At 39.8% G+C, this 72,089-nt stretch overlaps 3 protein-coding genes across 5 annotated transcripts; 1 reads left to right on the forward strand and 2 right to left on the reverse strand.

Moving 5' to 3' along the window:
* Positions 1 to 4,438: 4,438 nt before the first annotated feature.
* Positions 4,439 to 21,411, forward strand: TRIM21 (tripartite motif containing 21). Of its 3 annotated transcripts, XR_008685616.2 has the most exons (8): positions 4,439 to 4,496; positions 6,608 to 7,051; positions 7,542 to 7,637; positions 8,883 to 9,113; positions 14,128 to 14,150; positions 15,364 to 15,464; positions 15,754 to 17,805; positions 18,050 to 21,411. XR_008685616.2 is itself a non-coding variant. In XM_055423523.2 (7 exons), exons 2-7 carry the CDS (start codon positions 6,644 to 6,646, stop codon positions 16,302 to 16,304), a joined length of 1,410 nt encoding a protein of 469 aa, XP_055279498.2. In that variant the 5' UTR covers positions 4,439 to 4,496; positions 6,608 to 6,643; the 3' UTR covers positions 16,305 to 21,411. The 3 variants fall into 3 exon arrangements, 2 of the variants coding, with proteins under 2 accessions (XP_055279498.2, XP_055279499.2); XM_055423523.2 differs by having other exon boundaries at positions 15,754 to 21,411; XM_055423524.2 differs by having other exon boundaries at positions 6,608 to 6,847; positions 15,754 to 21,411.
* A 712-nt stretch (positions 21,412 to 22,123) lies between these two features.
* Positions 22,124 to 23,074, reverse strand: LOC129554005 (olfactory receptor 52B4-like). The gene has a single exon (XM_055422665.1). It carries the CDS (start codon positions 23,072 to 23,074, stop codon positions 22,124 to 22,126), a length of 951 nt encoding a protein of 316 aa, XP_055278640.1.
* Positions 23,075 to 56,455: 33,381 nt separating this feature from the next.
* LOC129553650 (olfactory receptor 52B4-like) lies at positions 56,456 to 57,400 on the reverse strand. The gene has a single exon (XM_055422425.2). It carries the CDS (start codon positions 57,398 to 57,400, stop codon positions 56,456 to 56,458), a length of 945 nt encoding a protein of 314 aa, XP_055278400.2.
* Between the last annotated feature and the right edge of the window lie 14,689 nt (positions 57,401 to 72,089).

The following is a 72,089-nucleotide window of genomic DNA, read 5'->3' on the forward strand; positions in this document are numbered from 1 at the left end:
AAGCTTTCCCATACCTGTCATACACCCTTTTTTCATTCACTGAGATTTTAACATTTGGGGAGGTTCTTATCATATTTCAGTTTCTAGGGGTAAAGAGATCACTTTTTAATGGATTCTTAACTGTTTGTTGAAATATTGACATTTCTCTGATGAAATGCTTTCTTTAGCTTTTCTCGCACCTAATTCTAAAATGCTTTCTTTGCCTTAAAAGTAATAAATATGGCTAATGCCAGATCATCTCTCAAATCAGGGATGGGATAGAAAATGATAAATGGTAGTAAGCAGGTAAAACTTCATTCTATATGCTTAGGAGAGATTGCTCCCCATTCAACTCATTCTAAAATCTAAATTATCCAAGAGACCTTGAGGCAGGAGGCAGATGGCCCCCACACCACCCCCAGAGTAAAGCAATTGGAGATTCATTCTCTATTGACCAAAACTCCAAGAAAAGAAAAGCAGGACAGTTACGGGAGGAGGCTGGGCCCTGCTCAGACCACATATTTCTCAATCCAAAGTCAAGAGACTTCCCCAATGACACATAAACAGAAAAGGCTCCTTGCAGGCCAAAGGGATAGCAATGTCAAGGGATGCTCTAACAAGACGCCTCTTTGGAAGGATCCATCTTGGCTAAGAGATCCATGTGCACACGTGGAAGGATCCTGAGCTATACCAAATATAGACTGTGAACCAGGCAAATTATTATGATTTGCCAAAGGAAAACCAAAAGAAATATCCCATAAAAGTAATTCAAATTGCCACGAGGGTGCAACTCAGGGACTCTCTCTCTCTGAGTCTGCCCCCATGTGTCTATGCACACGTACTATACTGTTTTTCCTCTTAATAAATATTTACTTGCTTCACTACTTTCCATCTTTGTGGAAATTCTTTCCTACAAAGCCAAAGGGCCAGGGTCCTTGTCACTGACCACTGGTCTAGTGGCTAGGATCTGGTGCTTTCACTGCCTCAACCGGGCCCCAATCTCTGACTGGGAACCCAAGCCCTGCTCCAAACCTTTGCAGGCCAAGACCACCCCAAATCATATCAGCTCACAAAATTGTGGTTCATTTACTCACTGTGTTTTACCCAGGGATTAATTAGGCACCAATCCTATCCTCTAGTAGTTTATGCTTCTAAACAAGAGTGCATGCTCAGTCATGCCAGGCTTTTGCCACTCCATGGACTGTAGCCCACCAGACTTCTCTGTCCATGGGATTATCCTGGCAAGAATACTGGAATGGGTTGCCATTTCCTCCTCTAGGGGATCTTACTGGCCCAGGGATTGAAACTGTATCTCCTGAGGCTCTTCCATTAGCAAGTGTATTCTTTAGTAAAAGTGCCTAAAAACTAATGTGATATATTATTCTCTACTTTAGCGGACAAAAAGAGGAAATTTTTATATAAAAGAGGATGTGTTTGAGACTTTAAAGATAAATTGGCCTTAAATAAGCCTGCCTGGATTATAGTTAAGATCATTGTATATGGAATCAAGCAGAATTTAGTTAAACTCCTTACTTTTAAACTAGGTACCTTGTGCCAGGTACCTGGACTCTAAATGTATCAGCATCCACTCTATAAAATTGAAATGACAAGACTATCTAGAAAGGTATAAATGAGATGACATGTATAAAACACTGAGCCAGTCATTTGCTCTCAGATATATCCCATCTCCCTCTTCATTGCAAGAGGTTAATTCCTGAATGCTGGGTTTCCAAGGCTCCCTTGTGACTGGTTTCTAACAGGGTTTAGGCATTGCAAATATTGAAGGAAGATTGACCAGATCCTCTAGATGAGTTGAGGTATGATTAAATTAGTGATCTTTATTCAGCAGGCAATGAGAGTAAGAAAAAAAGAAGCAAGACAATCAGCCTTGGAGAAAAGGGAAGTGAGGCAAGGAAAAACACAAAACAATGCAATACATCATCACACTGGATGACATTCATAACGAGTTTCAAAAATATATGACAGGCCCCTCAGTCAGTGGGTTTGCTCATCAGAACTACAAGGAAGAACCTCACCTTGAAATAGTCCGTGGGAGAAAAACGAAGGGAATTTATCTTTCCCACTCTCTCCCATCAATGCTCACCTCATGAGGAACTAACTCCCTGCAATTTTTGCGCTTGTGCCATTTGCTTATAACAACTGCTCAGAAATCTGGGTCCCATGCGCTGTATGTGATGTCTCATCAAATCCAAAAGTGTGTGTACAGAACAGTAACCAGCACTGGTAGGATGCTAAGAAGAATAAGAGGGGTTCATGAGAATCTGATGGTGCACAAGATTAGTATCCAATACACATCACCCTGAAAGACAATGGTGATGGAAACTCTTCCCAGTATACAGAACTTGTACCAAGAACTTGTCCATTTTGCTTGAAACCAAAGATGAATTGATATATATGATGTATATGCACCACCTGATTTTGTCTTACAGATTGGCCTGTAGGTCCAGGGCTGAAAAAAAGATTGAAAGATTGATGACAATGAGTTATGGGTGGAAGTATACACTGAACATCCAGGAAAGGGCCCAGAGTGAAAATGTTTTTGTCTTATATGAATTCCCACCAAAGGACATATAATGCAGAGAAAGCACCCAATAATCAGGGGAATAAGATGACCCATCCTGTCTGAATATTCACTGGAAGGACTGATGCTAAATCTGAAGCTCCAGTATTTTGCTCATCTGATGCAAGCAGATGACTCATTGAAAAGGTCCCTGATGCAGGGAAAGATTTGAGGGTGAAGGAGAAGAGGGCATCAGAGGATGAAATGGCTGGATGGCATCACCAACACAATGACCATGAACTTGGGCAAACTTCGGGAGATAATGAGAGACAGGGAGGCCTGTCATGCGTGGTCCAGGGGAGCTGCAAAGAGACAGACACAGCTGGGCGACTAAACAACAATAATCAGGTAAATAAGATGACCCGTCCTCTGGGTGTTGATCAGCCTCTTTTCAGTCACCTGATGCTTATTCAATGGACTCTTGTAGAAGTGTCCTTATCAGTAGTGGTAAATGGGTAAACCCGAGGAATCCATACTCAGGCAGCAATTGTATTCCTACTGCTATAGACACCTGCACATAAAAGACCAACTCTGAGCCTGATTTTTCCCTATTTCTAAGAGAATCTAGACAGTCTTTTAGTGACATGTTAATGACATTGAACCAACAGCAATTTATCCTCACAAAATAGGTACTATTCCGGAGACCAATTCATTTGCCATCTTATATTGCTTCTGCCAGCACCACTGTTCTTCGATTTACAATATCAGGCTCTCCAACAACATCACTTACAACCAAGAAACTGATTTTACAGTCCAAAAATTCTGATAATGGGATTGCACTATGGAATGCAGTGGTCTTACAATGAACATCATCAACCAGAAAAAGATGGTCCAATAAAAATATGAGATGCCCAGGTATGGCAGCAGTTTGGAAACCCCACTCAATGATATAAGAACGTTGTACCATAAATTGCAGTGCACACCTAAGATCAACAACTAATAGGTGATGGCATTTTTTATAGCCATTATAAACACACTCTTCAGAGAATAAAGAAAGGGAGGTGGTTGCAGCTCCTATTTCCCTCAAACAAGTAACTCATTTACAGATCATTTTCTTTCCATCCCCCAACATAGGTCTCAGCCTCGTTCTAAGGGTCTAGTAAAGGAAGAAGTTCTTCCACCAGAGTAAAAACTCTGATTCTCATAAATAGGAATTTGCCACTACTCCCTGGCTCTTTGAGGTTTCTTGTGCTTAGTTGCTCAGTTGTGTCCGACTCTTTGAGACTCCATGGACTGTGAAGTACACAACTGTAAATGTATTTAATGCCACTGAACTACACACTTAAAAACGGTTAAGATGGTAAATGTTATACGTTCTTCACCACAATTTAAAATAATAATAAAACAATCAGAGAAAGTCCCTGGCTCAGGGATAAGTGCACAGTTGGTGCCTCAATAAATGTCAAGTCCCTTCTTACCACTCACTGGTGTGATAATGCCCTGAGGTACTGCGGAATAAATCACTCTTCCCCTGATGTTAAAAGAATATCAAGTCTCCTGAAAAGGAATTGTTTTAGGAAGTAGGGAACAGAAGGTGGCGTTTAGAGGAAAGCTCCAGGCACCCCTGTCCATCCAAACCTCCTTAAAAACAGCTCCCTCACGAGGGCACAGCACGTAGGCCTGAGGTGATGACCAGCATCAAAAAAAGCAGCATGGCTCCTCCACGTAGCAGATACGATGCTTCACTCCATTAGACAATGAGGACACGGGAAGCAACGCAAAGCAAGGACTAAACGCTGCGGAGCTTCCTTTCGCCCCAGCCTCCAAGAAGCTCAACCCCGGCACCTCAGCGGCACCTCAGCCCCGCCTCCTTCCTCCTCCCTTGGCCCCGCCCACTCTCCTCCCCCTCTGCCCGCCTCCCTTTCAGATTTGCCGCGGACGGGAAATCGAAAGTGAAATAAGGAACCAGCTTCTGTCTACAGCGTCTCTTGAAAAGGTGAGTGAACTTGACTAGACCGAGGTACCCCAGCCCTTCCTGGGGGACCTCTCTCCCCTGCCCCGGGTCTGAAGAGCCTCATCCAAGCCGCCCCCACCCCTAGAAACTTCAATCTCAGGTTTTCTTTCGCAATAGGTCTCCCTCAACCCTAACCCAGCTGTTCTTCCCCTGCAGCCTGGGAGGAGCCTGGGCTGTAAACCTGACTGGGATGTCTCCTGGAAGGAGCTCAGGTTGCCCTGCTTCCTCCGGCACCTGAGCTGGGAAGAAAGACCCAGGGAAACTGGGAGATCTAGGATGGCAACTTAGCTCAGGGGTGGTCCAGAGGAGCCGGTGTGGGGGTAGGTCTGCGATCTCTGAGACTCCTGTCCCCAAAAGGCCCTCTCTGGAGGTGAGAGAGACAGGGTTGCTTAGGGTATTAGAAAACTATGGGTCTATGCCCTAGAATCAAGATTTCCAGGAGAAATATCAATAGCCTCAGATGACACCACCCTTATGGCAGAAAGTGAAGAGGAACTAAAAAGCCTCTTGATGAAAGTGAAAGAGGAGAGTGAAAAAGTTGGCCTAAAGCTCAACATTCAGAAAACTGAGATCATGGCATCTGGCCCCATCACTTCATGGGAAATAGATGGAAAACAGTGGAAACAGTGTCAGACTTTATTTTGGGGGGATCCAAAATCACTGCAGATGGTGATTGCAGCCATGAAATTAAAAGACGCTTACTCCTTGGAAGGAAAGTTATGACCAACCTACATAGCATATTAAAAAGCAGAGACATTACTTTGCCAACCAAGGTCCCTCTAGTCAAGGCTGTGGTTCTTCCAGTGGTCATGTATGGATGTGAGAGCTGGACTGTGAAGAAAGCTGAGCACCAAAGAATTGATGCTTTTGAACTGTGGTGTTGGAGAAGACTCTTGAGAGTCCCTTGGACTGCAAGGAGATCCAAGCAGTCCATCCTAAAGGAGATCAGTCCTGGATGTTCATTGGAAGGACTGATGCTGAAGCTGAAACTCAATACTTTGGTCACCTCATACAAAGAGTTGACTCATTGGAAAAGACCCTGATGCTGGGAGGGATTGGGGGCAGGAGAAGGGGACGACAGAGGATGCGATGGCTGGATAGCATCACTGACTCGATGGACATGAGTTTGGGTAAACTCCAGGAATTGGTGATGGACATGCGATTCATGCGGTCGCAGAGTCGGACACAACTGAGCGACTGAACTGAACTGATGCCCTAGAAGAAACAAAGGCGATGCCAGGTTCAGAGTAGCTGAGAGAAGAGCCCAGGAATTTCTTAATAAACCACACACTTCTGTGTGTATGCGTATATATATATACACACACATATATATATGCATATGTGTGTGTGCTCAGTCGTATCTGACTCTTTGCGACCCCACAGACTGTATGTAGCTTGCCAGGCTCCTCTGTCCATGGGATTTCCCAGGTTGAAGTGGGTTGCTATTTCCTTCTCCAGGGGATCTTCCCAACTCAGGGATCAAACCTAGTGTCTCCTGTGTCTCCTGCATTAGCAGTTATATTCTTTACCACTTGCACCACCTAGGAAGCCCATGTACATATTACGGATATACATGTATCCTCATAAGAATATGTAAGAATAAATATAAATATTCTCATTTATATTCATGTTACTGATAATTAGATAGATACCACTAACTCCTGCCTATTGCAAAGATTAATGAGAATGTATGTGAAGTATGTAGCACATGGCACATGGAAGAAGCACAGTCAGTGGTCGCTACTATTAAGATTAGCTTCTCAATAGAGTGGAAGACCGGTGGCCTGAGGCAGAAGAACAATAGGTAAAGCCTGGACTCTGAGGGGTTAAGCAGAGATGAACATGATGAAAGTCGAATTGTAAGCAGCTGTCTCTCGGGTTCTCAGCAATGTTTGCCATCTCTCAGGGACTCAGTGTCCCCTTCTGCCTGATTGGATCAGTGACCCAGGCTATGGAAGAGGAGCGCTTGCTCTTCAGGTTGAGGTCCTTGTCTTTTCTTGTTTTCATTCCCTCCAGTTCACTCTCTCTCGTGGTTCCCTTTTCTCACCTGGCTCTTCTCTTCCCTCCCTTTCCTCTTCTCTCCTCTCCGCAAGATCTCCCCAGAACTGCTGAAGAGGAGCATCACTCCAATGGCCTCAGCCATACCCTTGACAATAATGTGGGAGGAGGTCACATGTTCTATCTGCCTGGATCCCATGGTGGAGCCCGTGAGCATTGAATGTGGTCATAGCTTCTGCCAGGAGTGCATCTCTGAGGTCGGGAAAGACGGGGGCAGCATCTGTCCTGTGTGCCGGCACCAGTTCCTGCTCCAGAATCTCCGGCCCAATCGACAGGTAGCCAACATGGTGGACAACCTTAGAAAAATCAGCCAGGGTGCCAAGGAGGGCCCACACGGGGAGCTGTGTGTGGTGCACAGAGAGAAACTTCACCTCTTCTGTGAGGAAGATGGGAAGGCCCTTTGCTGGGTGTGTTCCCAGTCCCAGAAACACCGTGATCATCCCATGGTCCCTATTGAGGAGGCTGCTCAGGAGTACCAGGTGAGGCCTCAGCACAGAGGCAGGAACAGGTAAAAAGGAGATGGGGCCCTGTTGACAGCTTCATTCCCCAGAGCTGGGAATGGGAGAGTTACCTGTGGGGCCGGAGAAAGGATAGGGGTCTCCTGCCTTCCATGTCATATTTAAGGGGGAAATGGCAAGCTCAGCACAGTTTTCTCATTCTCCAGAAGCAGGGATGTGCCATGGGAAAATGCTTCAAGAATCATCTTCCCTTGTGGCCTCCTGCTTAGTTAGGAACAAACAGTGCCCCCACCCTTTGTACCCCAACCGTGTGGCCCTATTTTGTAAGAAATATCAGGCTTTTTCCAAAACCTTCCCATCCACAGAGTTCCTACCCCAAACAGACCTCAGTCCTTCCTTGTCCTCTGCACTCAGGCTCTTCTAAGAACCAGTATGATCTTCCCCCAACTTCACACCACTGCACCCTACTTCTTGACCTGACTGGGTATCATCTTGCTTTCGTTCTCTGCAGGAGAAGCTTCAGGGGGCACTAAAGAAACTAAGAAATAAGCAGGAGTTGGCTGAGAAGCTGGAATTGGACATTGCAATGAAGAAAGCATCCTGGAAGGCAAGAATCATATCCTGAAGAGAATCTTAGATCAGAAGCCTGGGGAGGGTCCAACTATGCCAGTCCGTATATCTCACTCCCCAAGAACCAATTGCCCCATAGGTCTCTTGATGGAGGGGATTAAAAGAGTGTAGAGATCAAAAAGAGCTCCCAATCAGATGGAGAGAGAGTCTTAGGAGAAGGTGCTGAGGGACAAGATACACCCTAATGCTCCTGCTTCTTGAGCCCAGTCTCTGGAGATAACAGCACAGGGCCTCGGGGTCTGGGACAGAGGAATGCCAGGAGAGATGCCCAATGTCAAGAAATGACAAGTTATCAAGAAATGACAGTGACTGTGAGGACCAGACTTAAGGAAACCATAAAGGCCTAAGATGGGCTTCCCTGGTGGCTCAGATGGTAAAGAATCTGCCTGCAGTATCAGAGACCCGGGTTCAATCCCTGGATTGGGAAGATCCCCTGAAGAAGGGAATGGCTACCCGCTCCAGTATTCTTGCCTGGAGAATCCCATGGACAAAGTTGCCTGGCGGGCTACAGCCCATAGAGTCGCAAAGAGTCAGCAACTAACACTTTCACTTTCAAAGGCCTAAGATAGGAAAACCAGTCTGACCAGGTAGTTACTTGACCATGTCCAGATCACTGGTCCAAAATGGAGAGCTATAGCTTGTTCCACCCCAGGGATTAGGAGGTGGGGTGGGTCAGGGACTAGAAAGGAGCAGAAGGAGCTCATGGCCAAGAGATCCCAGAAGAGGAAGACTTGAGACCCAGGAAGGGTAAGGCAGGCTGTGGTGGTATTGAGTGACCCTCCAGTTACAAGCAGGAGGGGGCAAGCATAGAATATCTCAAAGATTCCTTTTTCCCAGACTTAGGAACCAGGTTATGAGCCTGGCTTAGCAGGTTTGTTGGAGTAGGGCCAGGTGTTACTTGCTCAGTTACTGAGATATGAAGACAAGGGAGCGCATTGGGGGAGCAGGGGTGACCTGAAGGAGGTTGAGGAAATCTCTGATACCACAGGCTGATGCAACTGTGATAAGAGAGCAACTACAGTGCACCTCCCGCACTGCGCCCCACCAGTCCCATTCCCCTCAGGCCCAGAAGCCTCAGCCACCTTCCTCCCCAGCAAAATTGTGTGTGTTTGTATTCCCAGACAGAGCCAGAGTGGAGTAGGAATAGATATGGATACTTCCATTTCCAAACCTTAGGGGATTATGATTAAAAACCACCTCTTTCTTTCCATTGACACCAAAGGGGAAGGTTGAGGCGCACAAATTGAGAATTCATGAAGAGTTTGTAAGGCAGAAAAACTTCCTGGCCGAAGAGGAGCAGAAGCAACTGCAGAAGCTAGAGGAGGAGGAGAGGCAACAGCTGAGAACCCTGGGGGACACAGAGGCCAGGCTGGCCCAGCAGATCCAGGCCCTGCAGGAGCTGATCGCAGAGCTGGAGAGGAGGAGGCGGGGCTCGGCGCTGGAGCTGCTGCAGGTGAGGCCTGAGGACAGCTCCCCTCTGAGATTCAGGGAGTAACTGAAAAAACCCAGAGCACCTTGGGGCTACTTTCAGGGCACACAGAAACTTGGTCCCTGGCATTTTGTTAAATAAACTGGAATTCATACCTATGAGTAGTTTGCATTCAAGGCCTGGAAAGGTACAAATTAGAAAGGAATATTCCATGCAACAATGAAAAGAAATGGACATCACTAGTAAGTGTCTGTTCTAACACACAATCAGATTCATGATCTTGAGAACGCACCCTAACCTTTCCAAGGATCAGGTTTCTCCTATGTTAAATGGATATTATAATATTACATATCTCAGGGCCCCAACCTTGCCACCAATTCCTTCCATAACTCTAAATTAAGTCATTTTCTTTTCCTAGACCTAATTTCTCCATTTGTAAACAAGGGCAGCAGGGAATAGGCTAAATGACAAGGAGTTCCCCAGGCTTTAGTTATAAATGTAACATGTTTACACTTCTATGAGCTATATATGTATAACTGTATCACTCTGCCATATACCTGAAACGTTGTCAATCAACTATATTTCAATTTTATAAAAAGGGAAAAAAGAGGCAGAGAACACAAGGGATCTGTTCTTGGGAGAACCCCATGGGGTCTGCTTGGTTTCAGTACATAAATATAAAATGCTTAGAACAGAGTCTGGCTCACAGTATGTGGTTGCATAAATATTATTTAATTTTATTATCATTTATGTTATAAAATACCTACTGAATACTTGCCTCTGAGGAGGCCTTACAAATAGCTGAGAAAAGAAGAGAAGCGAAAGGCAAAGGAGAAAAGGAACGATATACCCATTTGAATGCTAAGTTCCAAAGAATAACAAGGAAAGAGAGATAAGAAACGAGATAAGAAAGCTTTCCTCAGTGATCAATGCAAAGAAATAGAGGAAAACAATAAAACTGGAAAGACTAGAGATCTCGTCAAGAAAATTAGAGATACCAAGGCAACATTTCATCCAAAGTGAAAGTAAGTGAAAGTGAAAGTCGCTCAGTCGTGCCCAACTCTTTGCAACCCCATGGACGATTCAGTCCATGGAATTCCCCAGGCCAGAATACTGGAGTGGGTAGCCTTTCCCTTCTCCAGGGGATCTTCCCAACCCAGGGATCGAACCCAGGTCTCCCACATGGCAGGTGGATTCTTTACCAGCTGAGCCACAAGAGAAGCCCAAGATGGGCACAATAAAGGACAGAAACAATATGGACCTAACAGAAGCAGAAGATATTAAAAAGAGGTGGCAACAATACACAGAAGAACTATGCAAAAAAGACCTTTATGAACCAGATAACCACAACGGTGTGATCACTCACCTAGAGCCAAACTCCCTGTAATGTGAAGTCAAGTGGGCCTTATGAAGCATCACTACAAACAAAGCTAGTGGAAGTGATGGAATTCCAGCTGAGCTATTTCAAATCCTCAAAGGTGATGCTGTGAAAGTGCTGCACTCAATATGCCAGCAAATTTGGAAAACTCATCAGTGGCCACAGGACTGCAACAGGTCAGTTTTCATTCCAATCTTTAAGAAAGGCAATGCCAAAGAATGCTAAAACTACCACACAATTGTACACATCTCACACACTAGCAAAGTAATGCTTAAAATTCTCCAAGCCAGGCTTTAACAGTACATGAACCGTGAACTTTCAGATGTTCAAGCTGGATTTAGAAAAGGCACAGGAACCAGAGATCAAATTGCCATCATCTGTTGGATCATTAAAAAAGCAAGAGAGTTCCAGAAAAACATCTACGTCTGCGTTATTGACTATGCCAAAGCCTTTGACTGTGTGGATCACAACAAACTGTGGGAAATTCTTAAAGAGATGGGAATACCAGACCACTTGACCTGCCTCCTGAGAATCTGTATGCAGGTCAAGAAGCAACAGTTAGAACTGGACATGGGACAACAGACTGGTTCCAAATCAGGAAAGGAGTACTTCAAGGCTGTATATTGTCACCCTGTTTATTTAACTTATATGCAGAGTACATCATTCAAAATTCCGGACTGGATAAAGCACAAGCTGGAATCAAGATTGCCAGGAAAAATATCAGTAACCTCAGATCCATAGTTGATACCACCCTTATAGCAGAAAGTGAAGAAGAACTAAAGAGCCTCTTGATGAAAATGAAAGAGGAAAGTGAAAAAATTAGCTTAAAGCTCAACACTCAGAAAACTAAGATCATGGCATCCGGTCCCATCACTTCATGGCAAATAGATGGGGAAACAGTGGAAACAGTAGCAGACTTTATTTGGGGTGGGGGGGCTCCAATATCACTGCAGATGGTGACTGCAGCCATGAAATTAAAAGATGCTTGCTCCTTGGAAGAAAAGCTATGACCAACCTAGACAACATATTAAAAAGCAGAGACATTACTTTGCTAACAAAGGTCTGTCTAGTCAAAGCTATGGTTTTTCCAGTAATCGTGTATGGAGGTGAGAGTTGGACTATAAAGAAAGCTGTGCACTGAAGAATTGATGCTTTTGAACTGTGGTGTTGGAGAAGACTCTTGAGAGTCCCTTGGACTGCAAGGAGACCCAACCAGCCAATCCTAAATGAAATCAATCCTGAATATTCATTGGAAGGACTGATGCTGAAGCTGAAACTCTAATACTTTCGCCACCTGATGCAAAGAACTGACTCACTGGAAAAGACCCTGATGCTGGGAAAGATTGAAGGCAGGAGGAGAAGGGTCGACAGAGGATGAGATGGTTGGATGGCATCACTGACTCAATGGACATGAATTTGAGAAATCTCTGGGAGTTGGTGATGGACAGGAAAGCCTGGCATGTTGCAGTCCATGGAGTCTTAAAGAGTCGGACACAACTGAGTGACTGAACTGACTGACTGACCTACTGAATATAAAAACAGTAGGTTGGAAATGACAAAGCTAAAAGTAAAATAACTGAGAAAATAAAATTAAACCTTGTGTACGTTATTTTGCCCTCCCAGGAAAATAAGGACAAAGAAATGAGAATTTTAGAGAAATATTAAAATATGACTTTGTTTCTCCCTTATTTGGCCTAAGCCAGGGTTCTCATCTGATAATACAGCTTTGATGTATATGCTCATTGTACAGATTATTGAGTTATATAGCCATCCTTGTCACTTTGCTTTTTCTATGCCTGTTTACTAATCTTTAAATGGAATATAAATAACAGTATTTACCTAATAGGAGTTTAGAAATAATTAAACAAGTTATACCAAAAAAAAAAAATCTGTTCTAAGCAATAGTAGCCATGTGTTGTTACTGCTACTTTTCCTAATTTTTGTTTTTTGTTGTTCAGTCACTAAATTGTGTCTGACTCAGTGACTCCATGGATTGCGGCACACCAGGCTTCCCAAAGTTTGCTCAAATTCATATCCATTGAGTCAGCAATACTATCTAACCATCTCATCCTCTGCATCCCTCTTCTCCTTTTGCCGTCAGTCTTTCCCAGCATCGGGGTCTTTTCCAATGAGACAGCTCTTCACATCAAGTCGCCAAAGTATTGGAGCTTCAGCATCAGTCCTTCCAATGAATAGTCAAGATTGATTTCCTTTCAGATTGACTGATTTGATTTCTTTGCAGTCCAAGGGACTCTGAAGAGTCTTCTTCAGCAACACAATTCTAATTTATTTCATAATACTATGAATAACTGAAAATTCTTAAATAGCACATAAAATTGTCAGGCATTCAGTCCCTCATGACAGTACAATGAGCTGGATGCTACTATTATTACCCCTATGTCATAGATGAGAAAACTTAAGGTGCAAAGAAGTGAAAAGATTTAGTGATAGACTGATGCTAAGAAACTTAACCAAGTTCGCCTGAGTAAGAGGTATTAAGTAGAACATACATCAGTGAATTTATTTTTAAAAAAATTTTTTTAATAAATTCACTGATATGTGTTCTACATAAAAATCATCTCACACCCAGCAATGATGAGCTTGCCTCACTTTGGGAAACTTTGGACTACATGGTCTCAAAAGTCCCTCTGCTGTAGCATTCTGTGGTTCCTCTTTTCCCCAAAACTTTTCATTGGCTCTTCATCAGATACAGTCATGAAAAATTTTGTTTGTGCATAAAAGCCAATAAGATTGATTTGACGTGGCAGCTGTCTTCTTCCCATGATCTAAATCTTCTGCCCTTCTCTGAGTGGAGCTCTCTGAGGCACTTTTGACAGGGCCTAGGAGCCTGCCAGTTCCTGGGTAAGGACCCTAGTCCCTGCCACAGAACATTCTCAGATGCTTTGGTTTCACAAACATGACAGGGACACCATTAACCATAGCGTAGGACAGCGCTTTCAGCCCTTCCTCCCCAGCACTGCCAAGTCCACAAATGAGAGCAGTTTCTGTGCATTCGTGTGTCCTGACTGGGCCATTCTTCCTCTGTGACTGGGTCTGGGCCTCAGCCAGGAAGGGCTATTTGCTCCTTTCTTCTCCCCCACCCTCCCCCACCAAGAATCTGATCTTTTTAATTTGTTTTCTGAATCAGATTTTGTAAGCTACTCTTCCTTCCCCTCTCAGAGAAGGCAATGGAACCCACTCCAGTACTCTTGCCTGGAAAATCCCATGGACGGAGGAGCCTGGTAAGCTACAGTCCATGCGGTCGCTAGAGTTGGACACGACTGAGTGACTTCACTTTCACTTTTCACTTTCATGCTTTGGAGAAGGAAATGGCTGCCCACTCCAGTGTTCTTGCCTGGGGAATCCCAGGGACGGTGGAACCTGGTGGGCTGCTATCTATGGGGTCGCACAGAGTTGGACACGACTGAAGCGACGCAGCAGCAGCAGCAGCTTCCTTCCCCTGATTACAGGTCACACCCATGCTGGGCTTCTGCTTCCTCATCCATTTCAAGGTGGTCAGAGGGGTTTTTCAGGCCTTGGTCCAGAGGCTTGGGGCAGAGCAGTATAGACCTCAGGATGATGTCGCTTTACCCACACTACTGAAGTTTCAGTTGTAAACTAGTGACTCCAGAACTTACTGTCTGTTTCTTGTCTCCTCAGGAGGTGAAAAGTGTCCTGGAAAGGTAAGGAAAGGTTTTCTTCATTAGAGGAGGGGGCAGTATATACCTTAAAAAAGAGTTTTAGTTAGAAAACATGCATTGAAGTCATCCCCATCCTCCTTCCTATTCTCAAAGACCCAGTCCTCCTTAAAATATGTTCTAGTCTCAGAAGGCTAATTAATGGACATCTCAGTTGGTGAATGTCAACCCACTCCAGTATTCTTGGACAGAGGAGGCTGGCGGGCTATAGTCCCTGGGGTCACAAAGAGTTGGACACGACTGAGCAACTGAACACACACAGTTGGTGAGGTGCCCAAAGTAACTGGCATGTCATATCTTCACAAAGCGAAATTATAACAGACAGGAAAGTTGAGTTTACAGCCTGCTGGGACTCTTAAAAAGTGTCTAACCGGTTTCAAATCTCTCCAAAAGAGCCATGGGTAAGACCCACAGCATGGGTGAGACTCCTTGAGGTTCCTCATGGAGGTGATTCAGCCTGTATCAGACACCTTGAGTTATGAAGTGAAACAGAAGGTACTTGTGTAATGGCCCAAGACCCGGAGAGACATACAGGCTGGCCAGATGATACAGATGCTCATGAAGCCATCAAGGCTTAGATAGAAACAAAATCCTACCTACTTTTGCCTTCCATCCCCAGGGATCCTAACACAGATTTTTGTAGTTGTTCAGTTGCTGAGTTGTGTCCAGGCTTCCCTGGTGGCTCAGATGGTAAAGAATCTATCTGCAATGCAGGAGACCTGGCTTCGATCCCTGGGTTGGGACGATCCCCTGGAGAAGGGAACAGCTACCCACTCCAGTATTCTTGCCTGGAGAATTCCAAGGACAGAGGAGCCTGGCAGGCTACAGTCCATGAGGTCGCAAGGAGTTGGGATTGACTGGGCACTTTTCACTTCACTGTGTCCAACTGTTTGCAACCCCATGGACTGTAGCCCCAGGCTCCTCTGCCCATGGGATTTCCCACAGAAGAATACTGAAATGGGTTGCCATTTCCTTCTCCAGGGGATCTTTCTGGCCCAAAGGATTGAACCCATGTCTCCTGCATAGGGAGGTGGATTCTTTACCACTGTGTCACCTGGGAAGCCCCCCTAACACAGGAGCTGTTTGCAAATTTGCATCGAATTAAATTATCAGTCATCCACAAGGGTGGTATAGCCATGGGATTTGGGTAGGATGAGGTAAGAGTTGGAGACAGGGTCTCTAACTCTTTTTCCCCCAGGAGTGAATCCTGGAACCTGAAGGAGCTGGATGTCGCCTCCACAGACCTAAGGAATGTATTCTATGTGCCCGGGGTTAAGAAGATGCTGAGGACATGTGGAGGTGAGGCCAGCACCAGGGGTGTGGGACTGGCTTGCCAAGGGAGTGAAGGGGATAAGGAGGGTGCCCAGTACATCCCTGAGTTGGAGAGAGATGGCAGGTTAGAGTAGGTGGGTCAGGTGCAGAAATAGGGAAGGTGGTTCCCTCAAAGGTCAGGGCAGGGATCAGAGTTGGCTAGGGGTCATCTCCTCACACGGTGAGGCTCAGGGTCACCCCTTCATCCTCATCCCCCTCCACCGGCACAGTGTTGCTGACTCTGCACACTCTCCTGACTGTGGCCCTCTCTCTGCAGTGCACATCACCCTGGATCCACAGACAGCCAATCCGTGGCTCATCCTTTCGGAGAATCGGACACAAGTGAGGCTTGCAAACACCCGACAGGAAGTGCCTGAAAATGAGGAGAGATTTGATACTTACCCCATGGTACTGGGTACCCAGCGCTTTGACTCCGGGAAAGTTTACTGGGAGGTAGATGTGACGGGAAAGGAAGCCTGGGACCTGGGGGTTTGTAGAGACAATGTGCGGAGGAAGGGGCAGTTTTTGCTCAACCCCGACAATGGCTTCTGGATAATCTGGCTGTGGAACAAACAAAAATATGAGGCTGGCACCTGCCCCCAGACTCCCCTCCACCTTCAGGTGCCTCCAAGCCGAGTTGGGATCTTCCTAGACTATGAGGCCAGCACTGTCTCTTTCTACAACATCACTGACCACGGCTCCCTCATCTACACCTTCTCTGAATGTGCCTTTGCTGGACCTCTGCGGCCCTTCTTCAATCCTGGTTTCAATGATAGAGGAACAAACTCAGCCCCTCTGACCCTCTGTCCACTTAAGACAGGCTGGTAGGGGTCCAGATGATTCTCTCTGGACAAGCAACCCCTCTGTTGGTTCCACTCCTCAGCCAGTGGCCCTGTCTCATGTGCCCATGAACTCCAAACCACCTTTGTCTCTGCAGTTGTGTCAGGATGCCGCAGGCAAACCGACATAAAGGGCACCCGCGGTCTATGTCAAATGACCTACAGCATCAGTATTCCTGCCCTATGTTGCTTTATGATTCCCTCCATGAAACAAACTACTTGCATTTGGCCCCCAAACTCATCTGGATCAACTAAAGTATGTTTCTGCCTTCTTCATGTGACTCAAGTTTTGCTTTTTCCTCTCCATCTCTAGGCTTTTGGTCCAATCTCTACTGTGTATCTTGCAAAGTGAAAGTGAAGTCACTCAGTCATGTCTGACTCTTTGCAACCCCATGGACTGTAGCCTACCAGGCTCCTCTGTCCATGGGATTTTCCAGGCAAGAGTACTGGAGTGGGTTGTCATTTCCTTCTCCAGAGGATCTTCCCAACCCAGGGATTGAACCTGGGTCTCCCATGTTGTAGGCAGACGCTTTACCATCTGAGCCACCAGGGAAGTCCCATGTATCTTGCAAAGGACTTCCTAAATAAATTGGTCTCAATCTATCCCATCATTCCTATCTTGTACACCTCGAGGATTATCTTCCCAACATACATCTGATCAAGAGTGGCTTCACAGTGCCTATAGGAAAACAGGCATTAACAGGCATTAACTTTTAAAATAAAGGCTGAATTATGCATGCCTTAGGTTGCCGTGTTAAATATCTAATTTCCACTGTTATTTCCCAACCACATCTTGTTGATAGTGGAGTTGGTTGAAGAACATATCCACATAATGTGATATGTTTTTTGATAGACAGTGTGATGGTTTTTTGATAGACTAACTTGCCTAGGCTATAAGCTCCCAGGTTTTCAATCAAACACTAATCCAGATTGTTGCTATAAAGGTATTTTTGTAGATGTCATCAAAGTCCATAATGAAAGTGAAGTCTCTCAGTCGTGTCCGACTCTTTGTGACCCCGTGGACTGCAGCCTACTAGGCTCTTCCATCCATGGAATTTTCCAGGCAAGAGTACTGGAGTGGGTTGTCATTTCCTTCTCCAGGGGATGTTCCTGACCCAGGGATCAAACCCAGGTCTCTGGCATTGCAGGCAGACACTTTACCATCTGAGCCAAGTCCATAGTGATTTGACTTTAAATAAGGGAGGTTGTCCTAGATAAGCTGGGTGGGCCTAATGTTCAATCAGATGGAAGTCTAAGGGCAGATCTGAGGCTCCTGTGAAGAAGATAGTCCACTTGTGAATAGCAGCTTCAACTCATGCCCAAGAGTCTGAACTTCACCTTCCTGGATAATCTGCCCTGTGGATTTTATGACTTGTCTTGCCAGCCCTCCCAGATGTATAAGCAAATTTCTTACCATAAGCAAATCTCATAATATTTATTTCCTGTTCTCCTCCAGTTGAACCCTGACTGGTGTGAAGACCAGGAAGGAGGTAATAGCATCACCTGATTTCAGCACATACTTTTCTTGAATTTAAACTTTTTAAGTTGGCACAATGAAGCTGTACATGTGAACATCAGTAGGCTCCCTGAGAGCCATTGTCCTTCCAGGAAATGTGATTCCTTATCTAAAATAGAATCTCAGATTGCCCTTAGCACATATGCTAAATATTTCATGAAAAACTTAGATACTACACAAAGATGTCAGTGACCTTAAAAAAAAGCTGTTGTTTTTAGGTCTTAACACAGGACAGAAAGAAGGCACGTTGATGGAAAGATAGCAACAACAGAATCCTCAGGCAAGAGACATCACAGAGCTAACTCAATGTAAGTTGCCAAAGGTGACCAGTGCTTTGGTTGATAACACTAGAGAGAATGTGAAGAATTCAATTCATCATGAATGGGATGTGCTGGGGGAGGGTTGAATTCTGCATATCCAACATGGGTCAAAGAGAATATTTATTAGAAGGGTAGATTATGAAATCAGCTTTTCTACTTCTCTGCTTTGGAGGTGGCCAATGTAATTGATGATGGGTTTTTTTTTTCCCCTTCAGTTGATATGCTGATATGAGGACACTGCCATAATGATATAAACTTAAATAAATTTTTATTTCTCAAAATCTGAATACCTTGGCATATTGGGTTACCCTGATGTTTGTAGATATATTACACAGATGACATACTGCCATCCCATGCATCTCCACCAAAAAGAATTAAATAGTAGAGGTTTCATAGTATCTCAACTTTTATCCCCACCAATAATTACTAACAAGTGATCCAGGTACGTTCTAGCATGTCACACATAAGATTATCATACTAAGTGAAATAAACCAGAAAAAGACAAGTATCACTTATATGTGAAATCTTAAAAAAATGATATAAATGACTTCATTTATGAAACAAGACCCACAGATATAGAAAACAAACATGTTATTAAAGGGGAAAAGGGGGTTGGAAGAGATAAATTAGGAGTTTGGGATTAACATATATACACTACTTTATATAAAATATATAACCGAGAACCTACTGTATAGCACAGAAAACTATATTCAATATTTTGTATTAACTTATAAGGGAAAATAATTTGAAAAAGGATACATGTGAGTTTGAGTGAACTCCGGGAGTTGGTGATGGACAGGGAGGCCTGGTGTGCTGTGATTCATGGGGTCGCAGAGAGTCGGACACTACTGAGCGACTGAACTGAACTGAACTGAACTGAACATGTATAACTGAATCACTTTGCCATTCACCTGAAACTAACACAGCACTGTAAATCAATTATGCTTCAAAAAAAAGTTTTTTGAATTCTCCTGAGAAATGAGAGATTTACCAGCACTGATTCTAATTTTGATTAATATTATCCTTTAAAATTCAAATAAGGTCTCTTGATTTTTTGATCTCCTTTGATACCACAACTTCCTTTTGAAATATTGATAGAAGAAGCAGAAATTATTATAGCAAAGTTTTAAAGGTAAACAAGCTAAGACAGGAAGACATTAAAAATCTTTCCAGTGCTTACTCTTTGTCAATATTCAAGATCCTATTTATACTTTAAATTTTCGGTTCTATCACAGCCATATGATAAAAGCATGATCAAGAAATTTAAAGATTATGGTGCCCCTCACTTATTTATGAAAATATTTTATATTAAAACATTTCTTAAGATCAAATCAGCAAATTTCAAGTATAAAATACCATGTTTTAAACTATAGTCACCATACTGTACACTAGATCCCCAAACTGAAAGTTTGTACCCTTCAAGCAATATCTCCGTTTCCCCTACCCCTGTGCCTCTTGAAACCACCATTCTACTCTACCAGGAACACATCTGGAAGGATCACAGAGAAACTCCTCAGGACCACAGCCAGACCAACCCTTATGATTACTGCCTGACTGAGCACTGTGGTACCCATTTACCCTACCCCCAGACCCTCACCTCAGGCAGCTACCTATCTTTTCCCTGTTTCTATGAGTTTCTTTTTAATTCCACTTATAAATGAAATCATACAGTATTTATCTTTAGTTTATTTCATTTAGTTCAATATTTTCAAGGTTCATCCATGTTGTAACAGGTGGCAAGGTTTCCTTCTTTTTATGGCTGGATAACATAAATGTGTGTGTATGAGACGAGTTGACTCACTGGAAAAGACTCTGATGCTGGGAAAGGTTGGGGCGGGAGGAGAAGGGGACGACGGAGAATGAGATGGCTGGATGGCATCACTGACTCTGTGGACATGAGTTTGAGTGTACTCCGGGAGTTGGTGATGGACAGGGAGGCCTGGCGTGCTGTGATTCATGGGGTCACGGAGAGTCAGACATGACTGAGTGACTGAACTGAACTGAACTGAACTGAATGTGTGTGTGTAATACTTTATCTATCGATTAATTTTTCAGTGGACATTTAGGTTGTTTCTATGCCTTGGCTATTGTAAATAATGCTTCAGTGAACATGGGGATGTATATATCTATTTGAGATACCAATTTTGTTTTCAAATACGCAGAAGTGCAATTTCTGAATCATATGATAGTTCTACTTTTAATTTTTTAAGGAACACCCATACTGGCTCCAAAAATTTACATTCCCATCAACACCACACAATGGTTCCCCTTTCTCCATATCCTTGCCAGCATTTGTCATCTCTTATCTTTTTGATAATATCCATTCTAACAGTTTTGGAGTGATACCTCATTGTGGTTTTAACCCACATTTCCCTGGTGATGTTGAGAATCTCTACATGTTCCTATTGACTGTATGTCTTCTTCAAAAAATGTCTAATCAGGTCTTTGCCTATTTTTTAGTCAGGTTATTTCTTTTTTATTTTGTGTGTGTGTGTGTTATTTTGCTACTGAGTTTTGCTAATTGAGTTTCATTGGTTCCTTATATATTTAGATATCAACTCCTTGGCAGATACATGGTTTGCAAATATTTTCCCCTATTCTGTAGTTACCTTTTCATTTTACTGATTGTTTGCTTTGCTGTGCAGGAGCTTATAGGGTCTTCCCAAGTGGCTCAGTAGTAAAGAATTTGCCTGTAAATACAGGAGACACAGGAGACATGGGTTTGATCCCTGGGTCAGGACTATCCCCTGGAGGAGGAAATGGCAACCCATTCCAGTATTTTTGCCTGAAAAATCCTATTGACCGAGGAACTTGGTGGGCTATAGTCCATGGGGTCACAAAGAGTCAGACATGACTGAGCACACACGCAGGAGCTTTTCAGTTTGATGTAGTCCCACTTCTTATTTTGCTTTTGTGTGATATCAAGAAAATCATTGCCAAGACCAATGGCAAGAAGTTTTTCTCCATATTTTCTTTAAGTCTTTAATTCACTTCAGGTTAACTTTTGTTTATGGTGTAAGGTAAGGGCCTAATTTCAATCTTTTGCATATGAATATCCAATTTTCCTAACACAATTTATTAAGAGATTGTCCTTTCCTTTTTGAGAATTCTTGACATCCTTGTCAAAGATTAACTGACCAATAAACAAGGGTTTATTTCTGGGCTCTTTTTTCTGTTCCACTGGTCCCATTTGTAATTCAGAATAAAAGTTTATTATACCTCAAATGTATATATTATTAAATGAATATATATTCTGTCTAGATGTTTTGGAGATAAGTTTATTATAGGAAATAATTCTCATTGTTTAATATGACTTAGTTTGGTTTTGATATTTCTGTCTTTCTGGGGCCCTATGCATACACTGGGAAAGAATAAGCTAACTTCCCCAAGGTCAAACACATTACTTTTGGAAAATCCAGTACTCAAATCTAATTTTGATCCAACAGCTCATGCTCTTTCCTAAATACTACCCTTCTCAAGGTAACATAGCATTCTATCTTTCAAAATCACAACAAATCGTTTTGTTCACAGTCAACACAACCCTTAATTCATAAATCTCTACAAAGTAAGCAAAGGAATTGCAAGATCCTATGAGAGTCCCTTGGACTGCAAGGATATACAACCAGTCCATTCTAAAGGAGATCAGTCCTGGGTGTTCATTGGAAGGACTGATGCTAAAGCTGAAACTGCAATACTTTGGCCACCTCATGCGAAGAGTTGACTCACTGGAAAAGACTCTGATGCTGGGAGGGATTGGGAGCAGGAGGAAAAGGGGACGACAGAGAATGAGATGGCTGGATGGCATCATGGACTTGATGGACATGAGTTTGAGTGAACTCCGGGAGTTGGTGATAGACAGGGAGGCCTGGCGTGCTGCGATTCATGGGGTCGCAAAGAGACACAACTGAGCGACTGAACTGATTGACTGACTGACTGACTGATGTTGACAATCATATCACCTGTCATACAAACTCAGCAGAGTTTCCACTGTGAAGACAAAGTACTAACCACACATTCTCGAATCTGCCTGGTCTTAACACCATAAATGATGGGGTTTAGCATAGGAGGAGCTAACATGCAGACATTTGCCAGCAGAATGTGGATATAAGGAGGAACATGATGCCCAAACCGCTGGGCAATTATGGTAAAAATGCCAGGCAAGTAGAACATGGAAATGACACCAAGGTGGGAGCCACACGTGCCTAGGGCCTTTTGCCGAGCTCCTCGGGAGGGAAGACGGAAGACTGCACTGAGGATGAAGATGTAGGAAACTAAGATGAGCAAGGCATCTACCACTACAGTAAAGAGAAGGACAATCAAGCCATACCAGACATTGACACGAATATCAGCACAAGCAAATTTGGCAACAGCCATGTGCTCACAGTAGGTATGTGGTAGCACATTGCTATGGCAGAAAGGCAGCCTTTTCACCAGGAACACATCTGGAAGAATCACAGAGAAACTCCTCAGGACCACAGCCAGACCAACCCTTATGATTACTGCCTGACTGAGCACTGTGGTATAGCGCAATGGGTCACAGATGGCTACATAGCGGTCAAATGCCATGGCCAACAGAATTCCTGATTCCGCAATGAAGGTGGCATGGATGAAGAAGATTTGGGTGACACAACCATCAAGGGAAATCTCTCCAGCATGGAACCAGAATATGGCCAGGGCTTTGGGCACAGTGGTAGTGGACAGGATGAGGTCTGCCACACCCAGCATGCAGAGGAAGAAGTACATTGGCTCATGGAGGCTGCGTTCAGTCATGATGATGAAGACAAGGAGACTATTCCCTAGGACAGCAACAAGGTAGGAAAGAAAAAAGGGGAGGGAGATCCATGTGTGCTGGTCTTCCAGGCCAGGGATCCCCAGCAGAATGAAGAGTGAATGGCTGGGACTAGTGTGGTTGGAGGTTGCCATGCCCAGGACAAGTCATCTGGATGTTGGTGTATGGGATTTGGCAGTCATCTCTTTTCTCTTTCCAAAAAGGTGACTGGAGCTGGAGTGGGGAAAATGGAAACAGATCACTTTTCTCTGGATGAGAAGTGGAAATGGTCCTGGTTAGAAACCAGGAAACATGGGTTAAAAGTCCTTGCCATTCTATTCAACAGCTATGTTATCTTGGTAACATTACTTCCCTGCTCTGGGTCTCTCTTTTATTTGTCATTTTAAAACTAAAGTCAGGGAGAATCTAGATTAGATATCTGTGAGTGAGTTCTCTCAGCTCTAGAGTGCCATAGACCTTAGCATCAGGTTGGTAGAAAGAGTTGAGAGCTGTGAATAACCCTGCATTTTCTACCTTATCAGAATGTGATATACATCTCAAAAGGAAAATGGTAACTGAGTTCATTATCAGTTTAACAAATCTTACTGAACACTCACCATGGCTCCTGGAGGACCTCCCTGAGAAGAGTCAGACAATTAAACAAAATATCCACACAATACAGATAGTGTAGAGGAAAAGTTAAACACAGGAGCTTTGGAAACATGGAAAGCTTCCTAGAAGTTCAGAAAAGGATTTCTAAAGGTGCCGCTCTGAGTTGAACCTTGAAAAAGAAACAAGAGTTTGCCAAGTAAAGTCATGTGAGGAGGAAGAACATGAACAAAGTCACAAAGATCTGAAAGGACAAGGAGTCTGCAGGGAAATTATGATGATTCAGGGTTACTATAGCCTGGAGGACATGGCACGAAATGAAGTAATGTGAGGCAGTGAAGTAGGGGTCAACTCACTGAGGGCTCTGGGTACTGATGTAAGGAGTTTAGGACTTATGTTGAAGCAGGAAGAGCCACTGAAGGGTTTGCCATGAGAGAGGGGCATGGTGAAGTTTGCATTTGAGGTCACTCTCTCTCTCTGGCCCTGCTGTGTAGGAAGGATGTGGAAGGGAGGAGGCAGGTTGGAGAACAGGGACCAGGGACATGAGATCAGTTGAGAGTATCTCTGCTCTAAGGGCTGCATGTGCATTTTCTCAATCATATAGCAGGAAGTGACTGTAGTCATTTTCCCATTTTACTGATGGAGAGCAAACAGAGATTAGAGAGTTTTTCATCCCCCCCACCCAAGGTCACCTGGCTAGTAAATGGTGAAGCTAGGATTTGACTACCTACAAGATGCTTTGAAAATCACACCATGTCCACCTCACTCCACCTGGGTCCCCTTCATCAGGTGATTGTGATTTCCTGGTTCCTGGTTCAAGGAAAAAAATCTGTTAATTCCCTTAACCACCCTTATTCTGCCGGCTACAAATTTATATTTGAATTGTCTTCTCCCTCTTTCTCCCACTCAAGGCTCAGCTCTCCGTCTGTGCACTGGACCCCAGCCTTCTCTCCATCGAGCTGTCACTCTGGTCATTTCAAACTCTCCCTCTCTGCTGACTCCTTCTCCTTACTGTGTCTCTTCCCCCATTCATCTCGGTTTCACAAAAGCAGGGGTGCACTCTCTCTTCATTTATCCCCTTACCACCCTCCCAATCTTTACCCTATGCTATTTTACTAAAACTTCCTTTTCCTTTTTCAGTGCTTCTCATTGTGGTAAGTCACATATTATAAAGCATACTATTTTAGCCATATCTGACTGCACGTTTCAGAGGCACTAAGTGCATTCACACTGTTGTTCAACTCTCATCATCATCCATCTCCGAATATTTTATCTTTCTAAACTGAAACTCTGTCCCTATTAAAAACTAACTCCCCATTCCCCACCACTCTTACCCCCAGCCCCTGGCATCTGCCAATGTGCTCTCTGATTCTAAGAATTTGATTATCTAGGTACCTTGTTTAAGTAGAATCAAAATGTCTGCACCTAATGTATATTGGAATGCATTTTTTAAGGTTAATTTAATATTCCCTGTTAGCTCAGTTGGTAAAGAATCCACCTGCTGTGCCGAAGACCCCAGTTCAATTCCTGGGTCAGAAAGATCCCCTGGAGAAGTGACAGTCTACCCACTCCAGTATTCTTAGGCTTCCTTTGTGACTCAGCTGGTAAAGAATCCGCCTGTAATGCGGGAGACCTGGGTTCTATCCCTGGGTTGGGAAGATCCCCTGGAGAAGGAAAAGGCTATGCACTTCAGTATCCTGGCCTGGAGAATTCCATGGACTGTATAGTCCATGGGGTTGCAAAGAGTCAGACACGACTGAGCAATTTGCACTTTAATATATGTCCTACAAACAGATCGCTTCTTCTTTTTTTTCCCCTCTGCTATACAATCAGTCAGTTCAGTTCAGTCGCTCAGTCGTGTCCGACTCTCCACGACCCCATGAATCACAGCATGCCAGGCCTCCCTGTCCATCACCAACTCCCGGAGTTCACTCAAACTCACGTCCACAGAGTCAGTGATGCCATCCAGGCATCTCATTCTCTGTCGTCCCCTTCTCCTCCCGCCCCCAACCTTTCCCAGCATCAGAGTCTTTTCCAGTGAGTCAACTCGTCGCATGAGGTGGCCAAAGTATTGCAGTTTCAGCTTTAGTATCAGTCCTTCCAATGAACACCCAGGATTGATCTCCTTTAGAATGGACTGGTTGGATCTCCTTGCAGTATAAGGGACTCTCAAGAGTCTTCTCCAACACCACAGTTCAAAAGCATCGATTCTTCAGCGATCAGCTTTCTTCACAGTCCAACTCTCACATCCATACATGACCACGGGAAAAACCATTGCCTTGACTAGACGGACCTTGGTTGGCAAAGTAATGCAATAGGTTCTCATTAATTGTCTGTTTTGTGCATAGTGGTGTGTATATGTCAATTCCAATCTCATACAGAATGAGTAAGTCAGAAAGAGAAAAACAGTATTGTATATTAATGCATATATGTGGAATCCAGAAAAATGGTACAGATGAACCTATCTGCAAATCAGAAATAGAGACACGGATGTAGAGAACAAGCATATGAGGAAAGGATAGGACTGGAAAGGAAAGGAAAGGGATAAATTGGGAGATTGGGACTGACATATATACACTACTATGTATAAATCTTCCTTTTCTAAAATAATCTATTACATCATGGTTGCCAAATCTAATATTACTTTTCATTTCTTATTGCTAGTAATATCCAATTTCTATCATTAATACTTCTTTGATGATAGCAACCATTACTACTGTTATATATATGTATTATTTCTAATTATTGTTTATTATTTATTTTTAATAAATAAATTATAAGTTTATTTATATAAATATTATATTTATAATTTATTTATTTAATTATTATTTCTAAAACCTATGGAATTGAAAGTATCACTAGTTCATGCAAGAAGAAACTAATCTCAAACAAGCAACAGCCCAAAGTCAAACAGCCTGTTAGAGGATAAGCTGATATTTGAGTCCCAGATTATTAGAGTCAAACCTTCCATTAGTTTTAGAAACAGACATTTTCGTTTGTTGATTACCTAACCACTTTTCTTTGGCATCCTCTCCACTCCCTTCTCATTCTCTTATTTCACCAGAATGTCTAAGACATGTAAACAATGTAATATAGGAAAAATTATATGGACTTTAGACCTACCTGAGTTCAATTCCAGCTCTGCTTGCTGCAAATCCACATACACACACATAATCTTCCATTCATATTACCGTATTATCAGACACATTCATTTATACAGTCACAACACACATAATTTACTCATACAAATTTTGATGATTTACATACTAACACACATTATCCCTGTTCACACAAAACAGCTCTTCACCATAAGTACACACACACTTTTAAATTTTCCTTCATATATATACCCACCCAAACTCACAGTCATTACCCCTTCAAACTCACTCTCACTTATCTAAGCCATAACTTTGCCTATCTCCATTCAGTATACTGGCTCTCCTCTCATTAAATCAGTTTCCTCAAGGAGGTGGCTATTCCAAAGTTTATTCAGCTCTTGCCCCTGCTTCCAGCCTGACAGTCCTCTAATCTGCCCCAGAAGGAAGAACGCTCTCTGGGAATGTGATTCACAAGATAAATTCCTGCTTCACCAGTTCCCGCTGGAATTGCCCAAACATGAATCAGATATGAAAAATATCAACACTGGTTGGCACTCTATAACAGCAATCGTCAAACTGCAGCCAGCGGGCCAACTCCTGCCCACCACCTTCTTTTATAAATAAAATGTTATTGAAACACAGCCATGCCCAGTTATTTGCAAATTGTCTGTGACAGCTTTCATGGGACAGACTCAGTAGTTGCAACAGAGACCATGTTCAAAACTTAAAATACTTGCTGTTACTCTACAAAAACTTTTTGGTGATCCCTGTTTTAAAATAATCTTGCATGATTTATTATTTATGAAGGAAAGGCAATTTTCCCAAGGTCACAGAGGAACTGAGTTAAGATTTCTTGCCTCTCATTCCACTATTTCCACCATACCACAAAGCTTCTGCAGACACATTTTGGTCTGCCCTCTCTGATTCTGCTCTCAAGGGATGGAAAATTCCAAAGAGAGCCTCTATTGGGTGACCAAATGGTGAAGGCAATCCATTATTGTTTCCCATGTCTTTCATTAATAAACAGCATTTCCCACCTCCTTTATCCCTACCATTCCTGCCCATAGGCAGAAGGACCCAAAGAGGCACCAGGCTACCCTGGTCAGTACCAACCTACATCTCTTCTCACCCCAAACTGTCATCATAGCCATTTGGAACCACAGACTGGAGCCATGCCCCTGCCTAGATGGGTATTCCCATAACCAGCAGACTGTGTGCAGTGGCCAGGGGATCAAGATGGAGGAGAAATTGCAGGGCAAGTTATTTGTTCTCTGAGATCTTTGGGGACCATGGTCTTACTCATGTTGTCTTTCTTTTCCCCCAGGATCTCCTCTATTGCTGATCTCCTCAGTGACATAACTGGAAAGTCCTTAACGCTTCTCGTCTGAGTACTGGAAGCCTCATGTGGAAAGTGGGCCTGATAGGTTATATGAACTTAGGAGAGAAAGGTGTTGCAAGAGAAGATTTGGAGTGAGTGTCTGACTCTTTGCAACCTCATGGACTGTAGCCTGCCAGGCTCCTCTATGAGATTCCCCAGTCAAAAATACTGGAGTGGGTTGCCATTTCCTTCTCCAATCCCGACCCAGGGATTGAACCTGCGTCTTCTGTGTCTCCTGCTTGGCAGGCGGATTCTTCACCACTGAGTCACCTGGGAAGCCCTAATGAACCAACACTGATACATTATTATTAATGAAAGTCTGTAGCTTATATCAGGGTACACTCTTTGTGTTGTATAGTTTATGGGCTTTAAAAAAATGTATAATGACATGTGTACACCATTATAGTGCCTTTCAGAATATTTTCAAAAACTTAAAAATACTTGCAAATCTCCTATTTATCCCTGTTCTGTTCCCTCAGAATCCCTGAAAGCCAAGGATTTTTTTTTTTTTACTGTCTCTGTAGTTTTGCCTCTTTCCAGAATTTCATAAGATTTGTATCATACAGTATGTAACTTTACAGATCATCTTATTTTGCTTAGCATAATACTTTTAAATTTCCCCCACATCTTTCTGTGGCTTCATATCTCACTTCTTTCTATTGTTGGATAATATTCCATTGTTTGGATGTACCAGTTTATCTATTCACCTGTTCAAAGATACTTTGGTTGCTTCCAAACTTTGGCAATTATGCATAAAGTTTCTGTAAATATCTGTGTGTAGGCTTTTCTGTATACATAAGTTGTCAACTCATTGGGTAAATACTAAGAAGCATGGTTGCTGGATCGTGTGGTAAGAGTATGTTTAGCTTTATAAGAAATTGAAGAACTGCAGAAGCCATTTTTCCAAAGTGGCTTTACCATTTTCATTTCTGCCAGCAATGAGTAAAAGTCCTATTGATCCATATTCTTAACAACATTTACTATTGTCAGTGTATTAGGTTTTAGCCATTATAATAGGTATGTAGTCATATTTCATTGTTGTTTTAATTTGCATTTCCTTAATGAAGTATGCTGATATTGGGTATTTTTCATACATTCATGTGACATCTCAATGGATTCTCCTCACCAGGACAGCTACTGGTTAATTTCTCAGTGTTTTTTTTTCCCCCTCAGATAAGACAATTACTGCAATTTTTGCACAAATAATGCTTTGCATGTTCATGGCTCTGAATGATCTATCTAACATTTCTTATTGGTGTCCAGAGAACAAACAGAAGAATTATTCCTTGATAGGAGATACAGTTCCTCCAGCAAGATGGAAGAAAAGGATGGTGAGAACAGATATGTACATGTATGTGCTGGATACAGATGTGTTTTAAGTTTTAGTATCTTGAATTTCTGTGAGTTTCTTACTGATTAGTTCTGATTTATCAGGCAAGATTTTCTGTCAAAGGTAAATAGGTAGGTTCTTGTATCAAGGAAATGGTTATGAGTGCATAACTACAGTGGAGTTAAGGGAAAGGCAACTGAGTTTAGGAGGAAATAGAATCAAGAGCACAGGATGAAGAATTAAGTTTTCCACGTGGACACCAAAGTCCCTATGGTCCTAGTATAATGACTGGCATGCATTTTTGGGAGAATTGAGAGGAACTTAAGACAGCACTGAAGAGTAGAGGGGAGATAACATAAGTCTCAAAGCAGCACTAGTCTTTAAGAACATGAATGAGCATTATTTTGGAAAAAAAAAAAAACCTCGGAAATATTTGGAAATAAAAATGGCCCCCAAAGGGGCTTATAACTTTAAAATATGAAGAACTTCTACAAGTTCCAAATATATGGCTGCTGCTGCTGCTGCTAAGTTGCTTCAGTCGTGTCCAACTCTTTGTGACTCCACAGACGGCAGCCCACCAGGCTCCACCGTCCCTGGGATTCTCCAGGCAAGAACACTGGAGTGGGTTGCCATTTCCTTCTCCAATGCATGAAAGTGAAAAGGGAAAGTGAAGTTGCTCAGTCGTGTCCCGACTCTTCGCGACCCCATGGACTGCGGCCTACCAGGCTCCTCTGTCCATGGGATTCCCCAAGCAAGAGAACTGGAGTGGGTTGCCAAATATATGGCACCAAAGCATTAATGAACAAACGTACTTAACTGGAGGATTCTGTTTTTTGTCTCTGTGTGATAAATTCTACAAAGGCACCTGTCTTGTTCACTCTTGTATTGCATAGTGCCTGGCACAGAGTATGTTACCAATGAAAAAATTTAACTTTGTAAAAAAATAGAACAGTAAAAAATTATTAAAGTACGAAAATTTTGCATCAACAAAAACTATATGGAAATAGAAACATAGCTATAACATTTATTTCTTTTGAACATTGTATATTTAAATAAAATAATCCAGAACACATATAGAAGTTTATGTATAACTATACTCATCAAAGAATATTTTCTTATTGAAGTACATTGTGTTAGTTCCAGGTGTATATCAAAGTGATTTCCACTTCATTATGATTTTCAGATTATTTTCCATTATAAGTTATTACAAGATGCTGAATATTGTTGGGTCTTCACGGTTGGCTCAGATGGTAAAGAATCTGCCTGCAATGTATGCGACCTGGACTCAATCCCTGGGTCAGGAAGATCCCCTGGAGAAGAGAATGGCAACCCACTGCAGTATTCTTGCCTGGGAAATCCCATAAACAGAGGAAACTGGTGAGCTACAGCCCAAAGGGTCATGAGTCAGACATGACTTACGTCTGACTAAAACACATTGGTTCATTAAGTGTAACAAATGTACCAGGAAAACTCTCTGATGGAGGGAGGAGGAAAGGGGTAGGAGGTATATAGGAACTCACTGTTCTTTCTACTCAATTTTTCTGTAAACCTAAACTTACTGTTAAAAAATCTATTAATTTTTAGTAATCTTTGAAATTAAAATAGTGGATTGTTTAAACAGCTTATTAGACAGAGCTAAAGAGATATGACAAAGCTAGACAATGTATTGAAGAGCAGAGATATTACTTTGATGACCAAGGTATATATAGTCAAAGCAATAGTTTTCCCAGTAGTCACGTATGGATGTGAGAGTGGGACTGGGAAGAAGGCTGAGTGCCAAGGAATTGATGCTTTTGAATTGTGGTGTTGGAGAAGACTCTTGAGAGTCCCTTGGACAGCAAGGAAATCAAGCCACTCAATCCTAAAGGAAATCAATCCTAAATATTCATTAGAAGGACTGATGCTGAAGCTGAAGCTCCAATACTTTGGCCACCTGGTGCAAAGAGCCAACTTATTGGAAAAGACCCTGATGCTGGGAAAGATTAAAGGCAGGAGAAGAAGAAGACAACAGAGGATGAGATAGTTAGATATCATCACTGGCTTAATGGACATGAATCTGAGCAAACACTGGGAGATAGTGAAGGACGGGGAAGCCTGGTGTGCTGCAGTCCATGGGGTCACAAAGAGTAGGACATGACTTAGTGTCTGAACCACAACAGCAACAACAACAAAGGGATCATCAGAAATTTAAAGATAGATTAGAAAAAGGCATCCTGCACAGTGGGGGAAGAAAAGGCTAGGAGAAATTGTGAAACACTATCATGTGTAAAATAGATAACCAGCAGGAAGCTGCTACATAGCACATGAAATTTAGCTTGGTGCTCTGTAACGATCTACAGAGGTGAAATGAGGGGGAGGAGAAGCTCAAGAGGGAGAGGGAATATATATGTAAATATGACTGATTCATGTTAATGTATGGCAGAGACCACCACGACTCTGTAAAGCAATTATCTTCCAAAAAATAAAGAAACAAAAAAAGGAAAAATGTGTCCCAATGTGACACAAAGAAATTGAGTTACAAGATAATAATGAAGGGTTAAATTTCTTGTAGAAAAGAAATAGAATATAGAGCTTTTTAAAAAGTATCTTATTTCATAAGAAATGTAACTGGACTACAGTTATCAGTTAAAATTCAAAACTTATCAGATATTATGGAAAAAATAAAATTTTATGTGGTTTAAAAGTCATCAACTTTAAAACCATATAGGCACACAATGCTTGGGAAAAAGGATATAAAATTGTTTGCTAAGAAAACACTAACCAATAGAAAACTTACTCAGTTATATTCATACTCAACTAAACAGTATACTTACAATTTCAAAAAAGCTTAGAAGATTAGTTGTTCCAGAGCAAAACTTACAAGAATTACAAGAAACTGGCAAATAATAATTACTGTGAGAAAAATAACTCTTCCCAATAATTGTTGAATATTTTAAATTGGTATATATATATAGAAGGTTTGGACAATACAGTTGATAAGTTTCTTCTTTCTCATTCCTTAACTCATATGACATATTAGAAAGTTTCCAACAGTTTTATTGCATAACAAACATATAATGTTACAGAAAAAATTAACTATACCTGTACGGAAAGATATAATCATATAAAAACTGAAAAACATACTAAAATTTAATAATTATGCCTCAGTTTTCTGTTTATTGGTCATTGAAGTTTGTTTTCTTTATTTTGTTTAGTTTTATTTACATAGATTCTTGAAAATTAAATATATAAGTGTATACCATAAAAAATAGAAGACAAATCTAAGAATAATATTCAAATCTCAGACTGAAGAAAATAGTCCAAGGTTAAAACAATGAAACCCACAAAAGAAAATAATGGATTTGAAAACATTTTATTTCTTTAAGTAAAACAAAAGATAACCAAAGAAAGAAAATTAAAGAAATTAAAATTTAAACGACCTGAGAATATGCTTTCAATAAATATTAATACCCTGGGGAAGTTATACATCCTCTCTGAGCTTCAAACTACAAGTCTGCAAAATGGAAAGACTAGAAACAATAACAAATCTGAACTGACGTGACAATTAAATAAGGTGTAAGAGGACGAGGGTGGGATGATTTGGGAGAATGGCATTGAAACATGTATATTATCATATGTGAAATGAATCACCAGTCCAAGTTCGATGCATGATACAAGATGCTCGGGGCTGGTGTCCTGGGATGAACCAGAGGGATGGGATGGGGAGGGAAGTAGGAGGGGGGTTCAAGATGGGGAACGTATGTACACCCGGGGCAGATTCATGTCAATGTATGGCAAAACCAATACAATAATGTAAAGTAATTAGCCTCCAATTAAAATAAATAAATTTTTTAAAAAATAATTTTTTTTTAATTTTTTAAAAATAAAATAAATAAATAAGGTGTAAGGTAAGTATCCTGGAAAAGGAAATGGCAACCCACTCCAGTACTCTTGTTTGGAAAATCCCATGGACAGAGAAGCCTGGTAGACTACAGTCCATGGGATCACAAAGAGTCGGACACGACTGAGCGACTTCACTTCACTTCTTCAATAAATAGTTGTTACTATTAATCCACAAAGAAATACAATATGCAATAATCACAATATAAATTTTTCAGTGTGTTTATTAATAAATTCAAAACAAAGGAAAATGAAAAAATGATTTTACCATATCGAACGGCAAATTTCTAAAAATAGAACTATTTACTAAATGCTAGCAGTGTGCTTATTGCTCAGCCGTGATCGACTCTGCAATCCTATGGACTGGAGCCCACCAGGTTCCTCTGTCCATAGAATTTTTCAGGCAAGAATATTGGAGTGAGTTGCCATTCCCATCTCCAGGAGATCTTCCCAACCCAGAAATCAAACCCAGGTCTCCTGCATTGCAGGCAGATTCTTTAACATCTGGGCAACTAGGGAAACTAGTAGCTCAATTCAGTTCAGTTCAGTCGTTCAGTCGTGTCTGACTCTTTGCGACCCCATGAACCACAGCACGCCAGGCCTCCCTGTCTATCACCAACTCCCGGAGTCCACCCAAACCCATGTCCATTGAGTCGGTGATGCCAACCAACCATCTCATCCTCTGTCGTCCCCTTCTCCTCCTGCCTTCAATCTTTCCAATCATCAGGATCTTTTCAAATGAGTCAGCTCTTCACATCAGGTGGCAAAAGTGTTGGAGTTTCAGCTTCAACATCAGTCCTTCCAATGAACACCCAGGACTGATCTCCTTTAGGGTGGACTGGCTGGATCTCCTTGCAGTCCAAGGGACTCTAAAGAGTCTTCTCCAACACCACAGTTCAAAAGCATCAATTTTTCGGTGCTCAGCTTTCTTTATAGTCCAACTCTCACATCCATACATGACCACTGGAAAACCATAGCCTTGACTAGACAGACCTTTGTTGACAAACTAATGTCTCTGCTTTTTAATATGCTGTCTAGGTTGGTCATAACTTTCCTTCCAAAGAGTAAGCATCTTTTAATTTCATGGCTGCAATCACCATCTGCAGTGAAGAGTGCAACAAATTTTGGCATGTATTTCACAAGAGTGAAAATCAATAGTAACTTCTCAAGAAGCAATTTTCCAATGTGCCAGGTGAGTCTAAAATCGTGATATCCCTCCTTAAGGCTAAAATCATACAAAGTTTTGGACTTCCCTGGTGGTCCCGTGGCTAAGACTCCACACCTCTAATGCAGGGGGCCTGAGTTCACTCCCTGGTCAGGGAACTAGATGCCATATGTCACAACTAAGGTATGAATATGTATGCAGTTATAGTTGTTATAATTATATATGTGTGTGTGTGTGTGTGTGTGTGTGTACATAAAATCTGGATGATTCTACACCAAAATGAACAGCAAATTTCTCTGGGTAGTAGCATCATGTGCAAGTTTAATCTTCATCTTATTACTTTTCTATAGAATATTTATATAAAAAGAAAATGTTTTCAAAAGAAGTGTAAACAATGTGATCTCATGTTGTAGAGAAAGTAGTACTTCACCTTGAGATAAAGTGGTTGTAATGACCTCATTGGGTAAGTGACACCAAACTGAGCCTTGACAGATAAATGGTGAGAATTCATTAAAAAGTCAAGAAAAGTAGAGGACATTCCAGGAAAATGGATTATTTAGGAAAAAATGTACCAAAACACCTGAAAACATGACTAACATGGAGACGTTAGAGATATGCAGTTCCTTGAGACTGATTCATAGATTGCATGAAGTGAAGTGGAAATGGTTGCTGACAAGGAAGCATGCATTTATTCTGTACCATTTTGAAGGGAATGATCTTTGAGAAACAATCCCCAAAAGTCAAAGTTAGAAGTATAGCAACTCTTCACGCCCATCATACTTTAAGTAAGCATATGAAGCAATGAAGGTTTTACATGAGTGTCCAGAGATATGTGAGATGTCTTGGGAATTAACATAGCTCAAGACAGAAATCCTACTTTTTTTTAATCTAATTGGGACTTAATATTACATTTGGCTATTCCCAAAGTTGAACTGAATATTACTGACTCAGACATAACTGCCAGAGAACAGCCTGTCCACTCCCAAATAATAAGTTTTAAGTATCTCAGTCAACCCACAGGCACAGCTTTCAGACTGATTAGAGAGGCAAGGCTCACAGGCTCAATTATGTTGCTCCAGAGCCCATAACTCCATGAGTCATTTTTCCTACTGACTTAGTACCAGTTCTCTTGTTTACTGTTGGCAAAGTACATTTCATGGAGGACCACAACTTCTGAGAAACCAGAAGCTTCTGTCATCCCCAAAGTCATTCTGCTTATTAAACAACAAATAAACCACTTGGTCTCATGTCTGTTTCATCTTGACTCCATGAATGATGGGAATGTGAAGTCAAGTGGGCCCTAGAAAGCACCACTACAAACAAAGCTAGTGGAGGTGATGGAATTCCAGTTGAGCTATTTCAAATCCTGAAAGATGATTCTGTGAAAGTGCTGCAGTCAATATGCCAACAAATTTGGAAAACTCAGCAGTGGCCACAGGACTGGAAAATGTCAGTTTTCATTCCAATCCCAAAGGAAGGAAATGCCAAAGAATGCTCAAACTACCGCACAATTGCACTCGTCTCACACACTAGTAAAGTCATGCTCAAAATTCTCCAAGTCAGGCTTCAACAATACATGAACCATTAACTTCCAGATGTTCAAGTTGGTTTTAGGAAAGGCAGAAAAACCAGAGATCAAATTGCCAACATCAGGTGGATTATCAAAAAAGCAACAGTTCCAGAAAAACATCTATTTCTGCTTTACTGACTATGCCAAAACCTTTGAAAGTGTGGATCACAATAATCTGTGGAAAATTCTGAAATTGATGGGAATACCAGACCACCTGACCTGCCTCTTGAGAAATCTGTATGCAGGTCAGGAAGCAACAATTAGAACTTGACATGGAATAATGGACTGGTTCCAAATTGGGAAAGGAGTACATCAAGATTGTATATTGTCACTCTGCTTATTTAACTTATATGCAGAGTACATCATGAGAAACACTGGGCTGGATGAAGCAGAAGCTGGAAACAAGAGTGCTGGGAGAAATATCAATAACTTCAGATATGCAGATGACACCACCTTTATGGCACAAAGCAAAGAAAAATAAAGAGCTTCTTGATGAAAGTGAAAGAGGAGAGTGGAAAAGTTGGAGTCAAGCTCAACATTCAGAAAACTAAGATCATGGCATCCAATCCCATCATGGCAAAAAGATGGGGAAACAGTGGAAACAGTGTCAGACTTTATTTTTTGGGGCTCCAAAGTCACTGCAGATGGTGGCTGCAGCCATGAAATTAAAAGACACTTACTCCTTGGAAGAAAAGTTGTGACCAACCGAGACAGCATATTAAAAAGCAGAGACGTTACTTTGCCAACAAAGGTCCATCCAGTAAAGGCTATGGTTTTTCCAGTAGTCATGTATGGATGTGAGAGTTGGACTATGAAAAAAGCTCAGCACTGAAGAATTGATTCTTTTGAACTGTGGTGTTGGAGAAGACTCTTGAAAGTCCCTTGGACTGCAGGGAGATCAAACCATCATAAAGGAGCCCTGGATTTCCTAAAGGAAATAAGTCCTAAATTTTCATTGGAAAGACTGATGGTGAAGCTGAAACACCAATACTTAGGCCACCTAATGCGAAGAACTGACTCATTTGAAAGGACCCTGACACTGAGAAAGATTGAAGGCAGGAGAAGAGGACGACAGAGGATGAGATGGTTGGATGGCATCACTGACTCAATGGACATGACTTTGAGTAAACTCCAGGGGTTGGTGATGGACAGGGAGGCCTGGCATGCTGCGGTCCATGGGGTCGCAAAGAGTCAGACACAACTGAGCGACTGAACTGAACTGAACTGAACTGAAAGCTGTGCACCCCCTCCTCCACAACACATGTTTGTATGTGTTATTTTTAATGAATGGATTATTAGCATTACTGCACCAAATATTCTTGTTTCCAAGTTCCCAGAAAGGTTATAGGACTCTAGTCTTCCATCATCAAATAGCCTGAGAAAGGAATGCCTTGTTTGACTGAGCAAACAACCACCTCCTACAAAGACCTTGAAACAGGATGGAAAGATTTTCAGAAGTCATCTGTCCTTAATGACACTATAGCATGATCTTCAGGATCAGATGAAGTGAGAATGGTGCTCTGGCCTAGGATTTTGCTCAACTATGCCTCACTGAGTTTCTCAAGCTCTGAGACAGCTTGTGATATCCTTAGACAATTACATACACACCTCTATTCCTCAGTGTCCCTCATTCTAGCTATGTGACATTCTTAGAATCTGTAATTCCTACTTTAGTATTTTAGTATTTAGGATTTTAGTATTCCTATCATATCATAATTTATATCCTATTGACATTCAGGTCTGTAATAAGAGAGTGTAAATGAATTGTGTGTTTCATGTTTTACAGTACAACCCTTGAGGAGACTGAGGAGACTGAGAATAATTAACTCCTGTCATGGAAACACTAATGTGGTTTCTGAGGGAGTGATGATTGCTAGGAGAAACCTCCAATCTCACTGTCAGGCCATGTTCTCCAGTGATCTCCCAAGGGTGCATTCAAAACCTTTAATGATCTGATTCCTGACCTGCTTTATAGCAAGACTTCCCACATCACCTTCAAAGGAAACTGAGGTTCAGACACACCAGGTCATTAACTCCTCAACTTTCCCAGGTCATGTTGTATCCTCCAGGTATTTCTGCTCTGTCTTGGGATAATCTCCACTAAATTATGGAAAATACTTATTCCCCCTTTCATACCAAATTCTCATCTTGTCTCTTCTGTGACACTTTCTCTAACCACAGCTCCCTCTCAATGTGTTATTTAGATGGTAATTCCTCTCTGAGAAATATAGCATATTGTCAATAATTCTTTAATACCTTTTGATTAAAATTCTATGATCCTTATAGATAGCATTCGAAATTATGAACTAGGATAAATGTGAAATGGAACTCATAAACCCATAAACTTATAGTCCTCAAGCAATTTTACTGTGAAAATGTTATTTTCTATAGTTGTACATATACATATATACTTTTATGTTATGTCTACAGCTAACATGAACCTGTATCTGAATCTGTGTCTGTATTTTATCTCCATCTGTACCTAGCGATTTATCTATTCCTATATCTATCTGAAAAACATTATATGATACATATATAGTATTGATCATACTACACCTGTATTATATATATGACCTGTAAGCTACTTTTCTATCAGTACAATGTTGACATTGATCATTTCTAATATATATGAGTATACATAAACATTATAAAATTATTATAAATCATAAAATTACTGTGTCTATACAGTATTTCACTGCAGATTTTGCTATAATTTATTTAACCAAGCATTTTTCTTTTATTTCCTTTCTGCATAACATTATGATTATATATTTGCAAATTTAATACTCAGTTTTATTGTTGCTTAAGTACCAACATAGATATGCTCTAAGTAAATTTATTTTTAAGTATTATCTTTTAATAGAAGATGCAAAAGCTCAACATAATAGTTGGGAAACAATAAAAATATGAAGAAAATCACTAGTCAGAAGAAAATCACTGTTAGCATTTTGGTTTACCACCTTACATTCCTTTCTCTCTCCATATATATCTTTATACATTTTCAATATTGGGTATTTGATGTTTTCTATTTTTAGCTATATAAACAAAGTTCCTCTGAATATCTTATATATAAACCTTATTCTAAATGTTCAATTTTTATTTTAAGAATAGTCCTAGAAATGAATCCTATGTTTCACACTTTATAGATTTTTTTTTTAATAAATCCTATGGAATTGCACTTAGAAAGGATACATAGTTTATCTCTTTGCACTAATAATAGGGTTGAGTATTTTCTTTTTTTTTTTTATTTTATTGGAGGCAAATTACCTTACATTAATATATTGGTTGGTTTTCCATACATTGACATGTATCCGCCCCAGGTGTACATGTGTTCCCTTTCTTGAACACCCCTCCCACCTCCCTTTTCCCCGGATCCACCCTCCAGGTCATCCTCATGCACCAGCCCCAAGGATGGGTCAAACCTGGACTGGTGATTCATTTCACATATGATAATATACATGCTACAATGCTGTTCTCCCAAATCATCCCACCTTCTCCCTCTCCCACAGAGTCCCAAAGACTGTTCTATATACCTATGTCTCTTTTCCAGTCTCGTATACAGGGTTAAGGTTACCATCTTTCTAAATTCCATATATACGCGTTAGTATACTGTATTGATGTTTTTCTTTCTGGCTTACTTCACTCTGTATAATAGGCTCCAATTTCATCCACCTCATTAGAACTGATTCAAATCCATTCTTTTTAATGGCTGAAAAATACTCCATTGTGTATATGTACCAAAGCTTTCTTATCCATTCGTCTGCAGATGGACATCTAGGTTGCTTCCATGTCCTGGCTATTATAAACAGTGTTGCAATGAACATTGGAGTACATGTGTCTCTTTCAATTCTGATTTCCTCGGTGTGTATGAGCAGGAGTGCGATTGCTGGATCATATGGCAGTTCTATTTCCAGTTTTTTGAGGAATCTCCACACTGTTCTCCATAGTGGCTGTACTAGTTTGCATTCCCACCAACAGTGTAAAAGGGTTCCCTTCTCTGCACATCCTCTCCAGCATTTATTGCATGTAGACTTTTGGATAGCAGCCATTCTGACTGGTGTGAAATGGTATCTCATTCTGGTTTTGATTTGCATTTCTCTGATTACGAGGGATGTTGAGCATTTTTGCATGTGTTTGTTAGCCATCTTTATGTCTTCTTTGGAGAAATGTCTGTTTAGTTCTTTGGCCCATTTTTTGATTGGGTCACTTGTTTTTCTGGAATTGAGCTGCAGGAGCTGCTTGTATATTTTGGAGATTAATCCTTTATCAGTTGCTTCATTTGCTATTATTTTCTCCCATTCTGAAAGCTGTCTTTTCACCTTGCTTAGAGTTTCCTTTGCTGTGTAGAAGCTTTTGATTTTATTTTTTTTTTATGACTTTTTATTTTTTTTTATTTTTATTTTTTTTATATCTAAAAAAGAATTTTATTAAAAAAGCACAAATGCAAAGAAATGAACAGAGGAAAATTTATGATTTTAATTTTGATTTTAATCAGGTCCCATTTGTTTATTTTTGCTTTTATTTCCAATATTCTGGGAGGTGGGTCTTGGAGGATCCTGCTGTGATTTATGTTGGAGAGTGTTTTGCCTACGTTCTCTTCTAGGAGTTTTATAGAATCTGGTCTTACATTTAGCTCTCTAATCCATTTTGAGTTTATTTTGGTGTATGGTGTTAGGAAGTGTTCTAGTTTCATTCTTTTACAAGTGGCTGACCAGTTTTCCCAGCACCACTTGTTAAAGAGACTGTCTTTTCTCCATTTTATATTCTTGCCTACTTTGTCAAAGATGAGGTGTCCATAGGTGCGTGGATTTATCTCTGGACTTTCTATTTTGTTCCATGGATCTATATTTCTGTCTTTATGCCAGTACCATACTGTCTTGATGACTGTGGCTTTGTAGTAGAGCCTGAAGTCCGGCAGGTTAATTCCTCCAGTTCCATTATTCTTCTTCAAGATTGCTTTGGCTATTTGAGGTTTTTTGTATTTCCACACAAATTGTGAGATTATTTGTTCTAGCTCTGTGAAAAATATCATTGGTAGCTTGATAGGGATTGCATTGAATGTATAAATTACTTTGGGTAGTATACTCATTTTCACAATATTTATTCTTCCAATCCACGAACACGGTATATTTCTCCGTCTATTAGTGTCCTCTTTGATTACTTTCACTAGTGTTTTATAGTTTTCTATGTACAAGTCTTTTGTTTCCCTAGGTAGATATATTCCTAAGTATTTAATTCTTTTCGTTGCAACAGTGAATGGAATAGTTTCCTTACTTTCTCTTTCTATTTTCTCATTATTCAGTTCAGTTCAGTTCAGTCGCTCAGTCGTGTCTGACTCTCCACGACCCCATGAACCACAGCACGCCAGGCCTCCCTGTCCATCACCAACTCCCAGAGTTCACTCAAACTCATGTCCACAGAGTCGGTGATGCCATCCAGCCATCTCATTCTCCGTCGTCCCCTTATCCTCCCGCCCCCAACCTTTCCCAGCATCAGAGTCTTTTCCAGTGAGTCAACTCGTCGCATGAGGTGGCCAAAGTATTGCAGTTTCAGCTTTAGCATCAGTCCTTCCAATGAACACCCAGGATCGATCTCCCTTAGAATGGACTGGTTGGATCTCCTTGCGGTACAAGGGACTCTCAAGAGTCTCATTATTAGTGTATAGGAACGCAAGGGATTTCTGTGTGTTGATTTTATATCCTGCAACTTTACTGTATTCATTGATTAGCTCTAGTGGTTTTCTGGTAGAGTCTTTAGGGTTTTCTGTGTAGAGGATCATGTGATCAGCAAATAGTGAAAGTTTTACTTCTTCTTTTCCAATTTGTATTCCTTTTATGTCTTTTTCTGCTCTGATTGCTGTAGCCAAAACTTCCAGAACTATGTTGAATAGTAGTGGTGAGAGTGGGCACCCTTGTCTTGTTCCTGACTTTAGGGGAAATGCTTTCAGTTTTTCACTGTTGAGGATAATGTTTGCTGTGGGTTTGTCATATATAGCTTTTATTATGTTGAGATATGTCCCTTCTATTCCCACTTTCTGGAGGGTTTTTATCATAAATGGATGTTGTATTTTGTGGAAGGCTTTCTCTGCATCTATTGAGATAATCATATGATTTTTATTTTTCAGTTTGTTAATGTGGTGTATTACGTTGATTGATTTGCGGATATTGAAGAATCCTTGCATTCCTGGGATAAAGCCCACTTGGTCATGATGCATGATCTTCTTAATGTGTTGTTGGATTCTGATTGCTAGAATTTTGTTAAGGATTTTTGCATCACGTTCATCAGTGATATTGGCCTGTAGTTTTATTTTCCTGTGGGATCTTTACCAGGTTTTGGGATTAGGGTGATGGTGGCCTCATAGAATGAGTTTGGAAGTTTTCCTTCCTCAGCAATTTTCTGGAAGAGTTTGAGTAGAATAGGTGTTAGCTCTTCTCTAAATTTTTGGTAGAATTCAGCTGTGAAGCCGTCTGGACCTGGGCTTTTGTTTGCTGGAAGATTTCTGATTACTTCCTCTAGATCCGTGCTTGTGATGGGTCTGTTCAGATTTTCTATTTCTTCCTGGTTCAGTTTTGGCAAGGTGTACTTTTCTAGGAATTTGTCCATTTCTTCCAAGTTATTCATTTTATTGCCATATAATTGCTGATAGTATTCTTTAATTATCCTTTTTATTTCTGTGTTGTCGGTTGTGATCTCTCCATTTTCATTTCTAATTTTATTGATTTGGTTCTTCTCCCTTTGTTTCTTGATGAGTCTGGCTAGTGGTTTGTCAATTTTATTTACCTTCTCAAAAAACCAGCTTTTGGCTTTGTTGATTTTTACTATGGTCTCTTTTGTTTCTTTTGCATTTATCTCTGCCCTAATTTTTATGATTTCTTTCCTTCTACTAACCCTAGGGTTCCTCATTTCTTCCTTTTCTAGTTTCTTTAGATGTAGAGTTAGGTTATTTAGTTGACTTTTTTCTTGTTTCTTGAGGTGTGCCTGTATTGCTATGAACTTCCCCCTTAGCACTGCTTTTACAGTGTCCCAGAGGTTTTGGGTTGTTGTGTTTGCATTTTCATTCATTTCTATGCATATTTTGATTTCTCTTTTGATTTCTTCTATGATTTGTTCATTATTCAGCAGTGTGTTGTTCAGCCTCCATATGTTGGCATTTTTAATGGTTTTCCCCCATAATTGAGATCTAATCTTACTGCATTGTGGTCAGAAAAGATGCTTGGAATGATTTCAATTTTTTTGAATTTACCAAGGCTAGATTTATGGCCCAGGATGTGATCTATCCTGGAAAAGGTTCCATGTGCACTTGAGAAAAAGGTAAAATTCATTGTTTTGGGGTGAAATGTCTTATGGATATCTATTAGGTCTAACTGGTCTATTGTATCATTTAAAGTTTGTGTTTCCTTGTTAATTTTCTGTTTAGTTGATCTATCCATAGCTGTAAGTGGGGTATTAAAGCCTCCCACTATTATTGTGTTATTGTTAATTTCCCCTTTCATACTTGTTAATAATTTTCTTACATATTGTGGTGCTCCTATGTTGGGTGCATAAATATTTATAATTGTTATATCTTCATCTTGGATTGATCCTTTGATCATTATGTAGTTTCCTTCTTTGTCTCTTTTCACAGCCTTTGTTTTAAAGTCTATTTTATCTGATATGAGTATTGCTACTCCTGCTTTCTTTTGGTCTCTATTTGCATGGAATAACATTTTCCAGCCCTTCACTTTCAGTCTGTATGTGTCCCTCGTTTTGAGGTGGGTCTCTTGCAGACAACATATATGGGGGTCTTGTTTTTGTATCCATTCAGCCAGCCTTTGTCTTTTGGTTGGGGCATTCAACCCATTTACATTTAAGGTGATTATTGATAAGTATGATCCCCTTGCCACTTACTTTATGGTTTTGGGTTCGAGTTTATATACCCTTTCTGTGTTTCCAGTCTAGAGAAGATCCTTTAGTATTTGTTGGAGAGCTGGTTTGAGGATGCTGAATTATCTCAGCTTTTGCTTGTCTGTAAAGCTTTTGATTTCTCCTTCATATTTGAATGAGATCTTGCTGGGTACAGTAATCTGGGTTGTAGGTTACTTTCTTTCATCACTTTAAGTATGTCTTGCCATTCCCTCCTGGCCTGAAGAATTTCTGCTGAAAGATCTGCTGTCATCCTTATGGGGATCCCCTTTTGTGTTATTTGTTGTTTTTCCCTTGCTGCTTTTAATATTTGTTCTTTGTGTTTGATCTTTGTTAATTTGATTAATATGTGTCTTGGAGTATTTCGCCTTGGGTTTATCCTGTTAGGGACTCTCTGTGTTTCTTGGACTTAGGTGATTATCTCCTTCCCCATTTTAGGGAAATTTTCAACTATTATCTCCTCAAGTATTCTCTCATGGTCTTTCTTTTTCTCTTCTTCTGGGACTCCTATGATTTGAATGTTGAGGCGTTTAATATTGTCCCATATGTCTCTAATATTGTCCTCATTTCTTTTAATTCTTTTTTCTTTTTCCATCTCTGTTTCATTTATTTCTACAATTCTATCTTCTAGCTCGCTTATCCTGTATTCTGCCTCCGTTATTCTACTGTTTGTTCCCTCGAGAGTGTTTCTGATCTCATCTATTGCATTATTCATTGTATATTGACTCTTTTTTATTTCCTCTAATTCCTTATTAAGCATTTCTTGCATCTTCTCGATCCTTTTCTCCAGTTTATTTATCTGTAACTCCATTTTGCTTTCCATATTTTGAATCATTTTCACAATTAAAATTCGAAAATCTTTATCGAGTAGGTTCCCAATATCTTCCTCTTTTGTTTGTGTTGGTGGGCATTTATCCTGTTCCTTTACTTGTTGGGTATTTCTCTGCCTCTTCATCTTGCTTATATTGCTGTGTTCGGGGTGGTCTTTCCGTCTTCTGGCAGTTTGTGGAGTTCTCTTTATTCTGTAGTTACCTCGTTGTGTGTGGGGTTAGATGGGTGACTTGTGAAGGTTCCCTGGTTAGGGAAGCTTGTGTCGATGTTCTGGTGGGTGGAGCTGGATTTCTTCTCTCTGGAGTGCAATGAAGTGTCCAGTAATGAGTTTGAGATGTCAATGGGTTTGGAGTGGCTTTGGGCAGCCTGAATATTGAGTTCAGTTAAGTTCAGTTCAGTCGCTCAGTCGTGTCCGACTCTCCGCGACCCCATGAATCACAGCACGCCAGGCCTCCCTGTCCATCACCAACTCCCAGAGTTCACTCAAACTCATGTCCACAGAGTCGGTGATGCCATCCAGCCATCTCATTCTCCGTCGTCCCCTTCTCCTCCCGCCCCCAACCTTTCCCAGCATCAGAGTCTTTTCCAGTGAGTCAACTCGTCGCATGAGGTGGCCAAAGTATTGCAGTTTCAGCTTTAGCATCAGTCCTTCCAATGAACATCCAGGATTGATCTCCTTTGGAATGGACTGGTTGGATCTCCTTGCAGTATAATGGACTCTCAAGAGTCTTCTCCAACACCACAGTTCAAAAGCATCGATTCTTCGGCAATCAGCTTTCTTTACAGTCCAACTCTCACATCCATACATGACCACGGGAAAAACCATTGCCTTGACTAGACGGACCTTTGTTGGCAAAGTAATGTCTCTGCTTTTTAATATACTATCAAGGTTGATCATAACTTTCCTTCCAAGGAGCAAGCGTCTTTTAATTTCATGGCTGCAATCAGCATCTGCAGTGATTTTGGAGCCCAAAAAAACAAAGTCTGACACTGTTTCCACTGTTTTTCCATCTATTTCCCACGAAGTGATGGGACCAGATGCCATGATCTTTGTTTTCTGAATGTTGAGCTTCAAGCCAACCTTTTCACTCTCCTCTTTCACTTTCATCAAGAGGCTTTTCAGTTCCTCTTCACTTTCTGCCATAAGGGTAGTGTCATCTGCATATCTGAGGTTATTGATATTTCTCCCAGCAATCTTGATTCCAGCTTGTGCTTCTTCCAGCCCAGCGTTCCTCATGATGTACTCTGCATATAAGTTAAATAAGCAAGGTGACAATATACAACCTTGACATACACCTTTTCCTATTTGGAACCAGTCTGTTGTTCCATGTCCAGTTCTAACAGTTGCTTCCTGACCTGCATACAGGTTTCTCAAGAGGCAGGTCAGGTGGTCTGGGATTCCCATCTTATACTATTTCCTACCTCCTTTCAACGACTATGGGCTGCTTTTCTGAGTGCCTGATGTCCTCTGCCAGTATTCAGAAGTTGTTTTGTGGGATTTACTCAGCGTTCAAATGTTCTTTTGCTGATTTTGTGGGGGAGAAAGTGGTCGCCCCGTCCTATTCCTCTGCCATCTTCCCGTGTTCCCAGTATTTTCATTTTTAAAAACTTCTTTCATGCTAAAGGACAAAATGATATTGTACTTCATTTTTAATTACCTTTCTATTGCTCTTGAGACCATACATTTATCAGATAGTCATATTTTATTCTATGAAGTAATGATGACTACCATTTGTTGAGTACTTATGTTACAACTCCCACACTAAGCGTTTTATGTACACTACCTCACATAATCTTCACTTTGGCTCCATAACCTCAGATATGCAGATGACACCACCCTTATGGCAGAAAGTGAAGAGGAACTCAAAGGCCTCTTGATGAAAGTGAAAGAGGAGAGTGAAAAGGTTGGCTTGAAGCTCAACATTCAGAAAACGAAGATCATGGCATCTGGTCCCATCACTTCATGGGAAATAGATGGAAAAACAGTGGAAACAGTGTCAGACTTTATTTTGGGGGGCTCCAAAATCACTGCAGATGCTGATTGCAGCCATGAAATTAAAAGACACTTACTCCTTGAAAGGAAAGTTATGACCAGCCTAGATAGCATATTAAAAAGCAGAGACATTACTTTGCCAACAAAGGTCCGTCTAGTCAAGGCTATGGTTTTTCCTGTGGTCATGTGTGGATGTGAGAGTTGGACTGTGAAGAAAGCTGATCGCCGAAGAATTGAGGCTTTTGAACTGTGGTGTTGGAGAAGACTCTTGAGAGTCCCTTGGACTACTAGGAGATCCAATCAGTCCATTCTAAAGGAGATCAATCCTGGGTGTTCATTGGAAGGACTTATGCTAAAGCTGAAACTCCAATACTTTGGCCACCTCATGTGACGAGTTGACTCACTGGAAAAGAGTCTGATGCTGGGAGGGATTTGGGGTAGGAGGAGATGGGGACGACAGAGAATGAGATGGCTGGATGGCATCACCGACTCGATGGACATGGGTTTGAGTGAACTCCGGGAGTTGGTGATGGACAGGGAGACCTGGCGTGCTGTGGTTCATGGGGTCGCAAAGAGTCGGACACGACTGAGCGACTGAACTGAACTGAACTGAACTGAAAGATGAGGAAATGGAAATCTACCAGGGAAATTGTAGAGACAGGAACAAATTCATTTTTTCTATTTAAGTGTGCTGTTTATCTCCTAGATGATTCTGGCTGCTCCCACTTTTGCCTAATTAACTTTTTTTTTTCAGGTTATTTAACTCTTGAAAATGCTAATGTTACCCTTATCTTTTGTCATTATTTTTAATTTATTGATAATAATAATATGTTTACAATCCCGTATTTAAATATTTATCTAGTATGTCTGCCCTTCTTAATATTTTTATAAACTGATTTAAATATTTATAGCTATATTTGTGTCTTTTCTTTCATGTTTCTTTCATTGGTTAATCATAGAAAATTCTCCTTAAGCCAGGATTTGAATATTATTAACATCCATTTCTCTATTTTCCTTTTCTGATCTCTAAATCAGTATTATTTCATTAACATTACAGAGTTTTTATGGGGATTAAATGGTTTAATATATGTAAAGTGCTTAGAATGGCATTAGGCATATATGCTTTGCTAAGGAGATCCAACCAGTCCATTCTAAAGGAGACCAGTCCTGGGTGTTCATTGGAAGGACTGATGCTGAAGCTGAAACTCCAATACTTTGGCCACCTCCTGTGAAGAGTTGAGTCATTGGAAAAGACCCTGATGCTGGGAGGGATTGGGGGCAGGAGGAGAAGGGGACGACAGAGCACTAGATGACTGGATGGCATCACTGACTCGATGCACATGAGTTTGGGTGAACTCCGGGAGCTGGTGATGGACAGGGCGGCCTGGCATGCTGTGATTCATGGGGTCACATCTTCATTTGTCTTAAGATATCTTTATTTCACACTCAACAGTTTTTTGAGTTTTTGTATTTAAATAATTATAGATTCACAGAAAGTTCCAAAACAAACTAGAGATTGAAGATATTATTTATCATTCATCCAGATTTCAGTGGATGGCCTCTTGCATGACTAAGCACAATATCAAAACATAAAGTTGACATGGGTACAAACCACAGAGCTCACTAGATTTCAGTAGTTTTACATTCACTACTTGTATGTGTGGTTCTGTCTGTGTGTGTAGTTATATGATTATATAACATTAAAGACTGCTGAAACCATCAACACAATTAAAATACAGACTTGTTCTGCCACCATTTATGATATCCTTTGGAGCCTCACCCACATCCCTGTTTTCATGTCTAGTCCTTGACAACCTTCTTCTCTAAAATTTTGTTATTTTGTGATATATATAACCTCTAGAGACTAGGTTTATTTCACTCAGTACAATTCCCTTAGGATTCATCCAAAATGTTACATGTATTAGTAGTGTATTTCTTTTTATTGTTGTGTCAGATTTCATGGTATGAATGTTCATTGTGCTTTTAAACATTCATGTTAAATAACATTTGGGTTGTTTCCAGTTCTAGCTATTATGGATAAAGAAAGCTGTTATGAACATTGATGCAAAGGTTTTCATGTGAATGTAAATTTTCATTTCTCTGGGATAATGCTCAAGTATGCAATTCTGGGTTATAACATAGTGACAGTGTTAGTTGCTCAGTCAGGTCCAACTTTTGCAACCCCATGTACTGTAGCCCACCAGGCTCCTCTGTCATAGACTTCCTGCAGAAAGAATACTGAAGCGGGTTGTCATTTCCTTCTCCCGGGGATCTTCCTGACCCAGGGATCAAACCCAGGTCTCCTGAATTGCAGGCAGATTCTTTACTGTCTGAGCCAGGTTTACCATTCTTTACCAGGGAAGTCCATAGATTATAAGTTTATAAACATAAGCTGATATTTAACTTTGTAAGAAACCACCAAAATGTTTTCCTGATTAGCTCGACCACTTTACATTCCCGCCAGCAGGGCCAAAGTGATCCAGTTTCTCTGAATCCTCGCCAGCATTTGGCGTCATCACTATTTATTTCAGTTAGTCTGATTGTGGTCTTAATTTGCATTATCTCTAAATGCTAATGATGTTATACATTTTTCATGTACTTCTTTGTCATCTGAATATTTCTCTTCAGTGAAGTGTCAGTTCAAATATTTTGCCTATTCTTTATATACTCTAAGCACAAGTACTTTGTCATATGTGTGGTTTGCAGACTTTCCCAGTCTGTAGCTTGTCTTTTCATCCTCTTAATAGAGACATTTCTCAGAGGATAATAGTATAGGTGTTGGGAATAGTGCTGTGGGAAGGGAAGTGAGAGTCTCATACTATTTGCTGTCAGTACTATTTGCTGATACTCTCAAGGATTCCCATTTACACAGGGCAAATAAGACTATTAGGCATCTAGTGAGAAGCTACATTTCAGCAACATATTCTTTTTCACCATTCATAAAACTTGTTCCTCAAAATCAGCACATTATTTATTCATTTTTCACCCCTCTTTGGTCATGCAATGCTCTTACCATGTGCATGGTAAGAGACCTCTGTGCCTTGATGTATCTTCCAAAAGTACCCTTCTTTCTGTCAATTCGTTTTTGAGCCTGTATTCACACTTCAAAGGCCAGTTCAGTCTTTGCTTCCTTTGTGACACCTGTTATACACACCCCCAAAAATGCATAACAGTGTGTAACATGTTGACTAAATTTTTATTTGAACATAATATTACATTTGGTGTATCAGAATAGCATGGATTGATATATGAATGTAGGGATTGATAGGAATATGATAAAGCAGGCAGATGCAAAATTTAACAGAAGAAACTAAATGGTTGACATATAGTTGACAATTGTAAGTCTTTCAGATTTTCTGTATGCTTGAAAATATTTGTAATAAAATGTTATAAAAAGTGCATTTATTTGTTTGACTAAATTATGGTCACTCTTTTAAAAAACAGTCTAATGGAAATAAAATGATTCCAAAAGTCACCAATCTTTCAGTGTTCTGAGATAATCATTGTCAAAACTTCTTAATGTACATTGTCATATATTTTTCATGTATGAGCATTTGTGTGTTTGCATGTATGTGTGTGTGTGAACAAAGATCAACATTCTATGTGTATCTATGTGTGTGTTGTTTCCCTAGTACCTATTATATCTCCTAACATTACTAACATAGCAGGTACTAAATTAGGAAAATAATTGAAGAGCAAGTGTATGAAATTCTCATTGTAAACTATTAGGAAATTAAATGCTTAAACAAAATTTTTTTGACTTATATCTATGATATAATTCCATCTTATCATTTCAAAGTTTTAAAGTTTTGTGACCAAATTTTGTGTAAAATCTTATATCCTATAATTTTCACAGAGCTTTTCAACAAGTGTTTTATGTTTGAAACATATTTTAATTAATTTGTACTAGCTACAAATTATAACAATTGAAGAATTTATCATAAAGTGACTAATCATTCGTATTTAACATATATGCGGTTTTTCAAAGTAATATTCTTTGCAAGTATTTCATTTTATCAGTCTTCATTTTAATTACTTATCTTGGGTGCTAAGTCACTTCACTCATGTCCTACTCTTTCCAAACCTAAGGACTGTAACCCACAAAACTCCTCTGTCCTTGGGGGTCTCCAGGCAAGAATACTGGAGTGGGTTGCCACGCCTTCCTCCAGGGGCTCTTCCTGACCCACGGATCGAACCCACATCTCTTATGTCTCCTGCACTGGCAGGCAGATTCTTTACCACTAGCACCACCTGGGAAGCCCTTAATTACATTGGAGGACCTAAATGTTATGTAGTAAAATCCCCAGGCTTTTCCTTTGGATATTTCCTCTTTGTTTATAACTTCAAGAAGTTGTTCTAAGATAATTCTGTTACTTTTTTTTATTCAATATATTTTAGATTTTAATTTTTTACATTTAGTATTTTAATAATATCTGTTTTTAAAAATGAAACATAATATATAATTACATTCACAAAACATAATTGCTAACTTTTAGAAAATATTCTGTCATTTAATCATATTTTATATATTAGTATATTGTATAATGATTTGTATGTCATATTTTTATTTAATGTTACATAACAAGCATTTTCTTTCATATAAATGTACTTAATATGTATATTAAATTTAATTTATTGCTGCCTAATATTTTCATATAAACAATATATTAAAAGTCTATATTTTAGTTAACCTGTAAATTCTTTTTGAATGTTTATTTTCAAATGATTGCCAGTATCAACAAATTTGTTGTAAATGTAATTATGCATAAGCTTTTGTCTGTGCTCCATGGTTTTTTAATATGGATTAGATTCTTGAAAATCTTTCTTTACATTTGACATGCGTATGGTCAGTTTGAATATGTACAAAGTGCTAAGAAAATACATGTTATAAATAATGAGGTCATCTATGTTTTTCAAGTATAATGAAAATAATTAAATAAAGTATTTTTTTAATTAAGATGTCAGTATGAATTAAATTTAACAGATTTTTAGCTAGCAGATATTTCTATACAAGTTTTTGTTTCTGCAAAAATAATGACCTTCTATCAATAGCTGAGAATACACAAAGTGCCCTTAGCAATGTCAAAAAAATTCAACAAGAGTAGACTTCTCAGTGAGTGGGAGGTTAGAGGTTAGTGACACCATCCTAGCCCAGTCAGTCTATGGCCCTCAAGAACAGGCTTGTGGTAGAATAAATTCAGAGATTTTTTAAAACTCATTGCAAGGAGGGAAAACAGAAGAACAGTAGGACATCTCACCAAATATATGAAAATATAGTTATTACAAGATTTAGGGTACAAATTGTTTTTAGGCAGTTTATAAATATATCAGTGTTTTGGTGAGCTTCAGGTAAAGCAAAGGATCTATACAGGAATTAATGTAAGTTGTTGAATCTTGTTAGGACCCTACTGCCTGAACTGAGAATGGGTAGCTAAGCTGTCCTGGTTGGCATCTGATGAATTTACTTTATGAATTCTGATTTGAAAACATGTAATTCCCTACTTTCAGTTCAGTTTAGTTCAGTCGCTCAGTCGTGTCCGAATCTTTGCGACCCTATGAATCACAGCACGCCAGGCCTCCCTGTCCATCACCAACTCCCGGAGTTCACTCAAACTCATGTCAATCAAGACAGTGATGCCATCCAGCCATCTCATTCTCTGTCGTCCCCTTCTCCTCCTGCCCCCAATCCCTCCCAGCATCAGAGTCTTTTCCAGTGAGTCAACTCTTTGCATGAGGTGGCCAAAGTATTGGAGTAGGCGTATGTAATTAAAACGTATGGTCAGAGGAAGTGTTCACTGAGAAGAGACTATTTGGCTGAGACTTATCTAATAAGAAGCAAGTCATAGAAAAATAGAGCATTTTTTGCTTTTTTAGGGGAAAAAACAGTTCAAAGGGTCTATACCTAAAATGACATTGAAGAGTTAAAAGAAAAGAAAGTTAGACATATGCACATATATAAGAAGTACATAGCTAGTAAAGACCTACTGTATAGCATAGGGAACTCTACTCAATACTCTGCAAAGGTCTATATGGGAAAAGAAGTTTAACATTTGAAGATTTGATTTGTAGATTTCTTTTTCCTGGTTGATTCTTGGAAAATCACTGGAAAGTTATAGGAGGAAATTGATGTCATGGAAGCAAAGTAAACAGAAGACCAAACAGTGAATCATTTTCAAATGCTATTTAAAGGTATAAAATTGACCATTGACTTAAACACAAATTGCACCATTGTGGCCCATGTAATAAAGTTACTGCAATATAAAGTATAGGGTGATTTAACACTACATTGTCTTCAGAAGAATGAAATTGTTGATTGAAATTGTAGGTAGTTAAAAAGAGGTGGCTGGAGAAGGAAATGGCAACCCACTCCAGTGTTCTTGCCTGGAGAATCCCAGGGACGGGGGAGCCTGGTGGGCTTCCATCTATGGGGTCGCACAGAGTCAGGCACGACTGAAGCGACTTAGCGGCAGCAGCAGCAGCAAGAATAACAGAAGAACTGTACAAAAAAGATGTTCACAACCCAGATAATCATGATGGTGTGATCACTCACCTAGAGCCAGACATCCACATGTGAAGTCAAGTGGGCCTTTGGAAGCATCACTACAAACAAAGCTAGTGGAGGTGATGGAATTCCAGTTGAGCTCTTTCAAATCCTAAAAGATGATGCTGTGAAAATGCTACACTCATATACCATCAAATTTGGAAAATTCACAAGTGGCAGCAGGACTGGGAATGGTCAGTTTTTATTCCAATCCCAAAGAAAGGCAATACCAAAGAATGCTCAAACTATTGCACAATTGCACTCATCTCACACGTTAGCAAAGAAATGCTCAAAATTCTCCAAGCCAGGCTTCAGCAGTACGTGAACCATGAACTTCCAGATGTTGAAGCTGATTTTAGAAAAGGCAGAGGAACCAGAGATCAAATTTGCCAACATCCTTTGGACCATCAAAAAAGCAAGAGAGTTTCAGAAAAACATCTATTTTTACTTTATTGACTATGTCAAAGCATTTGACTACGTGATCACAATTAACTGTGGAAAATTATTTTTAAAAATGGGAATATCAGACCACCTGACATGCCTCTTGAGAAATCTGTGTGTAGGTCAGGAAGCAACAGTTAGAACTGGACATGGAACAACAGACTGGTTCCAAATAGGAAAAGGAGTACGTCAAGGCTGTATATTGTCACCCTGCTTATTTAACTTATACACAGAGTACATCTGAGAAACGCTGGGCTGGAAGAAGCACAAGCTGGAATCAAGATTGCCGGGAGAAATATCAATAACCTCAGATATGCAGATGACACCACCCTTATGGCAGAAAGTGAAGAAAAACTGAAGAGTCTCTTGATGAAAGTAAAGTGGAGAGTGGAAGAGTTGGCTTAAAACTCAACATTCACAAAACTAAGATCATGGCATCCGGTCCCATCACTTCATGGCAAATAGATGGGGAAACAGTAGAAACAGTGGCAGACTTTATTTTGGGGGGGGGCTCCAAAATCACTGCAGATGGTGACCGCAGCCATGAAATTAAAACACGCTTACTCACTGGTAAGAGAGTTATAACCAACCTAGACAGCATACTAAAAAGCAGAGACATTACTTTGCCAACAACGTCTGTCTAGTCAAGGTTATGGTTTTTCCAGTAGTCATGTATGGAAGTGAGAGTCGGACTATAAAGAAAGCTGCGCTGAAGAATTGATGCTTTTGAACTGTGGTGTTGGAGAAAACTCTTGAGAGCCCCTTGAACTTCAAGGATATCCAACCAGTCCATCCTAAAGGATATCAATCCTTAATGTAAATTGAAAGAACTGATTTTGAAACTGAAATTTCAATACTTTGGCCCCTAGATGCGAAGAGCTGACTCATTGGAAAAGACCCTGATGTTGGGAAAGATTGAAGGCAGGAGGAGAGGGGATGACAGAGGATGAGATGGTTGGATTGCAGGCATCACTGACTCAATGAACATGAGTTTGAGTAAACTCCAAGAGTTGGTGATCGACAGGGAGGCCTGGCATGCTGCAGCCCATGGGGTGGCAAAGAGTCGGACGAGACTGAGCAACTGAACTAAACTGAACTGAAAAATATCTCAGAAATGACTGGATTCACCTGATAGGATTGGTGGATGAAAAAAAGTCTAGAAATTCATGATATTCTTAAAAATTATGCTCATGTTTTGTGGGGAAAATCTGTGGCTATGAGAAGTACACTATACAAGATATTAAGACACTAAGGAATACTTCTGTCTTCATGATATGATGGAAATAATGTACCGCAAGAGAAAAATAGAATGCTGAGTCAAATTTTATTAGGTTCAGGATTGTAATCTTTAAAAATACTAAGGTAAGTTGGTCCCTTTATTTTGTGTATATTCTTGATGAAGGTTAAAACTCAGAAAGTACTTCATTTTGCATTTTATGTATATACATATATGCTACTACAAGTCGAGGAATACTTAAAATCCAAAATTAAATGAATCTTAAATATGATTTTAAAAATCTATGACCTTTTTTTTCATTCAGATGAAAATGGTAGAAATAATACATCTTAGTGACAAAAAGCATATATATTTATCCTCTTCAGTCTAAATGTTATTGATTTGTTATTTTTGTGTTGTCAAGGTAAACATTAATCAGTCTGAAATTTTCGTTTTGGATATGACACAGTAGGACATGGCATGATAATGTTTCCATTGTGGCAACAAGAAAAATACAAATTTCAAGAACTATATATTAAACCATCAGAGAGCTGGGAAAGTAACACACACTAAATGAACAAAACTTTAAGAGACAAGAGAGCCAGTTAAAAAGTAAGTTGACAGTTGCTAACCACTTTTCCCTCCAGTGAACTATTTGCTGACTCTAGACATGGGCTGAGGATCAATCCTGACCCTTGAGGAAGGCTCCTTCTGGGGGACAGAGAAGCGAGCAGAGTTTTAGCATCCATGCAAAATTGCAGTAAAAATTTCAAACCTCGGAGGCCTCAAAAACACACCTAGGTTTTCCTATGAGACATTTGCTGAGTACTGTGGCCGCACTAGGTGCTGGGGATATAAACCCAGATGTATAAAAGGCAGTATGAAATCTCTTGCATCCTTGTGATTCCTAAGATAGAAAAAATTGAGGGGTTTCTGTATTCTGATTTCTCAATTCTGTCATTTTCCAAGATTTGAAGTTGCAAAGACTGGAGTCTAGAAAGCTAAGTTAAAAGATCTCTGAAAGGAATACCTGAATATTCCACTTTTAAGATGAGGAGAAAGGTGTCCTCCAGTTTCTTAGTTTACATTGCTGAATAGTTCTGTCCTAGAAATAAGAGCATAGAAGACAAGCTGAGTGTGACTAAAACTGAAAATCAATCCTAAAATGGAGTGATCAGCTTTTACCTTATCTCTGTAAAAGAAGATAGAAAAAAATGACTTCTGATAAAAGATAATATTATCTGTAGCCTTTATAGATTTTTATGAGCAACTGCTGTTCAGTCACTAAGTCATGTCCAACTATTTGCGACCCCAGGGACTGCAGTACATCAGGCATCCCTGTCCCTCAATATCTCCCAGAGTTGGCACAAGTCCATGTCCATTGAGATGGTGATGCTGTCCAAACATCTCCTTTATGAGCGTAATAAGTACAAAATTATAAAGAACTAGGCATAACGGAAGAAAATCTTTATGAATGTCAATCATGAAAAAAACTGAAAAGAAAAGCAGATTGATACTAAAACTCACCTCATGCATAGACAGAATTGTTAAGAACAGTGCAAGGTTAGTTTCCATCAACATGTTCATTTCTGATTTGTAAAGAACACATGAATCACCTGGTCCCTGATTTGTTTGGTCTTGATCCCATAAATGATGGGGTTCAGCATAGGTGGAGCCAGAATATAGACATTGGCCAGCAGGACATGGATATGGGGTGAGATGTGATTTCCAAATCGCTGAGCAAGGACTGAGAAGATGCCAGGTACATAGAAGAGGATAATGACACAGACATGGGAGCCGCATGTGTTGAGAGCTTTGTGACGAGCATCTTGGGAAGGGAGGTAGAAGACAGCACGGAGAATCAGCACATAAGAAATAAAAATTAGCACAATATCTATGACCAAACTTGACATCAGGACCAAAAACTCATACCAGATGTTTACTCGTATGTCATCACAGGAAAGTTGGGCCAAGCCAAAGTGCTTACAAGCAGTGTTTGGGAGGATGTTACTTTTGCAGAAAGTCAGTCTCTTCAGGAGAAATATCACAGGGAAAACTGTACAACAACTTCTCAGAAATAAGGTGACACCAATTTTCCCAATTAGTGTACGTGTAAAAACAGTGGTGTATCTCAGGGGACAGCAAATGGCAATATAGCGGTCAAATGCCATCACCAACAAAATCCCTGACTCATAGATGAAAGTGGAAGAGAGGAAGAATACCTGAGTAATGCAACGATCAAGAGAGATTTCCCCAGCATGGAACCAGAAAATGGCCAAGGCCTGAGGGACTATGCACGTGGAGAGGACAATGTCTGCTCCAGCCAGCATGCAGAGAAAGAGGTACATGGGTTCATGGAGGCTACGCTTTGTGACAATAATGAAGATGAGCAGGCTGTTTCCAAGCAGGGCGGTGACATAGGAAATGAAGAAGGGGATGGAGATCCACACGTGCTGGTCCTCTAGGCCAGGGATGCCCAGCAAGTGGAAGACTATGTGACTGACACCAGTGTAGTTTAAGGCAGCCATGTATGATAAGACGACTGGGACTCCACCATCTATGTGCAGAGACACAAAAAAAAGTGAAGATTATATTCAAAGATTTTCTTTAATATCACCAGCACCTTGGCGCCTTCCTGATTCCATTCTGTTCAGAGATGCCATGAGCTATGCTATATATAAAGATGAAGAAGATATAAGGATGTTATATAGAGAGATGAAGATGCTTGTTCTCTAAATGAGATCTTAATCACAAAAACAATATAGACACTTTTATAACTAAAGAAAATGAAATTATCAAGTTAATATGTTAGCTGTACAAAAAATTAATACAGTGACACAAGAGAAGTAATGCTTTCTGTATTTGTGAAGTTATAAAGAATAAGTATATATCTGAAATAGCTCTTGAAGATAATGTAATATACCATTAGAGAGAAGGAGTAGCAAAAGGTTTTTCTTATGAGAGGCACAGAATAGAGCTAAGAAATTCGAAATAAGGTCTAGTTCATAGGTAAACTTGCATGCACTAGTGATTGGGTGATTGGTTGTCTAATCCAACATCATTCTAAAAGACTTCTCAGAGGCTTCATGAAGGTTTTCATGGTTGTGATCTAAATGTCTTCAGCATCCTGAGAGGTCAACTCAATCTTTGTGCTTTGTTCTAAGAGAATTAACCCTATTTCGGGTACTTCTCAGCATGTACGTAACACATCTCCCCGTCATTTACTCTTTTCCCTGATTTCACAGGGAGTCTTATATTAGACTGCCTATCTCATGGATAGGAGTACATCTGATTAGCTGTTGATGATCTCCCCAACTGATTTTGAACTTACTGTGGCTTGCGTGACCTCCTTTGCTTATTTCCAATACCTGGCACTCTAAACATAGCATAGTCCTCAAAATGATTAACAAAAAATCCCGTAATAAATATTGCATGCGTGAAATGATAAATCAGGGCAATAAAATCATGAATAAGCCATTAAATAAATACCTTGGATGTTTACAGTGGTCAGGATCTGCGGGCCAACGTAAAAATTTTTCTGTTAGTACTCAGGGTTCTTTGGAACACTAAGAGCTAAAGATTCCCTCAAGTTTGGTGTTGCTTCACTCCCCCCTCCATTATAGAACTTTCTATTCTACTAGAACATTCCATAAATGTAACTCTGATCCAGTAGTGTACTGGTAAAATGGCTTATCAAATATATATATGTATATATGCATACATATTTGCATATATATAATTTATATGTATATAAATTAAATAAAACATATAAATAAAATATAATATAAATTAAATAAAACAAAGCTGTTTTGTAGTGTTGTCCAATGGCAACCCACTCCAGTGTTCTTGCCTGGAGAATCCCAGGGACGGACGAGCCTGGTGGGCTGCCGTCTATGGGCTTGTACAGAGTCGGACACGAGTGAAAAAGCAGCAGCAACAGCATGTATTCCCACCACAGCTTGTTGCAAACTACTAATATGATGTCACTGAATATGCTGTCTGAAAGAAATATGTACAATTGCATGATTTCAATTTTCATGAATCTGTATCTGTGGTTTAGGCACACAGGTGCTCTATTCTCTCCAGCTGGGTCTATTTCATACTAAACAAAGGTCTTAATATTTTCAGCCTCTGTTAGGCCTCATAACAGCTAGTTATGATATAAGATAGATATAACAATTCTTCCCACCCCCTGTAATTTCACACCACAGCAATACAATTTCACTCACTTGCTTCATGTGGAGTCCTTATGTGCTAAAATGAATCCATCGCAAAAGGACTTTCAGAGTGATGGGGAACAGGGATCTGAGGTTTTATCATTTGCCTGAAGCCCTCAGGGACAACTATTACCCCAGGGAATGTAGACATAGAGCTGTCCTTCCAGCAATACTCTCTCTGACCTACAGAATTGGGTAACTTCATGACAGCTGTCCAACCCTGTCCACACCACCCTGTTCTCCACAACATCCTTCCTGCAAGGTGGGACCATGTGCTTTTCTCAATTAATAAACTGTTAGTATTACTGCACAGTATTACTGTTCCTGATTCCATTTTAATGGGAATTAGCAAACATGAATTCTATTTTTAGTGAGCACAAGTAATTTGAAATTAATATATAAATTATTTTTAAACTGAATAAAATAAATATATTTCTTCAAAGTTGAGACATACTTGAAATTCAAAATATGCTATATTTTTAAAGTCATTTAACCTTTGAAAATTATAATAATAATATTCTAAATAATAATATAGAATGAAAATATTCTAAATATTCTAAATACTATTCTAGAATAATTACATACTACATTATAAAAATAAATATTCTAAATACTCTAAATAATATTCTAAATGTTATTTGTTCTAAATAAAAATAATATTCTAAATAGAATAAATAAAATTCTAATAATAATATTTTAAGTATTATAAATAATATCATAAGTAAATAATATTCTAAATATCTAAATATTCTAAATTATATTATTCCTAAAAATACATAGGAATACTTTAGTGTATTTTTTTAAGTTTATTTACACTACCTATGTGAATCAAGGTGAACTATAAAAAATATTCTGTACCCTTTTCTCCTTTGGCTACCAAATAATGCATTTAATTTTCAGTTATTTTATGCAGCAAAGCTCCTCTGGATGAAATTGTCTTCCTTTTATATTGTGTTCATATATTTGTGTTTTTATTTAATCTAAGTAAATAGTATACACATATTCAGTTCAGTTCAGTCGCTCAGTCGTGTCCAACTCTTTGTGACCCCGTGGACTGCAGCACACCAGGCCTCCCCATCCATCACCAACTCCCGGAGTCCACCTAAACCCATGTCCATTGTGTCGGTGATGCCATCCAACCATCTCATCCTCTGTCATCCCCGTCTCCTCCTGCCCTCAACCTTTGGCAAAGGAGAAATAACTTTATGTCTTAGAATCACTTATGTGTCTGTGTGTACGATAATGAAACTACAGAATTCTAGTCAAAATGATGTAAGAAGTGATTCAGAAGAACTCCTTTCCCACTTACAGAGGAGCTAATCAAAAATTCTTACTTTGTTGTTCTTTATTGTTTTTCCGTTGAGTTGTACTTTCATTGTAGAAAAATATCCATTCTCATTGACAGAGGCTGTAATAGTTCTAGCTACAGGTCACCTTGCCTAGGCCACAGGTTCAGATACTTGGTCAATCAGTGGCCTGGGTGTTGTCATGAAGTTATTTTTTTAGATGAGATTAACCTTTAAATCAGACTGAGCAAAGCAAATTACTCTCCATAATGTGGGTGTGCCTAATCCAGTCAGTTGAAGACCTTGGGAGAAAGCAAACTGAGGTCCCCCGAAGAAAAGGAATGTTTTCTTCCAGACTGTCTTTGGACTGGAGTTGCAATATCAGCTCTCCCTGGTTGCCAGCCTGCAGTCTGCCCTGCAGTTTTTGGACTTGCCAGTCCTCCCAAATGTGTGAGCCAGTTCTTTACGCTAATAAACATACACACACACACCTTATTGGTTTTGACTCCCTGGAGAACCCTAATACAGAGACCAAGAGTACTTTTGGTGGACATATGATTTCATTTCTTTTGGGCAAATACCTGGGATTGGAATTGCTTGGTCATATAGAAGGATATATCTAACTTCATAAGAAAATGTCAAAATTTCTTTCAAACCAATATGCTCTCACCAACCTGCTATGAAATTTCTATTTGTTCCGCATCCTACAAACATCTGTTAATTGTCTTTATAGTTTTAGCAATTGTGTTAGAAGGCTAATGGTATCTCACTGATATTTTAATTTTTAATAGCCAGTAAATATTGAGTGCATCTTAATGTACTTATTGCCCATTTGCCAGTCTTCTTTGTTGATGTTTTTCAGTCACTAAGTCGTGTTGAACTCTTTGTGACCCCATGGACTGCAACATGACAGGCTTCCCTGTCATTCACCATCTTCCAGAAATTGCTCAAACTCATATCCATTGAGTGGGTGATGCCATCCAACCATCTTATCTTCTGTCATCCCCGTCTCCTCCTGCCTTCAATCTTTTCCAGCATCAGGGTCTTTTTTTAGTGACATGCTTTTTCTAATGATTTGCTCATTTAAAACACATTTTGTCTTTTTATAATTCATTATAGGAGGTTTCATGTATCCCAGATACCAGTCTCTTGTCAAATACATGTTCCATGAACACATCCTCTTGATCTACAACTTGCCTTTTTCACTTTTTAAATATTTTTTTACTTTTTTAAAAAACTTTTAGTATACGTTTTGATGACAGAAACTTTCATTTCAATGAAATCTAACTTACAAATGTGTTTTGTTTATTCCTTTTGTGACCTGGTAAGAAAACTTTCTCTACACTCATGTCACAGAAATATTCTCCTTATTTCCTTCTAAAAGTTTTATCGTTTAAACTTTACGTTAGACCTACAGTCATTCCTTTTTTTAATTGAAGTACCGTTGATTTACAGTGTTTAGTTTCAGATGTACAGCAACATGATTCAGTTACACATTTTTTTTCTCAGATTCTTTTCCTTTATATGTTATTACAAAGTATTGAGTATAGTTTCCTGTGCTGTACAGTAGGTACCTGCTGGTTACTTTTGTGTATCTACCAGTGTGTATATGTTAATACCAAACTCCTAATTTATCCCTCCCCCCACCCATTCTCCTTTGTTAACAATAAGTTTGTTTTATATGTCTGTGGATCTATTTCTGTTTTGTATATAAGTTCATTTGAATCTTTTTTAAAATTCTACATATAAGAGATATTATATATTTGTCTTTCTCTGTGCGACTTACTTCACTTGGTACAATAATCTGTAGGTACACCCATGTGGCTATAAATGGCATTATGTCATTATTTTTTATGACCAAGTAATGGTTTATTGCACTCATCTCACACGCTAGTAAAGTCATGCTCAAAATTCTCCAAGCCAGGCTTCAGCAGTATGTAAACCGTGAACTCCCAGATGTTCAAGCAGGTTTTAGAAAAGGCAGAGGCACCAGAGATCAAATTGCCAACATCCGCTGGATCATGGAGAAAGCAAGAGAGTTTCAGAAAAACATCTATTTCTGCTTCATTGACTATGCCAAAGCCTTTGACTGTGTGGATCACAATAAACTGTGGAACATTCTGAAAGAGATGGGAATCCCAGACCACCTGACCTGCCTCTTGAGAAACCTGTATGCAGGTCAGGAAGCAACAGTTAGAACCGGTCATGGAACAACAGACTGGTTCCAAATAGGAAAAGGTGTACGTCAAGGTTGTATATTGTCACCTTGCTTATTTAACTTATATGCAGAGTACATCATGAAGAACGCTGGGCTGGAAGAAGCACAAGCTGGAATCAAGATTGCTGGGAGAAATATCAATAACCTCAGATATGCAGATGACACTACCCTTATGGCAGAAAGTGAAGAGGAACTCAAAAGCCTCTTGATGAAAGTGAAAGAGGAGAGTGAAAAGGTTGGCTTGAAGCTCAACATTCAGAAAACAAAGATCATGGCATCTGGTCCCATCACTTCATGGGAAATAGATGGAAAAACAGTGGAAACAGTGTCAGACTTTGTTTTTTTGGGCTCCAAAATCACTGCAGATGCTGATTGCAGCCATGAAATTAAAAGACGCTTGCTCCTTGGAAGGAAAGTTATGACCAACCTTGATAGTATATTAAAAAGCAGAGACATTACTTTGCCGACCAAGGTCCGTCTAGTCAAGGCAATGGTTTTTCCCGTGGTCATGTATGGATGTGAGAGTTGGACTGTGAAGAAAGCTGATCGCCGAAGAATCGATGCTTTTGAACTGTGGTGTTGGAGAAGACTCTTGAGAGTCCCTTATACTGCAAGGAGATCCAACCAGTCCATTCTAGAGGAGATCAATCCTGGATGTTCATTGGAGGGACTGATGCTAAAGCTGAAACTCCAATACTTTGGCCACCTCATGAGACGAGCTGACTCACTGGAAAAGACTCTGATGCTGGGAAAGGTTGGGGGCGGGAGGAGAAGGGGACGACGGAGAATGAGATGGCTGGATGGCATCACCGACTCTGTGGACATGAGTTTGAGTGTACTCCGGGAGTTGGTGATGGACAGGGAGGCCTGGCGTGCTGTGATTCATGGGGTCGCGGAGAGTCGGACACGACTGAGCGACTGAACTGAACTGAACTGAATGGTTTATTGTGTAAGTATTCCACATCTTCTTTATGCATTCATCTTTTGGTGGACATTAGGTTGCTTCCATGTCTTGGCTAACATAAATACTGTTGCAATGAACACTGGGCTGCATGTATCTAATTGAATTATGATTTTCTCTGGATATATGCCCAGGGGTGGGATTACATGGTCATATGTTAACTTGAAACAATCCCATTTACTAATGTGTCAAACAAGAATAAAATACCTGGGAATAAATCTACCTAAGGAAACAAAAGATCTATATTCCAAAAACTATAAAACATTCATGAAAGAAATCAAACATGATAAAAACAGATGGAAACAGAAGAATAATGTGTTCTTGGCTTGGAAGAATCAATATTGTCAAAGTGATGGTACTACCCAAGGCAGTCTACAGATTAATGCAATCCCTATCAGATTACCAATGATATTTTTTCACAGAACTAGAACAAAAGAAAAATTAAAATTTGTTTGGAAGCACAAAAGATTCCAAAATAGCCAAAGCAATTGTGAGAAAGAAAAACAAAGCTGAAGGAATCAGGCCCCCTGACTTCAGACTATACTACAAACCTATGTTAATCAAAGCAGTATGGTACTGGCACAAAAACAGAAATGTACGTCAATGGAATAGAATAGAAAGCCCAGAAATTAACCCAAGCACCTTGGTCAATTAATCTTTGACAAACGAGGCAAGAATATACAATAAAGAAGAGACAGTCTCATCAATAAGTGGTGCTGGGAAAACTGGACAGCTACATGGAAAAGAATAAAAGTAGAACATTTTCTAATGCCACACACAAAAATGAACTCAAAATGGATTAAAAACCTAAATGTAAGCCCAGATACTTTAAAACTCCTAGAGTAAAAAGGAAAATATTCTGACATAAATCATAGCAATATTTTTTTGAATCTGTCTCTTAGAGTAATGGAAATTAAAATAACATAAACAGATGAGACCAAATTAAATGTAAAACCTTTTGCATAGCAAAGAAAACCATAAAAAGAAAAACAACCTTATATAATGAAAGAAAATATTGCAAACAATGCAACTGACAAGGGCTTAATTTCCATAATAAACAAACAGCTCATGGAGCTCAATATCAAAAAACGAACAACACAATCAAAAACCGGGGAGAAGATCTAAATAGTCATTTCTCCAAAGAAACATACAGATGACCAAAATGTACAAGAAAAGATGCTCAACATCATTAATTATCATTGAAATACAAATCAAAACTAACATGAGTTATCACCTCACACCAGTCAGAATGACCATCATCAAAGTCTACAAATAATAAATGCTGGAGAAATGTGGAAAAAAAGGAACCCTTCTTGTTTATTGCATGCCTTTACATAGTGAAGTAGTTCTTGTTCTTATTTTCTACCTTGGGGAATTGCTATATATATTCTTCCCTCTGACTGGTCTATCACAAAGTTTTATTTTTCACAGGCTCACTTTTACCTGCATATGTTCTGTTATTTTTTCTATTGGAAGGAAGGAAGAAGAAAGGATAGGTGGAAGAAAGGAGGGAGGAAAGAGAAAGGAAGGAAAGGGAAAGGAGGTAGGAAGGAAAGGGAAAGGAGTTAGGAAGGAAAGGGAATTTTCGGAGGGAAGAAAGTATGCAAAAACCTCTGGCATCCATATATTTCCCTATAACCTTTACACCAGTCTCCTGTCTTTTCCTCCTGCTGTTCCTCCTTCTCCTCCTTCTTTTCTCCTCCTTCTCTTCCTTTTCTCCTTTCTCTGTTTACATCACAGAAAAATACCCTGAAAGAGTTGTCTATATATTCAGGACTCATTAGTTTCCTATTTTTTTATCTCATAACAGACATTTTCCCTTTGTGTTGCATTCATGTTATAGTGGCCTCCACACTGTTGAATCCAATGGTCAATATTGATTCTACATCTTACATGACACATGAGAAATATTTGACACAGTTAAATATTCTCTCATTCTTGAAACTTCTGCTTCATCCCACATCAGACAGTATATTAGAAATAAAAACTGTACAAAATCAACCATTTCTTTTAAAATAGAGATATTCACTACTAATATTTTACAGAATATTGTTATATATTTCTACTGTGTATGTGTGTGCAGGTAAATAATTTTTATTGGACTATATTCCACCTGCTGCTGCTGATGCTGCTAAGTCGCTTCAGTCGTGTCTGACTCTGTGCGACCCCATAGACGGGAGCCCACCAGGCTCCCCCATCCCCTAGGATTCTCCAGGCAAGAACACTGGAGTGGGTTGCCATTCCTTCTCCGATACATGAAAGTGAAACGTGAAAGTGAAGTCACTCAGTCGTGTCCAACTCTTAGCGACCCCATGGACTGCAGCCCACCAGGCTCCTCCATCATGGGATTCTCCAGGCAAGAGTACTGGAGTGGGTTGTCATTGCCTTCTCCAGTATTCCATCTACAACTCCGGAATTAACTTTTCTCGCTTGGCAAAGTAATGTAGTCATATTCCTACACTAAAACAATACTTTTAGTCATCAGCAGCTGTAGTCCTCCAATGTGAGTTGGTGAACTCTGAGAAAATTCAGGAAGGAAAGAATACCTGCCATCTAGCAGCCACCAGACAGTAACATTCCCTAAGTTGAGCCCTGAAGAAACTCAGGATGCAAAATCATAGTTTACTGGCTCCAGATAGCTGAGGTGTATATCAAAGGAATGATTTCAATGATCCCAGATTCTTGCATCTTCCCATTTATAGAAAAACACTAAATTCCATAACTCGGGATGTCTGTTTTTCTTTAATTAACACGAGGTGGTGATCATAATTTTCCCCAAGCAGAAGAAATGCAAAAAGGCAAAATGGTTGTCTGGGGAAGCCTTACAAATAGCTGAAAAAAGAAGAGAAGTGAAAGGCAAAGGAGAAAAGGAAAGATATATCCATCTGAATACAGAGTGCCAAAGAATAGCAAGGAGAGATAAGAAAGGCTTCCTCAGTGATCAAGGTGAAGAAATAAAGGAAAACAATAGAATGGGAAAGACTAGAGATCTCTTCAAGAAAATTAGAGATATCAAGGGAACATTTCATGCAAAGATGGACACAATAAAGGACAGAAACTGAATGGACCTAACAGAAGCAGAAGATATTAAGAAGAGGTGGCAAGAATACACAGAAGAACTATACAAAAAAAAAATTCTTAATAACCCAGATAACCATGATGATGTGATCACTCTCCTAGAGCCAAACATCCTGGAATGTGAAGTCAAGTGGGCCTTAGGAAGCATCACTACAAACGAAGCTAGTGGAGGTGATGGAATTCCAGTTGAGATATTTCAAATCCTAAAAGATGACTCTGTGAAAGTGCTGCACTCAATATGCCAGCAAATTTGGAAAACTCAGCAGTGGCCACAGCACTGGAAAAGGTCAGTTTTCATTCTAATCCCAAAGAAAGGTAATGCCAAAGAATGCTCAAACTACCACTCAATTGCACTCATCTCTACATTCGCAAAGTAATGCTCAAAATTCTCCAAGACAGACTTCAACGATACGTGAACCATGAACTTCCAGGTGTTCAAGCAGGTTTTAGAAAAGGCAGAGGAATCAGAGATCAAATTGCCAACATCAGGTGGATTATCAAAAAAGCAAGCGAGTTCTAATAAAACGTCTATTTCTGCTTTATTGACTATGCCAAAGCCTTTGAAAGTGTGGATCACAATAATCTGTGGAAAATTCTGAAAGTAATGGGAATACCAAACCACCTGACCTGCCTCTTGAGAAATCTGTATGCAGGTCAGGAAGCAACAGTTAGAACTGGACATGGAACAATAGACTGGTTCCAAATAGGAAAAGGAGTACGTCAAGGCTATATATTGTCACCCTGCCTATTTAACTTATATGCAGAGTACATCATAAGAAATGCTGGGCTGGATGAAGAACAAGTTGGAATCAAGATTGCTGGGAGAAATATTAATAACCTCGGAAATGCAGATGACCACCCTCATGGCAGAAAGCAAAGAAGAACTAAAGAGACTCTTGATGAAAGTAAAAGAGGAGAGTGAAAAGTTGGCGTCAAGCTCAATATTCAGAAAACTAAGATCATGGCATCTGATCCCATAACTTCATGGCAAATAGATGGGGAAACAGTGGAAACAGTGACAGACCTTATTTTGAGGGGCTCCAAAATCACTGCAAATGGTGACTGCAGCCATGAAATTAAAGGATGCTTGCTGCTTGGAAGAAAAGTTATGACAAACCTAGACAGCATATTAAAAAGCAGAGACATTACTTTGCAAACAAAGGTCCATCCAGTCAAGGCTATGGTTTTCCAGTAGTCATGTATGGATATGAGAGTTGGACTGTAAAGAAACCTAAGCACTGAAGAATTGATTCTTTTGAACTGTGATGTTAGTGAAGGCTCTTGAGAGTCCCTTGGACTGCAGGGAGATCAAACCATCCTAAATGAGCCCTGGATTTCCTAAAGGAAATAAGTCCTAAATTTTCATTGGAAGGACTGATGCTGAAGCTGAAACTCCAATACTTTGGCGTCCTGATGTGAAAAACTGAGTCACTGGAAAGGACCCTTATACTGGGAAAGATTGAAGGCAGGAGGAGAAGGGGATGACAGAGGATGAGACTGTTGAATGGCATCACTGACTCAATGGACATGACTTTGAGTAAACTCCAGGTGTTGGTGATGGACAGGGAGGCCTGGCATGCTGCAGTCCATGGGGTCGCAAAGAGTCAGACACGACCGAGTGACTGAACTGAACTGAACTGAACTGAAGCCTGTGCATCCCCTTCTCCACAACACATGTGTGCATGTGTTATTTTTAATGAATGGATTGTTAGCATTACTGCACCAAATATTCTTATTTCCATTTCTCCAGAGATGTTATAGGACTTTAGTCTTCCATCATCAAAACAGCCTGAGAAAGGAGTGCCTTGTTTGACTGAGCGAATAACCACCTCCTACAAAGACCTTGAAACAGTATGGAATGATTTTCAGAAGTCATCTATCCTTAATGACACTATAGCATGATCTTCAGGATCAGATGAAGTGAGAATGGTGCTCTGGCCTAGGATTTTTCTCAGCTATGCCTCACTGAGTTTCTCAAGCTCTGAGACAGCTAGTGATATCCTTAGACAATTACATACACACCTCTATTCCTCAATTTCTCGTTCTAGCTATGTGACATTCTTAGAATCAGCGATTCCTGGATTTTAGTTATTCCTATTATATATTAATTTATATCCTATCAACACGCAGGTCTGTAATAAGAGAACGTAAATGAATTGTGTGTTTCATGTTTCACAGTACAACCCTTGAGGAGACTGAGATTAATAACTCCTGTCATGGGAACACTAACGTGGTTTCTGAGGGAGTGATCATTGCTAGGAGAAACTTCCAATGTCACTGTCAGGCTTTGTTCTTCAGTAATCTCCCAAGGGTGCATTCAAAGCTTTCAATGAACTGATTCCTGACTTGCTTCATAGCAAGACTTCCCACACCACCTTCAAAGGAAACTGATGTTCAGACACACCAGGTCATTAACTCCTCAGCTTTCCCAGGTCATGTTGTATCCTCCAGGTATTTCTGCTCTGTCTTGGGATAATCTCCACTAAATTATGGAAAATACTTATTCCCCCTTTCATACCCAATTCTCATCTTGTCTCTTCTGTGACACTTTCTCCAACCACAGCTCCCTCTCAATGTGTTATTTAGATGGTAATTCCTCTCTGAGAAAAATAGCATGTTGTCAATAATTCTTTAATACCTTTTGATTAAAAAATTATGTTCCTTATAGATAACATTTGAAATTATGAAAAAGGATAAATGTGAAATGGAACTCATAAACCCATAAACTTATAGCCCTCAAGCAATTTTATTGTTAAAATATTATTTTCTATAGTTGTACATATACATATATACTTATATGTTATGTCTACAGCTAACGTGAACCTGTATCTGAATCTGTGTCTGTATTTTATCTCCATCTGTACCTAGAGATTTATCTATTCCTATATCTATCTGGAAAACATTATATGATACATATATAGTATTGATCATACTACACCTATTTTATATATATAACCTGTAAGCTACTTTTCTATCAGTACAATGTTGACGTTGTTCATTTCCAATATATATGAGTATACATAAACAATATAAAATTATTATAAATAATAAAATTACTATGTCCATATAGTATTTCATTGCAAAGTTTTACTATAATTTATTTAACCAAGCATTTTTCTTTTAAGTCCTTTCTGCATGACATTGTGATTACATATTTGCAAATTTAATATTCAGTTTTATTGTTGCTTAAGTACCTGCATAGACATGCTCTAAGTAAATTTATTTTTAAGTATTATCTTTTAATAGAATTTTCAAAAGCTCAACATAATAATTGGGAAACAAAAATATAGTCAGAAGAAAACTACTGTCAACATTTTGGTTTACCACCTTATGTTCCTTTCTCTCTCCATATATATCTTTATACATATTCAATATTGGGCATTTGGAGCTTTCTGTTTTTAGCTATATAAACAAGGTTCCTCTGAATATCTTATATATAAACCTTATTCTAATTGTTCAATTTTTATTTTAAGAATAGTCCTAGAAATAAATCCTATGTTTCATACTTTATAGATTTTTTTAATAAATCCTATGAAATTGCACTTAGAAAGGATGTATAGTGTATGTCTTTGCACTAATAATGGGATTGAGTATTTTCATTTTTAAAAACATCTTTCATTCTAAGGACAAAATGATATTATACTTCATTTTTAATTACCTTTCTATTCAGTTCAGTTCAGTTCATTTCAGTCGCTCATTTGTGTCCAACTCTCCGCAACCCCATGAATCACAGCACGCCAGGTCTCCCTGTCCATCACCAACTCCCGGAGTTCACTCAAACCCATGTCCACAGAGTCGGTGATGCCATCCAGCCATCTCATTCTCTGTCATCCCCTTCTCCTCCCGCCCCCAACCCTTCCCAGCATCAGAGTCTTTTCCAGTGAGTCAACTCTTTGCATGAGGTGGCCAAAGTATTGGAGTTTCAGCTTTAGCTTCAGTCCTTCCAATGAACACCCAGGACTGATCTCCTTTAGAAAGGACTGGTTGGATCTCCTTGCAGTCCAAGGGACTCTCAAGAGTCTTCTCCAACACCACAGGTCAAAAGCATCAATTCTTCGGCGATCAGCTTTCTTCACAGTCCAACTCTCACATCCATACATGACCACGGGAAAAACCATAGCCTTGACTAGACGGACCTTTGTTGGCAAAGTAATGTCTCTGCTTTTTAATATACTATCAAGGTTGATCATAACTTTCCTTCCAAGGAGTAAACGTCTTTTAATTTCATGGCTGCAATCAGCATCTGCAGTGATTTTGGAGCCCAAAAAAATAAAGTCTGACACTGTTTCCACTGTTTTTCCATCTATTTCCCATGAAATGATGGGACCAGATGCCATGATCTTTGTTTTCTGAATGTTGAGCTTCAAGCCAACCTTTTCACTCTCCTCTTTTACTTTCATCAAGAGGCTTTTGAGTTCCTCTTCACTTTCTGCCATAATGGTAGTGTCATCTGCATATCTGAGGTTATTGATATTTCTCCCAGCAATCTTGATTCCAGCTTCTGCTTCCTCCAGCCCAGCGTTCCTCATGATGAACTCTGCATATAAGTTAAGTAAGCAAGGTGACAATATACAGCCTTGACGCACTCCCTTTCCTATTTGGAACCAGTCTGTTGTTCCATGTAAAGTTCTGACTGTTGCTTCCTGACCTGCATACAGGTTTCTCAAGAGGCAGGTCAGGTGGTCTGGTATTCCCATCTCTTTCAGAATTTTCCACAGTTTATTGTGATCCACACAGTTGCTTAAGACTAAACATTTATCAGATAGTCATATTTTATCCTATGAAGTAATGATAACTACCATTTGTTGAGTACTTATGTTACAGCTCCCACACTAAGCATTTTGTGTACACTACCTCACATAATCTTCACTTTGTCTCCATAAAATAAATGCTAAAGATGAGGAAATGAAAATCTACCAGGGAAATGGCAGAGACAGGAACTAATCCATTTTTTCTATTTAAGTTTGTGCTGTTTATCTCCTAGATGAATCTAGCTGCTCCCACTTTTGCCTAATTAACTTTTTTTTTCAGGTTATTTAGTGTCAGACTTTATTTTTTTGGGCTCCAAAATCACTGCAGATGCTGATTGCAGCCAGTAAATTAAAAGACGTTTACTCCTTGGAAGGAAAGTTATGACCAACCTAGATAGTGTATTAAAAAGCAGAGACATTACTTTGCCAACAAAGGTCCATCTAGTCAAAGCTATGGTTTTTCCCGTGGTCATGTATGGATGTGAGAGTTGGACTGTGAAGAAAGCTGATCACTGAAGAATTGATGCTTTTGACCTGTGGTGTTGGAGAAGACTCTTGAGAGTCCCTTGGACTGCAAAGAGATCCAACCAGTCCATTCTAAAGGAGATCAATCCTGGGTGTTCATTGGAAGGACTGATGCTAAAGCTGAAACTCCAATACTTTGGCCACCTCATGCGACGAGTTGACTCACTGGAAAAGAGTCTGA

The sequence above is a fragment of the Moschus berezovskii genome, chromosome 14 (assembly GCF_049115385.1).
Source record: "Moschus berezovskii isolate FMDL1 chromosome 14, NW_MosBer_1.0, whole genome shotgun sequence".
NCBI lineage: Eukaryota > Metazoa > Chordata > Mammalia > Artiodactyla > Moschidae > Moschus > Moschus berezovskii.

Bases quoted from the DNA above. Each gene is read 5' to 3' on its own strand.
- TRIM21 (XM_055423523.2), top strand. From the start codon at position 6,644: ATGGCCTCAGCCATACCCTTGACAATAATGTGGGAGGAGGTCACATGT. The intron at 7,052-7,541 runs GTGAGGCCTCAG...CGTTCTCTGCAG, and splicing joins AGGCTGCTCAGGAGTACCAG to GAGAAGCTTCAGGGGGCACT. The intron at 9,114-14,127 runs GTGAGGCCTGAG...TTGTCTCCTCAG, and splicing joins CGGCGCTGGAGCTGCTGCAG to GAGGTGAAAAGTGTCCTGGA.
- LOC129554005 (XM_055422665.1), bottom strand. From the start codon at position 23,074: ATGGCAACCTCCAACCACACTAGTCCCAGCCATTCACTCTTCATTCTG.
- LOC129553650 (XM_055422425.2), bottom strand. From the start codon at position 57,400: ATGGCTGCCTTAAACTACACTGGTGTCAGTCACATAGTCTTCCACTTG.